The 72089-nt window shown below is 35.1% G+C and overlaps 1 pseudogene; it reads left to right on the top strand.

Moving 5' to 3' along the window:
• Positions 1-44015: 44015 nt before the first annotated feature.
• LOC123860340 (acyloxyacyl hydrolase-like) lies at positions 44016-59221 on the top strand (annotated as a pseudogene).
• The last annotated feature ends 12868 nt before the right edge of the window (positions 59222-72089 follow it).

The following is a 72089-nucleotide window of genomic DNA, read 5'->3' as shown; positions in this document are numbered from 1 at the left end:
AGATATTCTAGGCAAGTAGGCTTTATTCTTCTTTATATCAGGGTAGAATACTGAAAGGCAATAGAGAGACATATTAAAATGCATATATTTTAGCAGTTGTAAGTCAACAATATGATTCAACTCTGCACCAAAATGAGGGTGAAGGATTGGGATGAGAATATTAAGGAACAAAACAGTGTTACCTGGTATATCTCTTAATTTAAAAATAAAAATAAAAATAAAAAAAGAAAGAAAACTTGCACCTAAATTAAAGTTAAATGCAGAGTAACTTGTGTGGAAGAGTGTTAGATTAGATAGCATTTGTTTTGAACTTGCTGCCAAGACTTCCCACACTGAATAAAGCTTTTCATCTATAGGTACATACACAAGTTTTGGAGAATAAATATTAGGCCCAAATATGGGAAGAATAACTTGGAAGCAGCCTTCCTGAGTTATACACAGAATTTCACTAAGAGAGAGACAGAGACAGGGAAAGGGAGAGAAAGGGAGAGAGAGAGAGACAAAGAAACAGAGAGACAGAAGATCAAGGGACATGCAGGGTCCTTGTTAGAATCATACCATAGAGGAGGCTCAGAAGCATAAGGTAATCATTCTCAAGGACCAGGTGAGTTGTTTCCCTTACCACGAGCTTCCTTTGAACCAAATGCCACATCCAGGGGAAAAATGTGGGCAGGAGAAAAGTCTCAAACAGGAAAATAGGACTTTTTTTTCTAACTGAAATGCCTAATAAATGATATATAACAGAAGTTAGCATTTAACATAGAAACTAGGTTCTATAAAAAAAAGTTTTATTTTTTTCCATACCTGAATTTGTGCAGATTTTCTATCATTTCTATCCTTTTCCTGGGATTCCTGACCCATATAGGCTGAGGGAGAAAATGCCATTACACATTGGCACTTCTCCCAGTTGGAGAAACTCAAGTTACTGTGCTTTGATTAAAGATGACTAAGCCTAGGGTGCCTGAGTGGCTCAGTTGGCTAAGCATCTGACCCTTAGCTCAGGTCTTAATCTCAGGGTTATGAGTTCAAGCCCTGTGTTGGGCTCCTGTGGAGCCCACTTAAAAAAAAAAAAAAAAAAAAAAAAGAAAAGAAAAAGATGGCTGAATCTATAAACATTTACAGGAAAAATTAAACATCTATTCATATCTACTTATATGAATTAAACTTTTATTCATATCCACTTATATTGCTACCAAATGTTAGGTACACAGCACTGTTTTTATATAATGGATTGATTCTGATTTTTGTTTGTTTTAGCAATTATTTTCAGGGTACATTTGACACTTGAACAACATGGGTTTAAAATGTGTGGGTCCAAATTTTTCCAATAAATACAGTACAGTATTGTAAATGTATTTTCTTTTCCTTATGATATTCTTAACATTTTCTTTTCTCTAGCTTATTTTATTGTAAGAATACAGTATATAATATATACATATAACACAAAAATATGTGCTAAGCAACTGTTTATGTTATTGATAAGGCTTCTGGTCAATAGTAGGCTATTAGTAGTTAAGTTTGGGTAGAGTCAACTTACATGTAGATTTTTAACTGCATGGGTCGGTACCCAGCCCCCACATTGTTCAAGGGTCAACTGTATTTGTTTTGCACTGATACTGTTTCATTCCTAATTAATTCAACAATATAATTCAACTCAGTCTTTCTAAGCATCTACTATGTGCTAGTTCTCTGATAGCATTTAATATGTGCTAGAAACTATGCCAGGTATAAAGGATACAGGGTGAACTGTTCTTTCCTTAAATAAGCTTCGACTCCAAAATATGTTCTTTTATAATGGAGATGCCATGAATTATAAGATAGTAGGTAGAGAGAGAGGTGGAAAAAGAGAGATAGGGCCTTCCTATGTTGGGACAGTGGGCAAAGGTCTACTAGGTCTTGCCTTTTATTCTCTGCTGCCACTAATCAGATCCTTGGTACTCTTTCCTGAGTTTATGGCTTTTTGAGTATATTCCCTGCTCTCAAAACAACTCATCCTGAGCTTGGTCTTCTTGAATGCCATAATAACTTCAAAATGATGTGGAAGTAATGTACCTATAAGACAGTTGAAGATTAGTTACAGATTAACTAATTTAGTATAAATTAACAAGTTAATTTTAACTGGTATGGTTTTGATTTTTAATCAGTATCCTGAATTCTAATTCTGATTCTACTCCCTGAAAGCCAAGTATGGTAGGCAGATTTCTAAAGATGGTACCTGCTAGATTCCTATCTTTTGGTTATTCAAACAGAAATCTAAGTACTACTATGAAAGGATTTTGCAGAGGTAATTATAATCTCACTTCAGTTAATCTTAAAATACAAAGATTATCTTTCTAGGCTTGACCCCATCAGTTTCACCCTTTAAGAGCAGAGAGTTTCTCTTGCTAGTGGCAAAAGAGGAAGTCAGAGAGATTTGAGGCATGAGAAGGATTCATTGTGCCATTGTTGGTTTTGAAAATGGTGGAGGCCACGTCCCAATGAATGCTAGCAGCTGAGAGCAGCCCCATGCTCACAGACAGCAAGGGAACAAGCATCTTACTCTATAACTACGAGGAACTGAATTCTGCCAAACATTTTAATAAACTTGGAAGTGAATTCTCCAACAGAGCTTTCTGATAAGAGCCAAAGACCAGATGATATCTTGAGACCAGAAAGAATTCAACCATAGCCTGCCAGGCTTATGACCTACAGATGTTTGAGCTAATAAACAGATGTTGTTTTAAGACACTAAATTTGTGGTAGTTTGTTATACCTCAGTAGAAAACGAATACATCAGGAAACGTTATTGAACTAAATTAGAAGTTCTGGGAGTCAGCTTCCTCATCTACAAAATGAGGTAATTCTAGTATAAAAAAGTTTATTGTAATACTTGAATATATATGGGAAATAGTAGAGAGCAAAATCTAATGCAGGGGTATCGTCATTATTAAAAAACATTAGCAGGGCATGAATAGTTGTATTCAAACTCTAGTTTTGGATGTAGTTGTTGCTAGTTTTTACACTGCATAGTTCTATATTCCATTCTGTTCCCTTTCTGGGGTCCTTTTGTGCAGTCCTTTAAAATTCTCCTATTTCCCTTAGCCTGTCAATTTAGAGTTACAATTTCTTTAAGTGCCTAACAAGTATTTATGTTAAAATTTTTAATTATACTTTTTGGTTTCTTCTTTAAAAAAATTAATGTTTTTGTTCATTCCCATTTTTATTCGTGTAGTTACAGACACAGTCTTGTTATCTGCATCTTCAACAGACAGGTTAGACTTATACTACTTTGGAAAAATCAATTTGCTCACGAGAACGCCCACATTTTTGCAATGGCATGACCTGCTCTTATATCTTCACATAGAAACCTACCATGCTCACAAGTGACTTTGTGGGAGCTGACTTTTCTCTACAAGTAGGTATTAAACTCTTTAGGGGCTTCTGGGGGAGGGACAATAAAAAAATACCCACTATGTGAGAGGGATGATGATTACCTATTATAGGAAAGAATATGTATTCAAACTGTTATCTTGACTCCATGTGAAAAGTACAACATTTGGCAACCTTGGCAATGTTATTTCTGATATTATTTCATAAATATTATATTCTACTTATGCCTCACAAAACAGCATACATGTTTTATTGTAAATGTTGAGTCAATCTGTTTTAGAATAAAATTGGAAAGTTGTGATAATATGGATAAGGTTATGTTTAGATTCAGGCAAAAGTGTTGATCTTGCTCCTTGAAATGAAATGAAAAGATTCTCAATGTGCATCCCATTCAGGATAGCCAAGTGACTTCTTGTTCAGCAAGTGATTTTATTCATATCTATTATTTCTAGCAATATGAGACTAATTTAACTAATCCAAAAGGATTTTGAAATTATGTGTGCTGAACTTATATCCCAAATATGAATAATATTCTATTTCCAAATCATGCACTGGAAATCACCCTCTAGGGAATGAACAGCAAATGTTGGACCATTTGTATTTTCTCTGCTTAAATTAATCTTACGTCTGTAACTTTAAACTGTCTCCAAGTGAGAACAAAATGTCTGATTGTTTTGGGAATGTTAAATCTTAGCCAAAATATTCGTGTGCATTCCCAAACGTCTCTCTATATTTTCAGAAGGTTTGTTCGAGGAGATAGAGACACACCTTCAAAAACTCTGTGATCTATAGGATGGCTAGACCTTTCTGAGATTGTAAAGTTATACCACAAAGCAGCAGAAACATATCAAGAATGCATAGACAGCTGGTCTGCACTATTTGCCAATTACCGTGTCTGAGATTGCAGTCTGGCCTTCATGTACAGCTTTGCTGTGCCTGATATTATCTTTGATAGTGTGACAGTTTTGAAAAAGTTGGCCTAATAGTCAATTAAATTTCCAACTGTGAGAACTCATTGATTTGATGAACTTATATCATCAGGCTTTATCTCTGATTTATTTCAGTTTCTCACTGATTGACAATCATTACTTCCATGTACTATTAAATTCCCTCTGAAAAAAAAAAAAATCCCTCTTGTTGCAGACTCAGTTTTCCAATTTGGAGAAGCATAACTAACCCACAAACCCTGGGCCTCAGGATTCTCTTGGTTGACGTTAAATGAGAATGCACGATTATGATGTGAAAAATATGAAGACAGAATAGAAACATTCCTCTTTGAACACTTAATGCAGTTCGGTGGAAAAAGGATTTAGTAATCATTTCCTCAACATCATGCCACAGTATTTCTCTGTGTGTGTGGCTGAAACTATGAGATGATTAGTATTTTTTAGCATTGTTTTAGTAAGTTTGCTTCTATCTGTGTTTTTCTGCTGATGATTATACAGAGGAACAAAGCATATGCAAATATATTCAAAATATCAATTGCTGATGACCCTGAAATTGTGAAAGTCAATACTACATTCAGTTATTCCAGCATTTCAGTTGCACTGACTGCTGTGGACCAAGGCAGAAGAAATATCAGCGCTAGAGTTCTCCAATTACTGTCCATGTTTCCTACTATGGGGAATGTAAATGGTGGATTAATTACATCTTTGAGAGAAGGATGCCTTTTATCTCTTTGTGTTGTCCCTTCCTAGCCAAGTGGCTACTTATATTTTAATGTGAATGAAGGGAGAATCTTCCATGCCAGGGAAAATTTCTCATTATACCAGAAAATCAGATATAATAAGAAACCAAAGAATCTCTTGGACCATCACTGATACCATGTTGAACATATCAGTCCTGTGTGGTTGCATAAATTCCATGCTCACATTATTTCTTTGCTGAAAATTCATTGTCTATAGAGTAAAATATTTATTTTAATGACAATAAAACTCTTTTCATAGGCTAGTACAAACCTACCATATTTCTTTTTCCAGGATCATATCAGCCACTTGTTTCTTTCTCTTATTCATTTGTAATTTGCTATCTCCCAAATGCCTCATTTATTCTGGACAATCTTCCCCATGTCTTTGTTAATGGTGGTCCTTTGATCTATAGAGTCCCTTCTGCCTATCTTTTGCTTATTTCTTCATGTGATGATCTTAAACTACTATTTCAAGATCAATCTTAAATAATGTAACCCATCTGAAGCCTTCTCTAATCTCTCAAGGCAGAATTTTCAGGGTGACCACATCTTTCCTATAGACATTCATTATTATGATGATTCTGTATGACATACAGTTGTCTATTTTTCTGGGGCATTCATTAGGTCAAGAACTATGTCTCATTCATCTTGTGTACTTACCTTTATTAATGTACAAACAAACCCATTCTAACAACAAGACATGAGATCCAAAGATATAATTGCATGAATAATACAGGGATTTATTTCTCTTGTATGATATAGTCCAGTTGGCTTTAAGAACTTTAAATCATTAAGAGACACAAGATTTTTTTTTCCACTGCTTTATTCTGCCCATTCATTGGCTGTGGTTTTCATCCACATGGTTGAAGGTGGCTCCTGTCTTCTTTACATTCTGCAGAAAAGGAAAAGAAGCTTTAGTTTTAGAGATGATCTGAAGTTGCACACAATATACACATGATAATGCATGCTCACATCTATTGGTTTAAATCCAGTCTCAGGGCCATACTCAGCTGCGAGACAGGGTAAGAAATGGTGGTCAATGGTCAGATGCCAAATAAAATCCTGATGTATGGGATAGATTTTATTGCTAAAAGGAAGGACAAGATAATGCATACAGGGGAATGATTAGCAGTCCTTCCCGATGTACCTTAATAGAGTATTTGGCATATAATAGGATGTCAGTGATTGTTGTTGAATAGGTAAATGAATGAGTGAGTAAATGGAATTACATATAGAAATTAGCATAAAGAAAACTAATTTTTCTAGATATTTAAAGAAATATTAGGAAATGAGATTCTGTACCTTAGAATTTGCAGTATTTTAGCTGAACATAATTATTATGATGATTTATCTCACTGGGACTTGTTTTGTCTGCCAAAACTTTATTGGCACAAAATAAGACCTCCCAAAACCAAAAGAACTAGTAAAACTAATTTTGTGTTGTGTTAAGTGACCTAGTTTTGACACTGTATTGAACATTTCATCTTACTGTAGGTGTTTTGTGTTTAGCATTTTGAATGCCATCTTAATTAACTTCAGTGGAAACTGGAAGTTTCTCCATAGACAAAGTAAAGGTAAGAGATAAAGCGAAATTATAGGGATTTCTAAAATCTAACTAATAACGAATAAATAGTTATTTTCTCCTTCTGAGAATAAACGATCATTTTAAGACCTTAATTATGCATTAATCATATATATTAGTTATAATTATCTAAGCATTTATAAATCCATTCTATTACAATGGGAATATCAAAGTTTTGTCATTTAAAGTAGGCTTTTAAAATATTTCATTTTTCTGTCTTGTGGGGAAGTAAATGTAGACAATTAAAGACATTTACTTTTTTTTTTTTTAAGATTTTTTTTTTTTTTTTTTTTTGACAGAGAGAGAGATAGCGAGAACAGGAACACAAGCAGGGGGCGTGGGAGAGGGAGAAGCAGGCTTCCTGCCGAGCAGGGAGCCTGATGTGGGACTCGATCCCAGTACCCTGGGATCATGACCTGAGCCGAAGGCAGATGCTTAACGACTGAGCCACCCAGGCACCCTAAAGACATTTACTCTTAACATGATTTATTAAATAAGAATCAAAACAAATCTACCTGTGATTTACAATATCTGTAAACGCTAGATGGAGCTCTATTACTAATGCCAATACTAATACTAATATATATGTATATGAGTGTGTGTGTGTTTGAAAACAGACACACTTAGGAAGGAACCTATTCTACAGATATTTTGAAAGTCAAAATGTTAATATGGAACCTGTGCCTGATTCGGCATTGTCAATTAAGCACTGTTTCTTGTTAAAGGTTATACGAACAGCAGTCCTATCCATTTTTCCATCCTCCTCTCACCCTCCTCAAATCCATGATTGCTTGTATGTGAAACACAAAAATATACAAGTAGGAAAAATTAACTTTTCTTTAAATCCCTGGATCATTTTGTTCTTCAAAATGACCTGTGTACTTTCAAGACACTGTAGGTGCATTTAAGGTATTTGTAAAACAGAGTAGTATAATAGTAGAAAAGGCTTTTCATTCATATGCAAAGAAGCTGATTAAATAGGCAAGATGCCTATATATTGTGTTAGTCAAGACGTAATTTAGAACCAGCCACAGAACTTCAGGAAATTCCAGAATAGAAATTTAATGACTCAAGTTGTTTTGTTTTGTTTGTTTTCATGGCAGAGTAGTTAGCACTTTTTTCTCCTAAAAAATGATATTAAGTAGTGCTGAATAGTCAAATCTCTGGTTTTCTTCTTTGAGTTTTTCTGTGGTGATGCTTTATCCACCTAATCAAATAGAAGAATACAGAGGTAATTTTGGTTGTAGACTCAACTATGGAAAAGAAAACATTTCCTTTGGTTGTCACCCAGTATCTAGTCTTCCTTTATTATATTGTAAAATATTTCTGCTAAGTACCTGAGTGTCCAGATACAGATTATATTTTCCAACCTTCTTTTGTTAGCCCATAAAACTAAATTATTTCTGTGATGTATGTATGAGGTGTGCAACATCCATGCTGTGTCCTTAAAGGAAAATAGTGTGCCCTCACCTTTTCCAGTAATCCTGCCCAACGGCTTTAATGCAGATATCCAGGCTTGAACAGAGTCCCTGAGTGGCAGAAAGTGATATAATAAGATAGAAGAAACTATAATTCTGACACCAGGAATCCACTATACTTAGTTTGGATTGTTTTTGACCTGAGAGGGAAATAAAACACTGCTTCCTTTAAGCCACTGTCATTTTGAGTTTCTTTGTTTTAACAACCAATCAATGATTATTGTAACAATCAATATTCTAAATATTATGTGTTCCTTTGTTTTAGAAATGATTCCTAAGTGATTTGGTTCTTTTTTGTACTAACATTTATTTCAAAATAAAACAGAATCCATTTGGTGCTGATAATTTACTTTTCTAAGCCCAGAGAACAAATGAAGAAGGAAAGGACCTCAGAGAACATCTGATTTGATGCCATTTGTAGAGGAAGAAAGTTAATTAAAAAAATGGAATATGGTATTTTTTAGTATTTTTTTTTTTCTTAACAAGTAAATTAGAGAACAGACTTGGATATCAAAGAGAATGTGGTTATTTCTCTTCTCTAATTGGACACTCGAAAGCCTTAGTTTTCCCATCTGTACATTGGAAATAGGAACTTTTCCACAAAGTATTTGTGGGGATTAAATGAAATAAGTAAAAAATGTAGTGTCGAGTTTGGCAAATCAGAGGCACAGAAAAATGTAAAGCATCGCAGAGTCATTATGATGTTTCTCAAAAATTGAAACTATTTCTAAAAAAAAAATTATTTCTGCCACTACTATTTCTTAGAAACTGTCCATGATCACACACAAAAGAAATATCTTTCCAACACCAGGTTCTAAACCAGTTGTAGTCTCAGATCTCTTGAACTATTTGCTCTTAGGAATAATAACAAAAGTTTTATTGCCTTGGTTTATACATTAAAATTATGATTAAGATTATCCTCAAGATCTGGCTAGTTTAAGAGAGCCAGTTCTTTTCAATCGTAGAATCTTAACACAGTTGTAATAATCCTGTGTTGGAATTCATAGAAACATCTATGTTCTGTTATCTCTTAGTAACTCTAAGTAGATGTGTCTTCATAAAAATGAGTAAACAGAAAAAAATAAATCAACTTGAAACCTGTGTGGGAAAAAGTGCTGAGGCACAAGAGTAAAAGATAAAGATTTAGAGACAAATATTTTCATTTGAAATAGATATTTTGCAAGTAACATAACCATAATATTTTATTAAAAACTTGAAGTAAAGAAAAATAGACTCTGAGTGTATGAAGCAAGATTAACCCATATTCAGGAAGCAGGATGAAAGAAGAATAAACTTCATGGAAAGAAGTTCTTCTAAATAACTACTAGTTGTGCTGAACAAAAAACCAAACAAACAAAAACCACCTATGAAATCAAGGAAAGAATGAAAATTACTATTGTAATTTGAGAAAATAATGCAAACATTTTATAAATAATAGAAAATAAGAACATCAAATAGTTTATCCTTAGGTAAGGAAGAAGCAAAGTACTTAACTCATCTTGCAACCCCCAAAAGAAAAGGAAAGGAAAACCCAAAACCCAATTGACCGAAAGAAAGCCAAATTGATAGGATAATGAATGTGAGGGTAGTGATAAATTTGTAAAAATAAAACCAAGATATTAAGCCCAGCTCTGTATTCTAAAGATCTGTCTCTAGATCTTTAAAATGAACAGAGCCCTACAAATCAGATCAAAGGAAAAAATATAAAAACAAAACAAATGAAGAGAGGCTGTATTAAAGTTAGTGAGAATGTCAGTAGTATGAACAATATATATTTAGAGCAAAATCTCAAGTTTAACATGGCTCTCACCTGATTTAACTGTTCCTCTCTGACCTTCTCTCTGACCTTTTCCCTCACTCCAGTCCAGCCATGCAGGCGTTCTGGCTGTTCCTTACCAGTCAATCACTTTTAGCCTCAGGGCCTTTGCATTTTGTTTGCTCTGTCTGGATCGTTCAGCCCCTCCATGTCAACCAGACTAACTTTCTTTGTCCTGGTGTCTGTTCCTGTTTTATCTTATCAGAGAGGCCTCCTTCAGCTGCTTAATATAGAACAAGCCACTTATATTTCTGTCACTCTCTGTTTTCTTTAAACAACTTTATTTTTCTTCTTATAATACTTATTGCATACCATGTTATATATTTACCTGTTTTTGCTGCCCCCTCCTTAAAATGTAAGAAACTGTTGGCAGTTGTTTATTGTTTTACTAAATGTTTCCTAGTATTGACTATATTAATAAATGCAATAATTGTATACTTAGCTAACATGGCTATTTCACCAAAATAGATAGTTATCTCAAAAATATGAATTATCGTAATAGATTTTACAAGAAATAGCACACCCAAATGTATTAAATTTAAAGAAGCATAACAGAAAGTTCAAGACAGAACTTATAAGGATTAAATGAGCTAAGTAAAGCATTTGCTGTAGAGTTCGACAAGTCATAGGCACTGAAAAAATGCTAAGCAGCATGGAATCATCATGATTTTCATCCTTTGGTACTGGGGGCTCCTCATACCCACCTTGGTCCATCCAGGAAGGAATTCACTTACCACCTAGCTTTACAAGATAACTTCTATAAACACTTAGCATTTTAACCCTAACTACTTGACACCCAAAATAGTTTGCTTGTCTCCCCAGCAATAGCCTTTATCTCCCAGTATCTTATTAAAATGGAAAAAAAAAAAAAAAAGAAAAAAAGGATGAGGAGGTCTCTATTATATCCAACACTGCCTGGCCCCATCGTCCTTCTCTGTGGGATAAGAAGATCGGGAGGCTTTTGGCTTCTGTTGCTGAAATATGACTTGTATATTTCCCTTATAAAACCTACTCCTTAACTCACCATTATGAAATTGTGGACACAGGCTATGTTCCACGACATATGGTGCCCTTAATGCCTTAATGTGATGTGGTACTTGTCTTCCCCTACCTTTTTTTTTTTTTTTTTTAAAGATTTTATTTATTTATTTGACAGAGAGAGACACAGCGAGAGAGGGAACACAAGCAGGGGGAGTGGGAGAGGGAGAAGCAGGCTCCCCGCAGAGCAGGGAGCCCAATGCGGGACTCGATCCCAGGACCCTGGGATCATGACCTGAGCCGAAGGCAGTCGCTTAACCAACTGAGCCACCCAGGCGCCCCATGTCTTCCCCTACCTTAAATGACAATATGATTTTTACCTTAAAAATTGTATGGATTTAAAGTTATGTTACTTCATAATCAATTTTAGAAAATTGACTATGTAGAAAATGAATATACAGAAATTAATGGTATTTCATACTAGAAAAAGTCAGAATAGAAAATGCTTACTAGATGGCCTCTTTAAAAACTAACTACATCTGAGTGTATTGCAGAATAAAAGGAATGCGTATCTTGTCTGTTTTTAAATTCTATTAGATTTAATTATTTTTTTAAAAATCATTCTCACAACAGACATTTTATTCTAGACAGTGCTTGAGGCACTTTCCTATAGTCCAGAAATCAATAAAGAGAGCAACTTCTCTACTTCTGTTTATTTTGTTTACATGTGTGAATGTGTGTTTGTGTGTGTGTGTATGTGTGGTGTGTTTTAGCTTGAAGAGAGAGGCTGAGATAAATCTTGCTGCCTAATAAGCTGTAGAAAAAAGTGTGGTCTAACCAAAAGAATATGCTATTTAAATCTCTCTTGCAAGTTTTCTTAGACCAGTTTTAGCTGTAACATGTCTGTTGGCAGAAACCTTAGCACTATATGATTTTGAGTTTCAGATGATGCATCCTCAAGATTCACTGAACAACTTATTTGGTACTTTTTATATACTAGATGCTTTACTAAGCTTCATTACATGTGTTCTCCTGTTTAATGATATGTGCAATGGACCTTGAGAACTCTGAGGGGAGCCCTAGGAGGGGAACGCAAATAACAGGATGGCCTATGGCTAATTAACAGTATTTCTCCCTGCTTCTTTCCTCAACACATATTTATTTAGTGCCTACTATGTGGCAGACATGTAGAATCCAGGCAGCAACTACAGGAAAAGAGAATGTATGCAGACTGATCAGCAGCCTGGTTCACTGCTACCATCGGTTTGCATATAGCATTCTTTCTAATTAACTGATTGTTAAATATTTTTCCATATTATCCTTGCCGCTGAGATCATTAGAATTAACTTCGGAGGTCAATAAGATGACAAATATAGCAAAAGTTTGACTTCATATATTCCATATTTAAAGAAGTTTTCAGTTTTAGCATATTTAATATATCTTAGTGTAACAAGTCCCTTAACCATTGAAGAAATCTTTGGGAATGGATTATTTTCTATAAACGGTACTTGTGGTATTCCAAGAAGAATACTGATGCTACTAATGCCTTGAAACTGGTACCCCTACATTGTTTACTAGGGATAAACTAGTCCTCAAATGACTTCCCAGCATATACTTAAAACAAAACCCAAACTCCTAACCATGGCCTCTCAGACTCAGTATGATCCAGTCTCTGCTTACTGCTCCTGACTCATCTTTCTTTATACTTCCTGCTGTTTTATTACTCTCAAGCCATAGTCCACCCATCTCTGGATTTTTGTGCATGCTTTTACAACATTTTGGAATGCTCTTCTTCCAACTCTTTGCATCATTAAGTTTTAAATCAGGTGTCAGCTCCTCAGGGAGACTTTTATCCAACATCCATGATAGTATCTCCCCTTCCCCAAAGTCAGCACTTATTTTATCTTTTACAATGAACCCAGAAATTGCCTCTCTTTGGGGGTATTTATTAATTTGTTTATAGGTCTATTGTCTCTCTCTTTATCATGGAGCTTATATTTCTCTAGGCAAGTGATTGTGCCTGTCCCATTCCCTGAGAGTACCTAGCATATATTACACCTATGTGTCAATGGACTTGCTAACATTTATTGAACATTTATTATTTAATAGGTAGGTCCTGAGATACATACTTACATGAACTCTGTCATGTAATTTTCTGAACAGCCACATTATTGTGTTAACATTACTAAAATCAACCTCATTTTTCCAATGGAGAAAACTGAGGCTTAGAAATGTTAATAAATGGGCGCCTGGGTGGCTCTGTTGGTTAAGCGACTGCCTTCGGCTCAGCTCATGACCCTGGAGCCCGGGATCGAGTCCCGCATCGGGCTCCCTGCTCAGCGGGGCGTCTGCTTCTCCCTCTGACCCCCTTCCCTCTTGTGCTGTCTCTCATTCTCTCTCTCAAATAAATAAATAAAATCTTAAAAAAAAAAAAAAAGAAATGTTAATAAATGCCCAAGGTCACAAAGTTAGTACAGCCTGGAGCTAAGATGGCCTGGCTGCTAAATTTAGCCTTTCTCCAATATTCTATTTGCGTGAAGCTGCATTCACAAAAGTTTCAACCTGGTTGGGCATGAAAGAGATAAAGAGAGCATATCTGCTTGTATATATTTGTAGGGATTTAAGGAGGTTTTTGCTATAAATTTTATAATATGACAATTTCACTCAATTTAATTCTCTATTTAATATTAAATGCATGTCAATCATATCCTCCTCTCTGCAAGATCAGTTATTAACTTGTAGAAATGTTTCGAGAGAGTTGAAGGTAAAGAGAGGTATGAGACATTGTTATTATTCTAATATTTATTATTTAGAACATTCTTCATATTTTGAAGATGAATTCCAGTCATTAATTATTCCCTGTCATGTTGCCTTGGTTACAATTACTCATAGTAACTGAAGCTGTCAGATGCTGCAGGCAGAGCATGAAGAGTACTGGGTCAGATTAACACTGAGTTATACAGAATGAAAGTCTAGTCATCTTCCAATTTAAAGCTCTCTAAATTCTCCTAAAATGGTTTTATTAGAAACATATGGCATGAATAAAATACATGTTTGGGTAATTTCCTGATTGTAAGACATTCACTTCAAGTTGGTGCCACTTATTCTATGCTAGGACATCTTGCCTTTCATAAATAATCTCAGACAGCCACACATTCAGGTATTTTGTACTTTACATTCATTTACAATGGACTTCAATTAGTGTGTTCCTGCTTGGTAAGTAAATATGTGGAACACAGAGTATAAATGACAAAGATGCTACATAATTCCACCATAAGTAACCTGGATATCCAGTGCCAGCAAATTACTCCTAACTTGGAAAATAAGTGCCTATCCGCCATGCCTGCCCAAAGATGTGGACCGAAAAGCATTTTAAAATCCCCAACATCTATCAAAAAACTATGCTTATACACCCAGAAGGAAATGAAATTAAAGGAAAACCCATAATGATATTGTTCATTTTTATGTATGCTGAGAAGCTTTAACTTTTATTATTTTTTCCCCCTCAAGTCCTATTATACCAAATAAATGCAAGACAGCTGGTTTACAAGTGTTGGGTCAGTCTCCAATCACCAGCATTATAAAGGAACAACATTCCATCTCCGTTATTTTTTGTTGGAATTATTGTTACATTATAGCTAGGATGTGTTTCTTTTTGTGCCACTGGTCATCTCTCATTTAGTAATAATAGTGCCGGCACCACTGACCTCCCAAGGTTGTCGTAAAAATGACGACTCAAGCTTGAGAACTATATTATACATCAATATAATGGTAGTATAATTGATAGTACATACACAATGTGAGATTATTATCTGAAAACATGCTTTGGAAAAAAATGTGCTTAGATGTCAGAATAGACAGATTTTAAGACCATAGACCTCAATCATGGTTCCTGGACAAAAATGACAGACAGAAGATATTTAATATGGCTACCCAACCATACAGCATGTGAAATAGGGGAGACAAGATTATAACCTCTTATTTCAGGGACAAAACCCAGGTGCCTGGTTTGGAAACAGCCTGGAGATAGAACGCTGATCTGTCTGCATTTCATTCTGATAGTCCGCATTGGCTGTTAGCACGAACAGTCTTATTTAGAGTTCAAGCAACCTGTTTCGGGTAAATGTTTTACTGAAAATATGAAGTCACTGATGAAAAATATACATTTCCTTAAAATCAAAAGTCATGACAAAAATACTGAAAATGCCAGCAAAATAAGCTGAGAGAGATTATGGAACAACATGTTCTGGTGCATCCTTAGACTAAATAGAAGAGTTATTGACTGTCAATAATTCACGTAGAAACTTTGAGGATGAGGGCTGGAGATAGAGTAACATTTTGCCAGGGTAAGGTCAAATCTCAGCCCTTTGGGTTTAGAGACACCATTATATATGCCGCATTAATCATAGGCACCACATGTTGGAGTAGTAGTCTTTTTGTGTCTATCTCCTCTCATATTCTAAATGGAAAGCAATTCTAGAATCAGGACCCTAATAGGCTCAACTGCCTATCATATTATGTAGACAGAGCTTATACTACATGCGTTCCTGAATCTACCTATCCTTCTATTTCTCCAGCTTTCACCTTCTCATATCCTCAAAATACTTTTTCCATCTTTTTCTGGAAATTCAGCCCCAAATACTCCAGAGTATAATTACTTTAAGGGTGGTCATGGGCGGGGGGCTCCTTTCCATGCCTTAAAGAAATTTTAGGTGCTCAGGGCAATGGCTTCTCCCTTGTTCCTCATCCCATGTTTAAAAAAAAAAAAAGAAAGTTTTTTTTTTTCCACATTTGCTTTGTATTCTGTACCAAACTATCTCATTTTTTGTTAACAGTCATATGAGATAGGTATTTCTTATTCCTCATCTCACATAAGTAAAATGAAACTCAGAGAAATGTAATTCTTAGCCCTAAATCCCAAACCTGGACTTGACTACAGATCCTATAATGTCAAATCAATGAGAATTTCTATGGTACATGAGCATTTTTTATTTCAAGAATGATAATTCTATTTTTAAATCATTCTGAAAGGCAACCATTCCCAAAGATGATAGAGAGGATTCTTAATTTATTGCACTTTTCTTAAATTATTCCAAATTTTGTTTTAACTGTATTTAATACTCATACTGAATATTTTAGATTTGACAAAGTACTTCATACTATTTCATTATTTTTCATACTATTTCCTTTGGGTGAAACCATTATAGTATTGTCCCCTTTCCCACAGTATACATGATTTAACAAATCCTTTCTTTTTTAAATTATTTATTTATTTATTTATTTATTTATTTATTTATTTATTTATTTATTTGAGAGAGAGAATGAGATAGAGAGCATGAGAGGCGGGAGGGTCAGAGAGAGAGGCAGACTCCCTGCTGAGCAGGGAGCCCGATGTGGGACTCGATCCCAGGACTCCAGGATCATGACCTGAGCCGAAGGCAGTCGCTTAACCAACTGAGCCACCCAGGTGCCCTAACAAATCCTTTTTTATGTCCATTCTTAGGATATGCTACCTATAAAACAGTTTGTCTCCCTCCTTTCCCATCCCAACAACATTTAAAGAAGATTAATTTGCATTAAATTACTTCAGAGGACAATGTTTCTATATGATAAGATCTTATTAATTTTCATGAAATATCTAGCCAAGTCTAACTGCATAGCCAGAGACAGGATAAAATAAGATATAAGACAAAGAATTCCTAAAAATTCTATCTAGTAGGGAGCATGTTCTCTGTAGTCATAGTTTTTTTTTTTTTTTTCATATTCTGGAAATGGATTTGTATAACAATTGTAAATTGAGAGCATTTCATCTCAATATTAATAAATACATAAAAAAGATAACTAAAAGTTCCTTAAAATGCCATTCTAAATGGGGATACTCTGATCAATTCAAGAAAGAAGGAAAGTGGAAAGAAAGAAAAGTTTTTATCTAACAAATAAGAATGTTCAATCACTTTCAGCCTAAGCTAACTTAAATGACTTTTTTTTTCCCATATAAAACAGACTATTTTAGAGATGTTGAAGAAATAGGCAGGACTTCTGGCTATGGCCAAATGAGGAGGTTGGCAAATCTTCTCCCAGGAAAGCAACTACAATGTTGAGTAAAATTGAGAAATACAGATATTCCCATGTTCTGTAGGTTGATCAAAGGCAATTTATGAGAAGCATTTATGCTTGAAAAACTGCTGAATTGGGGGTATTAATAGTGAAAGTCTGTGGTGTTTTTACCTATGACTCTTCCTCACAGTTCAATCAATGTAAGGATTTTACCAGGCCAGGGCAAGTTGAGAGTTTGTTTTGTTACTGTTTTGTTACTGTTGTTTAAAAGGTCTCAGTCTATTGGGAAAGATGAACAATGCCTATAACCAGTGACACTGTTGATGAAATAGATGATCTTTGTGGTATATGAGTAGGGATGGCTAATGGTCCTGTTTGCTTGAGGCTGTGGTCATGCTTGGTTGAAGCTACGTGCATGCATAGTGGAGACCACAGAGAGCCCAAGCTGTCCACACACTCCTGTCAACCCCAAGTCTGTGTTCATGCATAGAGGATACTGGAAAAGGATCAATATAAAGAAAAAAGTGATATGTTAACTAACTAGACTTTAAATAAAAATTTGGAACAAACAAACAAAAAAGGTGGCATCAGATTGAAAAAAAAACAAACTGTGAAGTTTGGATGTACATCTTTTTTTTTTTTTTTAAAGATTTTATTTATTTATTTGACAGAGGGAGAGAGAGAGCACAAGTAGGCAGACTGGCAGGCAGTGGGAGAGGGAGAAGCAGGCTCCCCGCCGAGCTCAGAGCCCGATATGGGAATCAATCCCAGGATGCTGGGATCATGACCCAAGTGGAAGGCAGATGCTTAACTGACTGAGCCACCCAGGCACCCCGGATGTGCATCTTAAACCACGGATATATTGAAAGTTTGTCAGCTCAATGTTGTTGAGCACAGTTTTTTCTCCATTTATTGGTAGCCACCATATTACTCAGAAATAGAAGTGACTCCTAGGAAGCCTGGTTTAAAAATAAAGCAAAACTTAAGAACTAAACTAAACATAGTTCTTAGAGACTATAAATTGTGGAGCAGACTGATTTCACAGATTTAGTACAGGCAAGTTCCTAAGCACCCCCCCCCCCAATAAAATGAAACAAACAAAACCTATGCAATTTTTAAAAGTAAAAATAGTAACACATGGATGGGGCTAGAAAGTATAATGCTAATTGAAATAAGTGAGTCAAAGAAAGACAAATACTATATGATTTCACTCTTATGTGGAATTTAAGAAACAAACGAGCAAGGGGGAAAAAAAATAGAGATAGAGCAAGAAGGACACAGGCCAAGAAAGAGACTCTTAAATGTAGAGAACAAACTGAGAGTTACCAAAGGGGAGAAGGGTCAGGGATGGGTGAAATAGGTGGTGGGGATGAAGGAGTACACTTGTCATGATGAGCACCCGGTATTGTATAGAAATGTTAAATCACTATATTGTGCACCTGAAACTAATATAACATTGTATATTAATTATACTGGAATAAAATAAAAGAAAAAATAGTAAATACATTAATTTACTGGGGTAAAAAAGAATCCAGAGTTGCTGCCATATATTATTTATAAAAAAAATTAAGAGACATGCAAAAAAAAAAAAACAAAACAGGAAGACTAACTGGGAGAAACGTTCAGTAGATGTTGAGTTTAGTAGATATATACGTCAGAATAGCTACTGAAATAAGGTCAAAGAACTAAAAGAAATCGTTTTTAAAGAGTTAAAGGAAATTATTATGAAAGTGAACCAACAAATAGACTCAAAATAGGGACATAAAAATTATTAAAAAGAACCAAATGAAAATATGGTGTTAAAGAAGTACAACAATTGAGGGGTGCCTGGGTGGCTCAGTCAGTTAAAGTGTCTGCCTTCGGCTCAGGTCATGATCCCAGGGTCCTGGGATTGAGCTGCATATAGGATTCCCTGCTCAGTGGGGAATCTGCTTCTCCCTCTTCCTCTCCTTCTGCCTCTCCCCCTCCCCCTGTTTGTGCTCTCTCTCTCTCTCTCAAATAAATGAATAAAATCTTAAAAAAAATAATTGAAATTAAAAATTAACTAGACTAATTCAACATCAGATTTGAGATATCAAATAATTAGTGAGTTTAAAGATAAATAAATAGAAATTAAGAAAAACAGAAGAGAAAAAAATGAAGAAAAATGAATAGAGCTGCAGAGACCTGTAAAACATTAAATATATCAATATATATGTAATGGAAATCTCAAAAAAAAAAAAGAGAGAAACAAATGGACAGAAAAATATTTGAAGAAAGAATAGCTGAAAAATCTTAAATTGGGAAAGAACATTCCTCTACACATTTGAATGTAATAAATAAACCTTAAAGTCCATGTAGAATAACTAACTACACAGAGACCCATCCTTAGATATATCAAACTGTTAAAAACAAAAGACAAAGATAAAATCTTGAAAGCAGCAAAAGAAAAACAACTCATCACATATAGGGGGAGGATATTGATAGATTATTTAATTCATTTCTTTTTTTTTAAAGATTTTATTTATTTGACAGAGATTGACACAGCGAGAGAGGGAACACAAGCAGGGGGAGTGGGAGAGGGAGAATCAGGCTTACCTCTGAGCAGGGAGCCCGATGTGGGGCTCGATCCCAGGACCCTGGGATCATGACCTGAGCCGAAGGCAGACACCTAACGACTGAGCCACCCAGGTGCCCCCAAAAGTGTACTCTTAGAAAAGATCAACAAACCTGACAAAAATGAGCTAGTCTGAACAAGAAAAAAAAAAAAAAAAGACACAATTACCAAAATAAGAAATGAGAGACATCACTACCAACCATATAGATATGAAATATCTCCATATAAGGGGGTATTATGAACAACATTATGACAACAAATTAAACAACTTAGATGAAACAGACAAATTTCTAAAAAGACATAAATTACCAAAGGGACCTAAGAAAAACTACAAAACCCATATAGACTATAACAAGTAAAGAAATTAGTAATTTAAAATACTTCCATAAAGGAAAGTCTAGGCTTGGATGGCTTCATTGGTGAATTTTACCAAATATTTAAAGAAGGAATAATACAGAGTCATTCTTCAGAAGTTCTAGTGAAGGAAGGACTACTTTTCAACTCATTATATGAGATCAATATTATCCTGAGACCAAAGCCAGACAAAAGAAAATAAGCTACAGAAAAGTATCCATCATGAATATAAGTGAAAAATCCTTAACACAATATTAGCAAATGGAATCAAAGAATTTATTAAAAGTACTGTGCACTATGACCCAGTAGAATTTATCTCGGTGATGCAAATTTGATTTAACATCTGCAACTGAATTAATGTCCTACAACTATATTAAAAGAATAAATCAAAGTTTGTAATTTTTTTTCAGTAATAGGCCAAATAGTAAATATTTTAGACTTTGAAGTCCATGGAACAGTGTGGGAACTGCTGAACTATGCTGAATAGAGTAAATATGACGTGTCCACTAAATATTTATTTACAAAAATATTGATTTACAGGTGGTAGGCTGGACTCAACTTGTGAATTGTATTTGCCAACCTCTGGAAAAAAGGAGGAAAACCACATGATAATCTCAATAGACAGAAAAAGCACTTATCAAAATCCAATACATTGCTGTGATAAAAACTGGCAACCAGTTAGGAATAGGAGACTTTATCAACTTGATAAAAGACGTGCATGAAAACCCATAGTTAACATCCTGCTAAATGATAAAAGACTGAATACCTTTCCCTTAAAATCAAGAACAAGGTAATAATACCCAATCTTACCACTTTTATTCAACAAAGCACTGGTAGTTCTAGCCAATAAAATAATCCCTCCCTCCCCTTTTCAAAAACAAAGTGATCCATATTGAGAAGTAAAACTGTTTTTATTCACTGAAATCATATTTGCTTATGGAGACAACACCAAATAATCATTTTTAAAGACAGCAAAGTCACAGGATATAAAAATTGAAACCACCTATATCACAAAAAGAGGAAATAGGACTAGAACTAGGTGGCCAAATGGTCCTAGGTCCTTGATCACTCCCCTCCATGGTAATTCAAAAAGCACTGACTCCATGACAATGAGGTACAAACACCAGAGCTCAGTTAGAAAGCAGTATGGCTGTAGCTGCTGAGACAAAGGGGATTCCAAAGCTGAAATAAATGGTGTTAGCAATGGGTACCTATCCAATAAAGCTATGGGTATTTTGAAAATGTCAGAAGTTGATTTGGTTGAGTATCCAGCTAGCAGTCAAAATTGAAAGTCAAAGCAAAATCTTGCTCACTGGTGTGGAATAATTTCTTCCTCTGTGTCCCCTAATTCCTTTCTTTCCTCTAATGCAAACTTAGCTGCTTTAAGAAAAAGATAATTAAGGGTGAAGCCAAAATCCTTCTTTCCCCAAAAGGGACCAAAGCCACACACATTCATTTGAGTAAGCTGAGGAATTTGGGGGAGGTGCAGGAACTCTGTTTGATGTAGGCAAACAGGTCACCATCCTATGTGGCAAGAACTCCTGGATTCAACCAATAAAGTTTGGACAAATAGCATGGCGGGGAAACGAAACAAATATGATTTTGTGGGCAGAGTCTTTTGGGTTAACTTAATGTACTCTTGTTATGGTTTCCAGTGCTGAAAATTTATTTTGTTTTGGTTTATACACTTTTAACGTGAATGCTCACAAAGTGCCAGAGGGCGTTATCCTGGTATGGAAGGATGACATGTAGAGCAGTATCAGTACCATTGGGACATCACAACTCTAATGACCTTGTGCTTTAGGTCTTTGTGAGTGATGATTTTGCTTATTGGATCCTATGACAAAGGGAGGCTGACCCAGAGAAAATGTTTAATATATCAGTTTACTGACATGGCTACCAGTTGCATATCTTTTGAATTACCTTCCTATTAGCTTCCTACTCAGTTCTGTTCAAAACAGAATGCCTAACCTACAGAGGTCTCGTGATTCTCATCTGATATTCCCAACTGGAGCTAGGTTAATTCAGACTCAATGAATAACAAACAAGACAGGAAGGACCAAAAAAGTCTCTCAAGCAAATGGAAATTCAAGAATACAATTGAGCTCTGGTGGCACCTCAACTTCACATGAAATGTAATAGTTAGGTATTTGTGGGGGACTTTCCAGCCATCCTACTCTCTGAAACAGAACTGCTGGCTCAATAAGACTGGGCCTGTTTCACTAATGGCTTTGTTAAACTGAAAACAAATGGTGTCTATTAAATCGCTGTTGATGTTCAATCTCAGTACCAGCTATTCAGAATCAAAAAATGCAAGTGGCCACTTCACTCAGTATGTGGAACTCAAGTTCACTTTCATAACTCTGGGCTATACTCCCCTTAATGAAAGTTATTATATTTTCTTGGCTTATGGGCTGTTGCTTGCACCATGCTTTGTTTTCAACTTGGGCAGCTATAGCTTGGAAAATTAAAGATAGATCAAAATGTCTGGGTCACTCATGCAACTGAACCTAGGAAGTGTCCATTTCCTAGTGAGACTAAGAGGAATCAAGCTGCTGATAGAGACTATGCCACCCATAAAGTCACCATTGTTGCCTGGGCCATTATCCTACAGAACATGGAAATATATGAACCATTATAGACTGGGCACAAAATAAAGGACTCTGTTTCTGATGCAAGGGCTACCATTGCATGCTGGATTTGTGAGCCCCTGTAAAACTGGGCTAATTCCACCTGATCTACCTTTCCAGGAACCCCAGGAAAAACTGTGGACATCAAAGCTTGGTTTAACTTTCTCAATTGGCAGCGCTTCACGAATGTTGTTAGACAACTTTATTAGGAGAATTAAGTGTATGTTCATGAAACGCCATTAGGAGAGGACTTTTGAAAGCCTGTGCTTGGTTTCGTTCAATGGGCCTTTTCCCTTTTCTGATTTTAAATTGATATCTTTTCACTGTAATAAGCCATAACTTTGAGTATAATAGTTTTTCTGAGTCCTGTGGTCTTTCTAGTAAATCATCGAGCATGAAAGTGGTTTGGGAATCATCCTCTGATAGATTTCTCTAACCATGATTTGATTGTAATTCCCCTTAACTTTACTGAGAAGTCAATAGGAAAGGTTGGGGGATGGCCCCAGCTCTTGTACCTCCTTGCAAAACACCTTTCAGTATCTTTAGATGTCTTCTATGCCCACTCCTATAACCATCACTCAGTCATTTCATGGGGCAAAGGAATGCCCTTTGGCTTGTGGTATGGATGAAATGGGACAGATTGAACAACTGCACTCAGTCCCTTCAAACAAGAATTTAACTCAGTTATTTTAACTATCAATTGTAAGGACTAACAGCTAGCCAAGAGAGTACATTGGAAGTAATGTCAACTTGTGCCCACAGACTGATGAAGGTCACACTAGGAGGACTTCAACAATTGTAAACAACACTTTTTTGGCAGAGGTATGTGTGCCCCTTGAACTCTACTTTTTGTGTGGATGTCAGGCATCAACTTGCAGTCCTCCTTAAAACACAGTAACTTTCACCTTAGAGGTGCTCATCAGATACCTTCAAGTATTTAAAGAAACAACAGCAGCAGATCATGAAATATTCAGATAACTGTAAAGATCTCCCAGAGGCAAAACAGACTCACTAGTTATGCAGACCTTGTGGTCATGTACTTCTACAAAGAGATTCATTCAATTAGAAAACGTGGTCCAAATTTGTTTCTGACTTTAGCTTAAGAGAATAGTAATACCACCTCAGCTTTAGAAAGAATTCAGATCTGACTCAGCCCACTGAACAGGGCTCTTATGAATGATAGAATTGCCCTACGTTTCCTCCCTTGAGGCTAAAGCAGAATCTGCACATTTACTACTAATTCCTGTTTACCTGGATTGATTTTTAGACCTAGGGCAGTATCAATGTAAAAGCTTAAGGAAAAGTCACCTGGCTTTTGAAGGTAGGCTATGATGATTTAAGAAAGCTGTTAAACTGACTTATTTTGTGTCCCTAGGCCATGAATGAGGTCAATACTTCAGGTTAACCTCATCTTGCGGATCATTGTCCTGTTGATTGTAACTTAATTAATTGCTGTATGAGAAAAATTGAACAGATATAGTCCCAAGCCTCTGTTGTCCAGATTGATCAGAGTGGCCAGCAGAATAGTATAATCATGAAATCTTTCATCAGAAGCCAAGAAAGTGTAGAAACAAAGGATGAATATTATTAAGAGACAGTTCTTCATGGTTTCCTATTTTCTGTGCATCTTGCAAGTCAGGTCCTAACTGCTCTTTGTTCTGAATATCTTTTCAAAGAAGTTTGTAAAGTTAACATTCCTGGAGGACAGAGATAGTATTTCCCACTGAAGCCAAAAAAAAAAAAAAAAAAAAAAAAGACCTGATTGCTGACCATTTTAAAAGAACTGGTTCCCAAAGCTTAGGGCTCTTCTCCTGAGAGCATATGCAGGCATCCTTCTGTGTCCATCTGTGTCATTCCTCTAGAGCAAGGGGAACAAATAAGCTGTTTATGCTGCCTTTTGTGCAGTAGGTACTAAAGACTTTTATCTCTGACCCAAGATTCTTGTGTCTTCTACCAGCAGCTATGAGTATGTGACTGGCTAATTTGTTAGCTTATAAATAGGATAAAATATCACAGTAACAACTTCCAGAATAAGAATAATTTTGCTTGGGCTTCTCCAAAATATACCCTCCTCAGCTATCATTAAAAACAAACAAACAAAAACAACCAAAAAGCATGCTTTAATACCTCCTGGGAAGCTATTTTGTTAAATTTGAAAGAGCATAGGCTTTAGAATCAGAATTACCCAAAAAGAAAAGCCAGGCTTGCGGCTTATAAAAGCACAATAACATCCATAACAAGGGGTATTGTGATGATGAAATGTTATGGTGTTAATAATCAAGCTCTTATTCAGCACCTGGCCTGCTGAAATCAATGGATGCTTTTTTTTTTTTTTCCTCTAAGAGTTCTTAAAGACCTGATTGCTGACCATTTTAAAAGAACTGGTTCCCAATATTTTCTGCATTTTAGAGATAATGGAAATTCAAGCTTAAACATAATGAAGATAAACTTTAGAAATCAGGTAGTCTGGCTTTAGGATCTATAATCTTAACTCCTATCTCATAATGCTTAAATTTTTAATATCTCTTCTTCACTAGTATATTGATTAAAATACTTATATTTCCAATAATAATTGTGTTGGGGTTCTCCAGAGAAACAGAATACATATGTGTCTATTATCTATCTATCTATCTATCTATCTATCTATCTATCTATCTATCTATCTATCTATCTATCTATTGAGAGAGAGAGATTGGTTGATTGATGTTAAGGACTTGATTCACAGTTAGGGAGGCTTGCAAGTTCAAAAATCTGTAGTTCAAGTCTGAAGGATGTCAAGCTGGAGATCCAGGAAAGACTGTGTAGCAATTTGAAGTCTGAAGGCTGTCTGCTGGTACAATTTCTTCTTGCTTAGGGGAAGTCAGTCTTTCGTTTTCTTCAGGCCTTCAACTGATTCAATGAGGCCCACCTGCACTATGAAGAGTAATCTGTTTTATTCAAAGTCCACTGATTTAAATATTACTCTCATCCAAAAACAACCTCACAGAATCATCCAGAATAATGTTTTACTACATATCTGGGGACCATGGCCCAGCCAAAGTGAGATATGAAATTAACCATCCCATGACTAAGCACAAGTTACTTAAGATTACTATGGTCCCTGATATTTAGATATCACTGTAGAGATACACTGGTCCCCTTAAACAGGTGTTACATATCACTTTTTCAACTTCTAGGACTTATTACAATAACTTCATATCCTCTCTTGCTTATATAAGCAAACAAAATGGGTTTAGGTCCAGGTATACTTCAGTTTACTAATAGACTTATTCCTAAAGATCTGTGCATACATTTAATTCTATCACATAATTCCCCATGTAATGTCAGACATGTTTCTCTGTATTTCACATTGATTTCCAATTGGATGTGTCTCTGACTTTCAATCATAAGTTTTTAACCCTTTATATTTCCATTTATTTATACTAAATAGTGAATAAATCTGTGAATAAACAATTAGGAATACTAAAGCCCTGGGTGTCTGGGGGGCTCAGTGGGTTAAACACCCAAATCTTGGTTTCGGCTCAGGTCATGATCTCAGGGTTGTGAGACTGAGCCCTGTGTCAGGCTCCACACTAGGTGTGGAGCCTGCTTGAGATTCTCTCTCTCTCCCTCTCCCTGTGCCCCTCTGACCCTCTCCCCATCTTGTGCTCTCTCTCTTTCTCAAGAAAAAAAAAAAAAGAATACTAAAGCCTCTCACCAATTTCACTGAGATCTGTAACAGTGATTTGCTTTGGTAAATGGAAAGATATGAGTAAAATATTCAACCCAGTAATTACTTGTTTAATGGCTGACATGACATGTTTACTTTCATAGATGAAATGAAAGTGAGAATTTTTGTTTTTTAACCTAAGCTTTCATAAGATATTTAGTGTTTTAGATTATTCGAACTCTGTTTGTCTTGATCGAGTGATTCATTTACTCATTGAGAAATCTACTTATTGAGAGGGTACCATGTGTCAAGGACTGTTCTAGTTGCTGAGAATACCAATAGTAGAAAAAAAATACTTCTTCCTCCCACAAAAATCAGTGCCTTGATAAAGCTTATATATAAGTTAGTCATAAAGAATAAGTACATATGTAAAATGTATAGAATATTTTTAACAATTGCTATAGAAAAGTAAAGCAGAAAAGAGACAAGAGAAACAAGGAGGAAAAGTAGAGGTATAAAGGAGGACTCATGGAGAGTGTGGCCTTTTGAAGTGGGGGACTGTGAAAATAAAGAGATCCTGATGCACAAGTGTCCCCTGCGGTGTCCAGTGGGCCCAGGAGGCTGTTGAGCTGCATAAGTAAGGGCGGAGGGTAGCAGGAGATGAGATCAGAAGGGCAGTGGAGCATTGGGTTTGAGTTTGAGGAGCTAATTGCGTCTCGTTAGAGACATTGGTTTTTGCTCTGAGCAATAGGAGATACAACTGGCAAGTTTTGAACAGAGGATTGATGATAAGTGACTACAATTTTAATAATCTCACTTGGGCCAGAGGGAAATGTGTTAGGAGATTAGGGCAGTAACTCAGGACCGGGCAAAACAGGATGGTGGCTCAGATGAGGGTGGGTGAATGGGTGAAGAGAGTAAGCTCATTTGGGACTAGACTTTGGAGATGGAGACTTTTGTGTTTGCTAAGGGAGAGTGAGAAATCAAGAATTGCTACAACCTGTGTCAGTGGAAGCAAAGGGAGAGTGTGAGTAGAATAAGTTCTAGATTTTTTCTTTTAACCAACACTTTTAAACACAATGGTAAAGTGAATAAAAATATGTAACTTCTCCTGCCATGTGTCATGCAGCTTGTAGGGACAAGCAATCAAAGTTCCTGAATCAATAATTGTTTTGATTATACCGTTCCAGAGAAACAATGTATAAAAACATATTCCAGTGCAATTTCTCTGTAATCTGTTCCTCCTGTCCCATCAAGTGTGACAGTGTATTATTATATATTGACAGAAAACATCAATATGGATGATGTTAGACAGTGGGGGGAAAGCATTTTGGTGTGCAAGTTTTGTCTTAATAATGACAGCATTGATCTGTGTTGCAGCTTCCCCATTGTCGGCAGCTCACAGTTAATTTGCCCATGTCTACGTTGGTATGAGCGGTAATGTGGTGAATGTCACATGGAATCTGCAATTCATGGGAACAGCTCTGCAGCCTAATGATTTTTTGTCAATTGTGAATTATTAATCTGATTTGTCTTGTTTGTTCAGATTTCTGCAAATGTTAGTAAATCAGGGTCTGTTCAAACTTTTAGTAGAATCGGCGTTTGATAATCACAACATTTTTTTAGTTTGCTTACTTTCCTCTTGCCTGGTCAAGTAAATTATTCTGGCACTTTTGTGGCCTTGGGACTGCCATTTTCTCAATTTTACAATTATTTATTCAAAATGAATTGTCTGCTTAGTGGTTTTTATGTATATATATATTTTTAAAGATTTTATTTATTTATTCATTAGAGACAGAGAGAGAGAGGCAGAGGGAGAAGCAGGCTCCCAAGGAGCAGGGAGCCCGATGCGGGACTCGATCCCAGGACCTGAGATCATGACCTGAGCCGAAGGCAGACGCTTAACCATCTGAGCCACTCAGGTGGGCCCGGTTTTTATATTTTACACTCTTGTTTGTTTGGGACTTCTAGCATTCTTCTTTAAATAGTAGGCAGCCTTCCATCCTATTTTCAGGTCACCAAATCATGGTAGCAACCGAAGAAGGGGCTTTGGAAGTTGAATTCACTCAGTTAATAATTAAAAACTTAGGCAAGTCACTATAAAGAGTGTCAAGGTCTTTATCTATGTTATTTAATTAAAAATACTTCACAGTCTTATGAGCATTTAACAGGACAATATATCTATAATTCCTTAGTTTCTGCCAATTGCTTTGTCATTGTGCTTATTATGCTTGGAATGGGAGGCAGGCATATTCCCTTTATATCAAGTTACTTCCCTTCAGAGATGACTAAGGGCATGACTGTCCATTTACACACAGCCTGTTATTAAATTATTAACTGGATTGGTGGAAAATCAGCACAATTCACTAATTGGCATACACATGATTATGTTAGAAATCATTATTGCACTATTCACCTGATGCATTCATCTTCTATAGATAGAACCTATAAGGAAAGCTGTACATTAATGTGATCTACATTCTCTGGTTAAAGGCTAAGGATCCTAATACCCTATTGGCTTTGGGGTGCTTTGGTTTTTCATTGTATATTAGCTGAATTTGAAAACACCTAGAAGTCTAGAAGGCTGGGAGGGCCATGTTAAATTCCAACTTAACTGAAGAACAAACTGGGCTTGCAGAGGTTATTCACACAGCCTGGCTTTCTAGTTCATTCGCGTGGATGTGACAAGCAGAAAATTAGACACCTGGCAGCTACAAGGGTTTTGGTTTTTGTTTTTAGATACATGGCCAAGATTACTTTGTGAGTGCCAAATTGTTACCTTAATTTAAAGGCAGAAAAACACATTAGATTTTCACCACCTAGAAAATCATGTTATATCCTTGATTAAAAATATCTTCATCAGCAAAGAGAGGGGAAATTTTATTTTATTTTTTCAAAATTACCTTCCATCCAGGGGCGCCTGGGTGGCTCAGTTGGTTAAGCGACTGCCTTCGGCTCAGGTCATGATCCTGGAGTCCTGGGATCAAGTCCCACAACGGGCTCCCTGCTCAGCGGGGGGTCTGCTTCTCCCTCTGACCCTCCCCCCTCTCATGTGCTCTCTCTCTCTCTCTCATTCTCTCTCTCAAATAAATAAATAAAATCTTTAAAAAAAAAATTACCTTCCATCCATTTTGTAGGATTTGGACCTTGAGAAATGTCTGACAATACTACTAAACTGCAGTAATAGATTCTGGGTTTTGAAATGTTAATTTTATTGCTGGAAGCCTATTAGGACTAAGAGTATAACTGAATGGCGGGTGTGTAGGGACTGATGGTGATAAGTAAAAGTCAAAGGTCTGTTTTTGTTTTGTTTTGTTTTTCATTTTGCTTTCAGTGTGGTTTTATGTGGCTTTTCCATTAGACACAATCCTCAGATTTAACACAAGGTGGAAAAGAAAGCTGTTATGAAGTAGATCAAAACTATACAAGTCAGACCTAACTCTAACATCCACTTGAAAAACATAAAGCACAGTGCATTTGAGCTAAACAAAATCCAGGCGGCAAACATGACACATATTTTTGCCCCAAGGTAATCGGTCAGAATTTAATGATAGAACATCTGATTATAAAGAAAAAGAAAACTGGTGATGAAAGACTCTGAGAAATGTGTCTTCCTGCTTTATAACAAAGACATCTCTAAAAAAAAACGAGCTTAGAGCCCAATTTCTGAAAGAAGGGTTTTTTTTTTTTTTTTTTTTTTTCTCCCCTGTCCTTTTGGTTATATTTTCCAGTTTGTTTAAGCTGAACAATTGTAACATGCATTTGGTTAAACAAGGGCAAATATGCTTGGCAAAAGCATTTGGGGCTTTTGAGTGCTTCCTAATTTGTACTATTGTTCCCTGTCCATCTATTTGCCTATGTAATGTTATGCAAAATTTGTCCTCGCAGCCCCCTTTCCAGGCCACCCTCCTGTTCCTATTCAACATTCCTTTTTTTTTTTTTATTCTTATGTTAATCCCCATACATTACCCATTCCATTATATCTATTGCCTCAGAGCTGTTAACTCTGCCACTTTCCCTGGCCCTGTGCTTAAGCCAATTGTATCGATTTAGGGAGTATTTAACAGCTTTGGCTCCTACACAAGTCATTTTCCCAAACTTCCATTTCCTCTCTAAATTTCTTCCAGTTCAAATCAAATATAGGATTTGGTACTCTTAAAAGTGGCTCTGGGTATCTCTATTTATACAAGTGATAGCTCTCCCTCACAGCCCCTGTTGGCAATCCTTTACATAAAGACTTCTCTTTTGATTTCTTTTCTAAGGTTCTACTTGTTATCATGCTAATTATCTCAGGCAACTTTCAAAACTGGAGATCTTCCAGGAATCCAGAAGAGTGGGAAAGAACCTGTTACTTACCTTTTTCGTATTGTCTACATAAAAGCAAATAACCTTAGCATGTTATTCAGGATCCTTCCTGCTCTGTCCCAAATCTCATTTTCAAATCTCATTGCTTTCTCCTTCCCCAGGGCACTGTAAAGGTGTTCCCTTCCATATTACTGTATGCTATTGCAAAACTTTCTTTCCTTAAGTTCTTTCCTTGGTGGGTATTCCTTTTCTACTGTTTCTTACCCAGCACACTTCTACTAATCTTTTAAAAGTTCAACCTTAGTGTTACCTCCTCCATGGGGTCTTTTCCTCCTCTATGAAGTCTTGTACTTACTTTTAAAAATAATTACTACTCTCCCCAAAATGTCATAGCACTTTGAACAGCTCTCAGAGAGGCCTTAGGATCCAGAAGATGGTTGAATCACTCTGAATGAGGTTATTCCAGAATACATTGGCAATGAAGCATGGAGAAATCTGAATCTACTCCCACCCCCAGTAATGCAAGACATGGTCCAAGAGAAAAGAACAGAACGTACCTTCCCAAAAATGCATGAGTGACTTTATATCTCAAAAAAAGAAGTTGAGGTTCAGAGATTAATAATTTCCAATGCAAAAACAGTCTCCTTTACATGGGTAGTGAAGGAAAATGGATTTTATTATACTCTATGAACATTCTTAAAATATTATGGCTTCTTGTCAGGAATTGGAGAAAATGACTTTGGCATGAAGATGTACAGATTGTTGACACGGAAGTTTCCCTGCATCATTACAAGATATGGAACAGAGGGGATATACTTAAGAAAGAAATGTCTACCTGCATAAGTATATTGTTTTGACTGTGTTTTATTCAGTTCTGAAAATCTTGTTTCAAATTAACTAGATAATAAAGGTCAAAGAAGAATCAGAATTATATGGGAGATCTACTCCTTAATGAAAAGATTGAGTGCAACTTTCATTTAATCAGGGGTGGGAGTGATGCTCTCTTGTCATTTCCCCTATCCTTCTTAAGAACAGATTTAAATATTAGATGACTGAGGAAAAAAAAATATGGAACTAGGCAAAAGGGACAAAAAGTAGAGTCGCATGCAATTTGTTATACAAGGAGGAAGGGCTGACTTCAGAAATGGGTGGAGAAGTATTGTCTTAATAGGTTCTTAGGGAAGAAGGAGGTGGCTTTCAGTAATTTGTAATATCTGCTGCTCAATATTGGTCATATCTTGGTTGGATTAGCGGTGAGAAGATTAGGGGAACAAGATGGGGCCAAAAAGTCAGCTATGGGCCGCTGCTCCCAAAGACAAATTATCATAGAAAGCCTACTCAAAAATTAGACTATCAGGGGCGCCTGGGTGGCTCAGTTGGTTAAGCGACTGCCTTCGGCTCAGGTCATGATCTTGGAGTCCCTGGATCGAGTCCCACATCAGGCTCCCTGCTTGGCAGGGAGTCTGCTTCTCCCTCTGACACTCCCCCCTCTCCTGCTCTCTCTCTCTCTCAAATAAATAAATAAAATCTTTAAAAAAAATTAGACTATCAGGCAGTGCTTAAATTCTTCAGAATTGGTCATAATTGGTCTCTCTTGTGGAGTAGAACTGAGAGTGCAAATGGGACCAGCTTTTGGAAAATGAGGAAGATGGAGATAGGATCATTGGGATGGAGGCTGAGAGTCACTCCTTCTGTCAACACATATGACTAACTAAAGCATATTACTGTACAGGACAAATAAATGAGTGGACTAAGAATATCGATGGGCAGATTTAGATTCAACAAATAATTTTAGGAAAAACTGGTGGGCTTATTTCACCACCTGTCTAAAACATAACAAGAAGGAAGAAAACTCGTATCTAATTCCATAAGATAACTACAACCTCTACACTGAATTTTTTTTACTTTATTTATTTATTTATTTTTTGGTCACAAAAGAATTGAACAAAAAGGAAGAATTCCTTTCCCATGAAAAATGTCTTTCTTCTGGAAAAATTGATATAGAACCAATAAATGAACTCTCTATGATGATATTGGGTACCTCCTGACACCTGAGGAAAGTTTCTGCTATCTTAAATTCCAAGTTAATTTTTCTTTTTTCTAAAGGACTCAAAAATTCCCTCGTTTGTTTGTGCCCTTAAATGTATGTGAAAGTTTGCTTTTGAAAATCTTATTTATAGTTTGCATGTTCACCTAACCAATGAGGTTTTTAAATGATGGGATCTGTTTTCCTTTGTTTTTTCTACATTCATGGTATTTTCTTTTTCTGCCCAGCTAATCTCTGCAAACTTCTGATATGGCTAAAGTTATCCTATCTACTTATTTTATTAATTTCCCTTTCTGTTGTACTGGATTGTGACCTCTAGAGAACAGAATTTATATCTTTTTTTTTCATTTGCATGATCCTAGCATCTATTATAAAACTTCATATTTATTATTTGATAAATGAATCCTTTAACTCATTTTATATAAAATTCTGGGAAGTAGGATGACCCTTCTTATACAAAATTTTGGGAAGTAGGCGTTTCTACTCATCTATGTCTGTGTAATAAATTATACAACACTTAGTGGCTTAAAGCAACACCACGATTTTGTGGGTCAGGAATTCACACAGGCACATCATTGAATCATCATCTGGGTGATTCTATGCTCCAGTTGCTGATATTCATCCGGTGACTGGGATGGGCTCACCTGGGCTTCCTCTATCTCAGTGCAAGCTCAAGGTCTCTCCAAGTCTCAAGTCAGACCTTTTATATGATGGCTGGGGGTTCCCAAGAAACAAGATAAAGGTTGACATGACAATCTCTATGTTTGTGGAAGCCTGAATAGGATTTTTTTTTTTTTTTTTTTTTTTTTAGAAAGGCAAAATATTGTTCATCTTATTGCCCAAGCAAATTTGGCATATATATCTTTGGCCTCAATTGCTTTAATTGCTTAACGTCCTTCAATATGCAAGTTACTCTGAATTTATTTTTTTGCAATGCCTCTATCATTGCCTTTTGTGTTTTCACACTGAATGCTCTCAGCCCAAAGAAACCTGGTTAGGTCCATAGTTGTCCAATAAGTACATCAATACTTTTCCAAATAGAAATGAGGAAAACAAGGGTCAAGGCCTCTAGAATCTACCTCCTGTAACCCATTGCTCTCTGTCCATTCCACTTCCAGATGTTCTTTATTTCAATTCTATATTATTCTTTCATGTCCTTGCTCATAACCCTGTCAAGTGGAGTGCTAGTCTTTCCCTTTACATTTCTGTTAATTTATTTTTATTCTAGTTTAAACATTTTTATAAGTGAAAGAAAATATATTTCAATATGAGGCAGAGTAGTAACAATAAACTAGTTAGGTATAAACCAAGTTTAAACTTTGTAATTTGGCGTAAAAGAACTTTGCAAATTTGTTTCCAAATTATCTCACACTCTTTCCCTGAGTAAATAGCCTAGTCAGTCCATGTGAAATGCTTCAAATACTCTTTGCATTCTCCCAGATCTCTGCCTTGGCTGATGCCATTCCTTTGACTCCATTGATGGGACCCCAGTTATTTTTCGAGCCCCTGCTCAAATGTCACTATTTTTATGAAATCTCATAATTTATGAATCTCATAATTGAAATTATTCCTTCCTTTAAGGATTCCTTTTTCCCCCCTAGGCATTGCTAAACAGCTTTCTCTGTACTTCTTAATGTGGTTATTATGCTATAATGTTATCATTTTGATATTTATAAAGCAGTTTTCTTTACAAAAATAAAATGCTCCAGATGAGCAGAAATTGTGTGATTTGCACAAGGTAAAAACTCCATAGAGGTTGGAATTAATAAATGGATGAATGAATCAAGGACTCAATAGTAGGGTAATTTTAATAGTTGTCTCTTAGTTGAAAATACATGAACTACACTGGTAAAGCAATTTTTGGGAAAAAAATCTAGGAGAAGGTCCAGCAGAGAATTCAGACATTTTATTAGGTAGAATCACTGCCTATGTTCTCCAAACAAGATCTTTTATCAAACACTAATAAAATACTTCTCCTTCTACATTAAAAGTCCAAACATAAAAAAAAAAGGATGTCAAATATTATTTGGTATATTCAAGTATATTTGTGCAGTTTTATTGTATATACAAAAATATCCTTGTATGTAATTATCAGTATTTAAAAGCATTTAATCATTAGTTTAAATCATCAAACTTAATAAATTTAAGAAAATACAGTTTTATTTTGTCTTATAAATTTAAATATCTTCAGCATTAACAGTGGTTTGGATAATTTGCAAATATAATAAAAATGCACAGATTTTATTAGAGCTGAAGTACAAAATGCTTTGTTTGAATTTTTAAAATATTTGTTGTCCCTAAATTAAGATATGGCTGAGATTAGTAAAGCAATGATATTTTGTACACTTTGGGAAACATAGGCCTTTAACTTAATAAGAATGTTCTTCCTTCACTGTATTTTGAACAAATGACACTAAATACAATTAGAGAATAAGTAGCCCAAAACACCTATATGAATTGTGTTGAAATGTCACAAAAAGCTTAGTTCACATTGATTTTCCAGTGACACTAGTTACTAATTCATGTGTGACTAACTAAAGCATATTACTGACTGCCCTAAGAAAGTACAAAATTTAAAGTTTTTGCATGGCTAGAATAGATATGGATAACTAAGATATTATGAAAAGTCTTCTAAAAAGTCTTTAACATTTACAGGAATGTCTCACTTTGCACTAATATAACCCATTTTCACTCTGTCAGTGGTTCAAATGGTTTTAGTTCCACACTGAATGTCTCTTTAGGAAGGCCCCTGGTCTCTCAAAGGCAGTATACATAATGAAAAGGAAATTTAAGTGACTTTTTTCCAGAAGTATGGAACAATTTAGTAGTCTCTAGGAAATGAATATCAATGGACAGCTTGGTAGTCATATGAAACTTGTTCAAATTCGGTCAACTTATAACTCCCTCTAGTTCCCTCTGTAAAAGGTGCTCATATTTGATTTTAGAACGTCTTGTCTTTTTTCCTTTGAAATAGTAAAAATTCTCAATCTTATATTGCCTACTTATAATCTTTTAATCTTCATATTGACTAGTTTGTAAATGTTCCTAATTCATTATTGTATCTAGACTATTGTTAAAGAATCAAGTTTGGGGATGTTTAAGGAATAAAAATAAGAATATTCATGATGCCACTGATACTAATACCAAAAACCTAACTAGGTTGATGCCTAATTAGTTAATAACTAATAACCACCACATATGGAACATTGACTTTCCATCGAGTGCTATCGTGATCATTTCACATACATTATCTCATTCTCTATTGGTGATCATATAGGAAGATAGTTTTCATTTTCCCTTCTCAGTAGATAAAGAAACAGAGGCTTAAGGAAGTTGAGCATCTGGACAAATTAAATGCCAATTAAATGGTAGAAATGGGATTCAAACTCAGGCCTTGTAGACTAAGTCACATGCACCTGTCCAGCACACATATAACCCATTCACTTGGTCATTAAGTCTGAATTTCTAATATGTAGCAGGCTGAAAGGAAAACAATAAAAAGAAAAGGTTCATGCTTAAGTTCAATTTAGGTCAACAAGATCTTATCAGTATTTACTAGGCTAGTTATTTTGTGAGACACTAGTGATAAGTACTTAACTAATTAGAAAACGTGTTAAATTCAATAGAGTAATATACATAGGGCACTTTAAGGGAACAGAAGAGAGATAGGAGATAGAAAGACAATGAAAGTGTGGATACCTGGTTGGGTTTTAAAGGATATTGAAAAAGCCAAAGATGGGAGGGGCTTCACAATGGAGTGAGAGTATGTACAAAGGTACAGAGATGAGAATGTATGCATATGAACACTGCATATGACTTAATTCAAGATTTGAGATGAGGCTGGAAAAGTAGAGAGGACTGCATATTGAGAAAGTTGTGTCCAAGTCTGCCCAACATATAATGCTATGGTATACCAAAGTCTTTGCTCAGGTTTTCCCATTTTATTCAATAGTCTTTCAAATCCTGTTTTGTCCAAACTGCAAATTTTTACCTATTAGAGGCTGAAGAGCTTAGGGCTTATGATTATACACTTTAGAATCCCACTAACTGGGTTCAAATACCACTGTCACCATTAATGAGTTGAGTGATCCAGGGCCAGGTTTGTTGTTATTGTTCATCAGATGGATGAACAGTATGTTTATTCATATGTTCATATGATGTCATTTTTGCCCTGAAGTAATTAATAAATGTTATTATATATTTTTTTCAAACTGCAGCTCCTGCATTGTCTAACTATCCCTATAGAATAATCGTTCGTTTCTTTATGTATCACTTCCACATACATATGGTAGATACAAAATAGAAGAATTGAATGAAAGAATGAAAGTATTGTTTTTCAGTGTGTAAGTACTGAATATTTCAAGGTTTCATACTTTTCTCAAACACTTGAAATCAACATGTGATCTGGTTATCCCTTTAATATTTTAGAAATTGTACAACATATCTCATATAATTTCACACACACACATTCACATAAATAGAATGAAATAGTTAACAAAATTATCTTTTGAACTTCTACAAAGCAGCTAGGGAATTGTAACCCAGGTAGTTCTTTTACTTCGTTTGGCAAAACTGATTATAAGTCTCATAAACTGATTTTCATAAAAATAGGAAATACCAGACTTATTGCATGAAATACTTTCCTGTGGAAAGTTTTTCACAGTCAAAAGTAAGAAAGTATTATTGTTCAACTAACAGATGCAAAATTATACAGAGGCAACAATTCCAAACTGGTCAAAATCTCATTAAAATTGTATGAGGAGAATTGTGTAGGACCCATTTACAATTTTTCTTTATAGCAGAATATCAAGTAATCCATGATTTGAGAGCAAACTTTAGTTTTATCCTAGACCTGCTTGACCTTGTAAGTGTTTCTTGATTTTAAAGGATGACATTTAATTAAAGCTGCCTTGCTGAAGTACAGTAATTATTGGTGCAGATAAAAAAGCTTTACAGAAACCCAAGCCGGTGGATTGGTAAGAGCAACACCGATTTTTCTTAACATCATGATGTAGCATTTGTAAATTGTGATATACTATCTAGCTTTGTATCATTTAAAAGCACATCAAGTTTGCTGGTTGAATTAGCACACACGATTGTGGAAGAGGCATTTCAATTAAACCACAGTCAAACAGACTTCAAGAATTTTCTACCTTTATTTGTAATGCCGTGCATAAAATTATTCAAGCATTACAATGAAGAATGAGAACTCATGGAGTATAAAATCGGACCAAAGTCTCTCCCCTTAATAGATGATATCTTTCCTTCATAGTTTGCTACTCTTCAATGAATGACATTTAGTAATATGTATGAGTAATTGCTAAGTTTACTGCTCATTACCTCTTTAAAAATCCAAGGAAGTAGTAAGCACATTTTGATCTTTTTATGAGAAAACAATTTTCATGATAAAGATTAAAACAAAATAAGTGATTTTTATTTGTAGTTTAATAACTTATGTACTGATTCTTTGTGATACCAAAATACTATGATTACACTTTCAATTATATTTGTGCAGACTGTCAAAAAAAAAAAAGTATTCAAAAGGCAATCTTTTCCTTTTATACAAGAAATGATTTTATAGTCCTTCAAAATAATGCTTTAGTAAAAAGAGGTGTCCTAATAAAATTATGTCTGACTTATTTTCCCAGAAGTGTATGAGAAATAGTCTTCATACCTGTATTCATAATTAAAGATATTATGGGAAAATAATGTAAAGATATCAACTCTGTAAATTTAGTGTGTGAAATCTAAGATAATATTACCATTTTCCAGCTTGATATTCTCTTAAGATTACATACCAAATTATTTAAAACAGTTTTGATTTGTGTGTAAACTATAATTTTGATGGCTAATATCACTAAAGAGAAAAATTTTGTTGACTTTTTTTAACAATTTTACCCTCATTGACATTGTTTGATCACTATGCACATTGATCTCTCTTAACAGATCTACATGTTAACATAGTATTTCATAATCATTTATTGTTGAGCCCAAGATAGCAGGTGTTTAGCATATTGTATTTTGAATTGATACAAATGCATATTGAATTCTTGATCCTTGAGGTATTTTATAGATGTTTTCAGAACTACCCTAATGACTAAGATGATAAATGGGTTTAAAATAACTTTAGCTAATTATACCTTTTCTAATTTCAATAATGATGACACCTATCAGTTTGCCTACATAGATCCTAGGTTATAATTATCATTCAGTTTGAATTCTATAATCTCTAAATCAGTTAGAAGAAAAGCATATATTATTAGATGAGACTCTGTGGGTTTGGGCAGTCATCACATTATGGTGTTAATCTCCTACAGGGATCAGCTATTGATTTTATTTCATGATTCTGGAAGGTATAACTTTTCTTCTGAGAAAGGTGACAGTGAATATTAAAGTAGCCTTTATTTTATGAGTGCAACATGATGATAATGATGATAATGAAGATCATAAGGCAATAATGAACAATAATAAAACTAGCTACCTTGAGGTCCAAATTAAAATTAACAAAGGAAGAGAGGATCCAAAATTTAGGGAAAAATCTATTCTTTCTTTTCTTTTTCTTATACATTTGTTGTGAAGCACAGTTGAAAACAGAGAGTTGCACATTAAGGACTACATGGTATTCAAGTTGATCCTCTCCATTCTTCTGTGGTAAAATATAAGACTCAATATAAAATGCTTCTGCTTGAAAATTCCTTTACAAACATTGATTTAATGACTACTGAGTGCCAAGGAATGAGGTTCATTCCATTACTGTTCTTCAAGTCTTTTAACCACATTTACATTCCAAATTTTGGCAAAAGAATTGCCCCTCTTTGATGCTGCCAAGAAGAAAAAGAAGTAACGCATAGGAGGCAAAACATAATTACCCTTATATTTTTTAAAAAATCATGTTTATCTTTCTTGTTTTTGTTTTGAATTAATATTTTATTAAAAATCTTTCAACTAAAAAAACCATTTTTCCTGGAAGAGGAAATTAAGATTCAAAAAGATTACAAGATGTAATTAATATCATAAAGAAAGATTTTCATATCCCATCTTTTTTCATAAAGGATTTCTCACAACACAAGTTTAAATGAAGACAAGAGAAAGGTGCTGGGACATTAGGTTAAGGGGGATCAGAGGAGCAGCAAGATGTTTAGAATAGAGAAGACTTGTACAAACACTTTAGTGAACTAAGAACAAAAAATCATTGAGAAGGAAAAGAAAGAAGATGCAGTAGAAAGAGGTGTTAGAGCCTGGTCATGAAGGGAGAATAAGATAAGTTGAAAAAAACTCCTTTGAGTGAAAATGTCTTCCTTAGAAATACCAATATTCAACCAGAAAAAGGAAAATTGAGAGCACGTGTAATGAAAAGGTGATCATATTACATATGATTAAAAAGGTGAACTATTGGTACTTAACTCTTAAGAGGAGTATACATTAACATTCCAAGAACTCCAGCTTTTTAGTGCATAAACATAATTCATTTGGGGGGTGCCTGGGTAGCTCAGTCAGTTAAGCCTCTGCCTTTGGTTCAGGTCATGATCTCCAGGGTCCTTGGATTGAACTCCGCATTGGGATCCCTGCTCAGTGGGGAGTCTACTTCTCCCTCTGCCCCTCGTGCTCTCTCTCTCAAATAAATAAATAAAAAATCTTAAAAAAATGATAATTCATTTGGTTGTTTTTCTTATATTGTGTTGGTCTAAATTAGAAGGTACAAATTCTATTTCAGTTTCTAGACCCCACAAAGATAGCAAATTCCATTTTACCATTGGGAAAGGCCTGGGGAAGAGAGTGAATTGGAGAATTACATGAGTCCATCATTGATACACATTGTTGATGGATTTAGTATTTCTTTCAAATGAGAAGATTTCTAGAACCGAGGATACTAAATTTACTTCCTATAATTAAATGGAGACAATAAGAATAGAATCTACCTTTTATTAGACCCTCCTGAGTAGGTCAACAATGAATCAGAAAGAACCAACGCAGGTTACAAAACATTAGTAAATTGTGAAAAACTTCTTCCTGGCCATTTCTCAAATTCTTAAAACTGTTCTAAAGGGCTTAACCTTTCAGATCTCTGAAAACCCCAAGAAGCAGTACCTCAAAGACTCTATGACAAGGACCACATGTAAATATAGACATGATAGACATGAAAGACAGTAGTTATTAAAAAATGAGTACTGGTTAAAAAAAAAAAAAAAAACTTAAAATAAAAAGAAATGAGTTCTGCACTTTTTTTTTTTTTTGTCCAGGTAAGAAAGCCTCTTGAGGAGCAGGCAGGCCAGAGGTGGGGAGGAGAGAACCTAGCATACAGAGTTGAGTTTTGTCTTTTTGTTCCAATGAATGCTATTTTAAGCTATAGGATCTCAATGATGGTTCCTCTCCTCTGATGCTCCTTGTAGGGTGTAAGATGAAGGCGAGATATACCATGATATAAACTGTGATAGAGTATGTTTGATAAAACAGAGACCTGGGAGCATCCAGTGCTCCAGCATCTACCTTAGAGCACATAATAGGTAAAGGACAAGCAGTAATGCCAGGCTTTCAAGGAGGTAGGAGATGAGTCTTTTATACAGGCAGGCACCAGAACAAGGACCTAAGCAATAGGAGTCAAAAGCTAGACAAGTAAACTTATAGCAGGCATTGGAACCCTGACTCTAAGCTGAACCCCCACTGCTTCTGAACAAGTGAAGTTGACCTAACAAAGACTTATCTCCTTGTTATAACATGCAGCACAGTTGGTAGGAATTGTTTGATTTATTTGGGCAGGTGAAGGAGCCAGAGTACTAGAGTTTTATAATCATATCTTAAAATATTCTACTAGTTAGATGACAATGATTTCCAAAAGTAGGTCCTGATCTGACACATTGTGTCTGTATCAGGGAGTGCAGATATTTCAATTGCAATTCCTTCTTAGATCCATTCCAACAGAGCAAGTCTTTGGAAACATTTTCAAATGGAAATACAGAAGCAACTCAGATTAATTTTTAATCAAGTCAATTCCTTCTGAGGAAGGCAGTACAGGTATGGTGGAAAAAAAACCAAGTATTTTAAAATTGTCCTCTGAGATGAGTTCTGGTTCTGACAAGAAAGTTTTGTGATCTTCAACTAGTTACCTCTCTGAGCTATGGAAAATTTTCTAATGTATAAAACGGGACTAAAATGCAATTTTGCTGTTTAACTGCTGACAGATTTAAAGTGCTATCTCTTCTGCTTTACCTTTGCCTCACATATGAGCAAGCTGGAAAAAAAAAAAAAAGTCTTTGGTCTGGGCAGGAAATTCAAGCCATGCAGGATCCATAACCCCAGCCCTAGATCTAAGTACCATAAAAACCCCAAATTCGTTCTCCTTCCTCGCTTCTCAGGCCATTTTCAGACCTGCTTGGGCTCTACTGATATCCCCCCAAAAGTTCCATCTTGGAAGTAATAAACACTTTCACATCCCCTTGGTGTGCATATGTGTGTAACATCATCAGTCTCAACATCTGAACTAAATTTTGGGGGAGACCCCAAAAGGATAATTCAATAAAACCCTGCCACGATGTAATGACTGAGGTCCAAAATTTCTACCAAGTAAATCGCAGGCTTTTATTAATGCCAGATTAATGACAAATGATATTTTTTCATTCAATCTTCACAATAGCATAAGGCATAAAACAAAGATAGTGAAAGGTCCATGCATGTAATTGATGATACACTGAGAAAGCTTCAAGTGATGATGAAACCATCAATTCTAAATCAATCTTTCCCTTTCCAACAAAAGACAAGAACATTAGCCCACTCCTTTTTGAAAACATGGGCTGAGCTGAGGTAGGGAGCCAATTGAGTATATTTGCATTATCTCAGGGAATATATCTTGGAATATATCTACTATTTATCTTTTAAGAAGGCTGTGAAGATTAAAGAAGCAGTGTCTGATCAAAATAGTATGTCAGTAAAGTATATTTTTTCATGTATCCTCTTACTTCAATACTCATAAGATGTAGGCAGCCCTGAGCCCACAAACTCATAAATCTGGCTATATGGTAAGTAAGTGAGGGAGTGGATAGCCAGATGGTTTCTATTACTTTTAAGAATGATTTCTAAATAAAGTATATTACATAGACTATCACTTACAATGGCTGTAACTCTATGATGATATTATTCCATAGAGGGAATAAAGAATTTAGATTGTACCAACTCCTTTAGGCTTGTGAGAATAGAGCTAATAAAAGTTCTACAGCATCTCCCTGGGGAAGGAAATACAAATTCATAAAAACCTACCCTTTGACTTTCTGAATGGCATTTGTCTTAGCACTCCTTTTATAGGCCCAAATCATGAGAATTGTCAGAGCAAAAATAGCTGATTTAATAACTCCAATACCATTTGTTGAGGAGCAAAATAGTTGCCGATCTTTCATTTTTGTAAAGCCCATATGAATTATGAATATATGGTATAGCAAGCACTAGGACTAGTAATATTTAATGATTTAACACATGGATGGTTTGGGGATAGAAATGCAGGTGAACTAATTCATGAATACTAACTCATTTCATCAAACATATATTAAGCACTTCCTGTATGGTGTCTACTGTGATGAGACCTGGTTGATAAGATAAAAATGGAAGTACACGTGGAGTTTAGACTCAATTTTCAAGCAATTGCAAATTTAGAAGTAGGGGAGATTTGCTGAAAATTTATATATATATACTTTTACATATATATATGTAAAATCATAGAAATAAGTGTGGTTTTTAAAAAGGGTTGGCAAACAAGAGAAAGCAAGTTGGACTTTAAGGGTACAAACTAGATAACTACTTGATTTAGGCACTAGAAAATAGAAATTTGAAAGGATGGGCAGAAAATAAAAATATAGGCGTGCCATCAGGGAAAATGAGAATTACTAGTATGGAATGATGGAGAGCTAAAAAAGAAAGATGTCTGTCATTGATAGCCTTTATTGCTAGAAAAAGTGATGTGTATTACAAAAACAATAGTGATGATGAGGTCAGCTGTGCAATAGTGAGTTTTAGACACTGAACTAATATGTGTTTGTCAAGTAAAAATTTAAATATGAACCTAGAGATAAAATGAAATTGGTGAACTATCATGATATGGGTTCATAGATAAACAGATTATATAATTCTCTTAGAGGAAAATATAGATAGGTAAAGAAGAACATGAGTATATTTTGAGGTGCATCTGTGGAAGGAGTGTGGGATACAAAGAAGGATATTGCATAGGAATCAAAAGCAAGAAGGTAAAGAGTTGGGAGAACATGCCATAGACACTAAGTTAAAAGAAATAAGTGTTGATATATCTAAAAGGAATTGTGTTCTAATGGCAGTTTAATTAAATTCTCAGAAGGAATTTAGGAATATTATTCCTTTGGATTCTGAAATCATTTTGTGACTTCATTTAGACTATAAGTATTCATTTATTTATTTACTTAACGAATACTTATTAGTGTTTTGCTCTTCTGTGCATGGGGGATACAGGATGAAGATTATACCATCTGCCACTCTTGGATTTACAGAAGATAAATTAAGTCTACCTGGGGTGGAGAATTTGGGGAAAGTTAACAGACTAGAAAATATTCAAGTGAGGCCTTGGCAGCCAGGAAGGTGGGGGAAAGACATTTTGGGATCTAGAGTGGCATAAGCCGAAAACCAGAGTGATAAAATTCTGTATAGTTTTCCATGCATGTTGGCTTTTGTAGGAGTATTGGAGCTGTAGTTATAGGTACATAGACAGACAGGAGCAGGATATGAAACTGGGAGGTTGCTGATGGCAGATTGTGAGGAACCTTTTATACAATATCACTGATTACTGATATTACTGATATAGTCAGTACCAGAAAACCTTGAGGATTTTACTGATTGATTGATTGATTGATTTTTAGAGACAGAGAGAGAATGATAAGCAGGCTCCCCGCCCAGCACAAGCCCAACGCAGGGCTCGATCTCACAACCCTGAGATCATGACCTGAGCCAAAATTAAGAGTCCAACACTTAACCAACTGAGCCACCCACACACCCCAACCTTGAGGATTTTAAAATGTGGAAGGATTACAAACAGATATATGTTATTAGAAAGATAAGTAGCAAAATTCAGGAGAATGTATAAGAAGCAGGGAGTGAGAGAGGAGAATGGTTTGAAGGTTATTGTAAAGATTTAGAGAAGAGATAATGATCATCTAAATTGCTAATACTTAGTATAAGAAGGAGCAAGAATTATTTTTTAATTATAAAAGTAAATTGTATTTCTTGAAGGATATTTGAAATATGAAGTATGATATGGAGACTTCTCAATTTGTTGATGATCTAATGAAAACCATAAGTAGTATTTTGTACATTTCTTGTCAGTGTGTATCTGTATGTGTGCACATGTGTGTGTAATGTATGTGTGTACATATATATGCAAGATATATAAGTATATAAAAATTTGCAACATATATAAATATATAGAGAGAAATAAATGCAAAATTGTCTCTGGTGCTTTGCTTCACTTTATATCGTAAACACTTCCCCATATATTGTCATAGTCTTCAAAACACTTGGCATGATTCTGTAGTATTAACCATTACTGGAGTATACCATAGTGTACCTAAACATTGTTTGAAATTTAGACTGTTTCCAATTTTTCACTATTGTGCAATATTGAGGATCTTGATTTACATTGACAACTGCTCAGCAGAAATGTTATAGTAATTTTCCTTTTTTCTTCTGTGTATGAGATCCTTGTCATTCTACCCTCGCCAATCAGCAGTATTTTTAAAATTGCCCATTTGATAAATGAAAATGGTATCTTATTAATGATCATATACAGGTAAACTTTTTTTTTCAGATTCATTTGTACTTATATATCAACTTGAATGAATTACTTGTTCATATAAAGATAAATTCTTTGTGTTGTTATTGCTTGTGAATTGCACTGACTTATAAATTCAGTGGGTATAGAATTCTAGAGAATCTCCTAAGATTTACTGATCAAATAAACTTTTTTTCTGTCCTTGGTATGTGCCAGGAACAGTTCCAAGTTGTTTATACTGCATGGGCATTTAATATTTTGAAGTACAGTATCAACACACTCTTCATCTATAAACAGTCCTCAATTTTGCTTTGTGAAACATCATTACCCTGACCTCAGCTCATATGTTTTGGATGAAGCTGGCCTCATTTCTTCTGGTTACCAGAGTTGGAGAATGTGACTTGGGAAAAGCCGATCAGCACATTCCATCTTTCTTGCTATGATTATTTCTTTAGGGAGGGGCACCAATCCAAGTAAAGTCAATCAAAGTTAATGAGAACCAATTTTCTATAAGGAACTCAAACTTTTGTCTACTTGGTTTGTTGATGGAAAGCTGAAGAAATCTGGTGCAACTGAGTAGCACTTAGGAATGGCAGCAACTCAGTAGAACCAGACCAAGATGATTCTGAACTTAGCCACTCCAAAGTTACACCCAACCTTGTTTTGTTGAAGACTTATTTTTTTCTTAAACTGGTTTGGATTTGATTTTCTGTTATCTACAACAGAGAGTTAACTGATAGAGTAATGAAAAACTCATAGCTCTTCCCTCAGCTTTTTTATGAACTGTTGTAATCAGTTATTCATTTAGTTTGAGAAAACATAAGTTTTCAAACCCTTCAACGTGTCAGAGTCTCAGGATCCTGGATATTGAGGTCAATTTTCATCAGCGTAAACATAGTGTAATGATGTGTCCCAGAATTTGTCATTTTAATCTTTTGAATTAAATATATTCTGTTGTTCTTGGAATAACTTCATTATGAACAGAGACTAAAATTCATTAATATTTTATGAAACAGTAAAGGGATCGACTCTTTGTATATTTAGCAGAGTCAGTTGCTGTGTCATGATGTAGTTCAAGGATTACAGATATTTCCTACATCATAAGGGCAAAGCAAAAACTTGCATCTTCAATCACATTAATAAATTCCTGTTTTTTATTCCCCAACTTTCTTAGCTTATAGGAAAATAGTATAGGATTTAGGTGAACAAATTTAATATAAACACAATCAGTGTGATTTCATTTCTTATTCCATTGGAATTATGTTATTGATGGAACCGGGCTTTGCATTTATTATATGTTGAGGAGTATTAATGGGGAATGAGACATTTTTCTCTTTGATCATTGATGTTTCTTTTCAAAATATAAATGTCTGACATTCTTTTTTTAAATTTTATTTTATTACGTTATGTTAATCACCATACATTACATCATTAGTTTTTGATGTAGTGTTCCATGATTCACTGTTAGGAGAAGCGGCTTCCTATCCTTGCCACCTGTTTCTTTCTTGACTGTTTTATAACCTCAACATGAACAAAACTTAACTCATTTCTTTTCTCTCCAGCCCCATTATCTAGTTAAATAATACCCAAGATGGAAACCTGGATTTGTCCAGTGCTACTTTTTATACCCACATGTAATTGTTCATCATAACTTATTATTTTACCTCCTAAATATCAGTTGCAGTCCTCTCTTCCATCCCTGAAGCTTTGGCTTTTTCTTTTCCCTAATAATTTCATGTTTGGATTACTGAAATAGTTTGTATACATTGTTTACCGGATTCTCTTATCTTCCTGAATCCCCTAATCCATCTTAAATCTGGCACTATATGACAGAATAGTGATTTATATAAATCACACAAATATGATTATACATTTGTTTTTCATTATAAACTCTTTCACGCAGTGAGGATTTTGATTTTTAAAATAATAGCCATGTTCAGAATTAATTTGAAATTCCTAATATGACAGAATTACCTTGTCCTCCTCACTCTTTTCCTCCTGCCTATCTGTCAAGTTCATATTTACAATGTCCTCCCATTTACCCTTTCTTTCAGCCATTTAACCATTATATAGTAAGTTTCTGCTGAAATAGTAGTACATTTTATGTACCTAATTCTCACATCAATCCTACAGTGTAAGAATTATTACTTCAGGGTAAGAATTACTTTACAGATGGGAAAATTGAATGACAGGGATCTGGGAGAAGAAATAATAATGCTTTTCCAAAGGTTATCAGGTGAAGGAGAGTTTGACTAACCCATCATACTATAAGCTTTAATCACATTGAATATATTCATTTTTAACAAGGCACCTTTCTTTCTCTTCCCTCCATCTTTCCTTCTATTTGAAACTCTCCTCCTTTCCAATCCACTTCAGTGCCCATGCATGTACAGCTCAATGAAGTTGAGATGAATCTTTGATGCAGTATATATAAAATGATATTTACTTGATTTGGAGGAAACCAGTATAACTTATTTTGTACCTATTTGCAAGCACTTAAGAAGCTATTCATGTAGGTTAATGATTCTCAACCCTTCAACACACACTGGGGAACCTCTGAAGAATATTCTAACAGTTTTCAGAAATATTGCTCTTTCTAAAGGCATTGTTTTAATGTTCAATTTCATTGTTTTAGATAAGTTTATGGACTTGGGATCCAGGAAGATTCAGGTCAGAATGATAGTTCTTTCATTACCAACTAGGAAGTCACTGGTGTTAATTAAAGTCTCTGAAGTGCAATTTTCTCATGAGTGAAAAGAATAATAAAGGTCTTTTCTTTTTAGTATTAGGTTATTATGAAGATTAAATGAGATAGATCATTTTAAAAAATTATCAGAGCACAGGGCTTGCCACATATTATTTCCTTAATAAGTGTTATATATTTATTATAAATGTTATTGACATTGTTTTGTTGTTACTTGGTTTTTGGAAACTTTGTTTCCAAAATACCTTTGTGAGAACATACAATATGCCAGTTATAATAAATATAAGTAATAACCTTTTCCAAACAATGTAAATATGCTGTGGAGACAGACATAATATTGATCTCATATCAAAACTGGTTAGATATCTTTCAGTAATTATTTAGTCTTGTTTCTTCCTGTCATCCTGCTTTTATTTTACCTTATCATTTTTTCACCCTGTTTTTAGAATAGCTTTCAGGTTTACAAATAAAGGGGTCTGAATATACAGAAATCTATTTTTATAATATTGTATTTTTCTACATGACAATAAAAGAATATAATGAAGAAAATTTGAAAGACACAAAAAGTAATCATTAATTAGAACACATATTTTTTGTAATATGCTTGGATTTTTTTTTTTTTTTTTGTACTTCAAAAATGTCAAATTACAAAGGCTAATATAACACCTTTTAAAAACCTAAAACACTGAAGAGGCATAATTCCTCTAAGGAAGAAAGAAAAACTCTTCAACAATAGTGTAAATTATTTATAGACCTCCTGCTTGAACAAGATAAGTTATTAAGATATTCTGAAATGATTAACTATTGTTTTAACTGCAATTTGTATTTCAACACAGGGGAGATAAAAACACTTTGGATTGGAAGTCCAGAAGCCTTGTCTCTTATTTGCTGATTGCATGGCATTCAGTAAGGCATTTTGTCTCTCTGTACCTCAGTTTCTCATCAGAGAAATTGGCATTTTGAATACATAATATCTAATCTACATTAATGGCCATACTGTGGTGTTAGAGGAAGATCCTAGAACCTCACAGATCTAGAAACTCTGTTGTTTACAAGTTGGGCAATTTGGCACATTACTCAATCTAATTGAGCATCATTTTTTTAATTAGAAAAATGTATATAATTGTGTATAAGTTGCAGATTTGCTGTGAGGTATATACAATAACCTATATACTTTGCCTGGCAGATATAGGTATGCAATAAATGTAGCTAATATTAATATTTTATAAAAGATTTGAGAATATGTGGCCTTTAATTTTCCCTATTAATGTTTAGTAAAACTCCAAATCCTTTCCATTAAGTATTTGAGCACTTTTCATTTATTTAACAAATATTTTATTCAACTTGGACCATGTGATAATGTTATATACAACTCTGTGGGTATACTGTGATTAACAACATAGTCATAGACCCTGTCTTCATGAGGGAAATAGGTAATATGATGGGAACACATAGTCAAGTATTTAATTAGAAAGTACAATACATGCCAGAAATGAAAAAAAAAAATTGTGAGAGTAAAGAATGGGAGAGATTTTTCAGATTGAGTGGTCAGGGAAGGTCTCTCTGAGAAAGTGTTGTTTAAGCTGAAGTCTGAAAAGAAAGCAACAAAGGTGAAGAGTGGTTGTATGGATATTCCAGAAAGATTGACATGGGCAGGAGGAATGGGGACGGCCAATCAAGGGAAAGAGCTTTGCATGATTTAGGAAAAGAAAACCTCTTTCAGCTAAGGGGTGTGAATGAGACATGATGAAGAGTAGCAAGCATTGAGGTTGGGAAGATGGACAGGGGCCAGATTGCATTCTGCATCATAGATCATAATGATTTTCAAAATCAATCTAAGTGCAAAAGGCTATCACAGAGGATTTTCAATCAAAAGAATAATATGATTCCAATTTCATTAAGAAAAAAGATCATCCCAGCTGCTGATTAGATATGCATAGGAGAGAGGCAACAGGGAAAGGAGAGAAACCACTTAGGTGACGTTGTAGAGGATGAGCCTAGTGATGTGGGCTAGGGTTATAGCATTGGCCATGAAGTGATAATAATAACAATGACCGGGACAACAATTATAATAGCTAACCTTTAATAAGAGTTTATGATGTGCCATCCTGCCTAGACATTTGAGCAGTATTGGGCTTACAGCAAAACTGAGAGGAAGGTATATAGATTACCCCTACACTCCTGCCCCCCCCCAAGAATATAGCCCCCATCATTATGAATATCACTAACCAGAATGGCACTTTTTTTTTTTTCTACCAAGAATGAACCTAAGTTAACATCATAATCACCCAAATTCTAGTTTACCTTGGGAAACACTCTTGGCGTTGTGTATTCAGAGGTTGAACACATGTATAATGAAATTTATCCATCATTATTGAATGATATCAAGTGTTTTCACTGCTCTACAAATCCTTTGTGCTCTGCCTATTCATCTCTCTGGTCTTCTATCCCTAAAACTGGCCTTCTATCCCTAGACATCTCTCTGGCCTTCTACCACTGATCTTATTTGTCATCTCCAGAGTTTTGCCTTTTCAGAAATGTCATGTTTGGAATATTAATGTATTTAGTCTTTTCAGATTGGCTTCTTCCACTTAGTAATATGAATTTAAGTTTACTCCATGTCTTTTCATGGCTTGATGGCTCATGCCTCTTTAGCACTCACTAATGTTCCATTTTCTGGATGTACCACAATTTACTTATCCATGCATTTACTAAAGGACATCTGGTTTCTTCCAAGATTTGCTGGATCTTATCATTTGCCAAGAGTATGCTTACTTTTGTAAGAAACTGTCAAACTGCCTTCCAAAATGGCTGAACCATCTTGCATTCCTATCAGTAATAAATGAAAATTTCTCTTGCTCCACATCCTCACACATGCAGTGTTATCAGTGTTCCAGATTTTGGCTATTCTAATAGTTGTGCAGTGGTATCTTGTTTTAATTGCATTTCCCTGATGACATATGACATAGAACATTTTCTCATAAGCTTACTTGCAGTCTGCATATATTCTTTGTTCAGGTGTCTTTTATAGCCTTTAGCTCATTTTTAAATCAGTTTGTTTTCTTATTGTTCAATTTTAAGAGTTCATTGTATATTTTGGATGAACAATCCTTAATCAGATATGTATTTTGTAAATATTTTCTCCCATTCTGTGGCTTATCTTTCCTCTTGACAGGGTCTTTCACAGAGCAGTTTATAATTTTTTTTACTGGAGTATAACTAACATAAAATGTTATATTATTTTCAGGCATACAACATATTTTTTAGGCATAAAACATATTGATTCAACAATTCTATACATTACTCAGTGCTCACCATGGTAAGTATAGTCACCATATGTTACCAAACACTGTTATTACACTATTATTGACTATATTCCCTGTGCTATACTTTTTATCTTTGTGACTTACTCTATGACTGGAAGTTTACCTCTTAATACCCTTTATTTCACCCATACCCCCACTCACTTCCCCTCTAGGAGTTTGTACCTCCTTTAAATTTAATGAAGTCCAGTTTATCAATTAGGGATTTTTTTTTATGGACTGTATCTTTGGTGTTATATTTAAAAAAACATAGCCAAAGTCATCTTTGTTTTCTTCTATGTATCTTCTAGGAGTTTATACTTTTGTGTTTTACATTTAGGTCCATTTCAATGAATTCCTGTGAAGAGTGTAAGGTCTGCACATGCTAAACATCTCATATGTGAATTACTACAATTAGTGTATTGATGAAGAGGTACAGCTTGGGGAGGTGATCACTTCCTGCAGATCATGCTATTAATGATAGGACAGAATAGCATCAGGAAGCTTGATATCACAGAACATGCTCTTTATCATAAAGCTACACTACTGTAAAATAGTGATCCGATTAGAGATAGGTTTTAATATATTATATGTAGAACTTAGAAATCTGTTGGATAGGGAAGGTAAACAGAGGGAGGAATCAAAGAGTCAAAGATGACTCTTGAGTTTTTAAGTTAAAATTTCTGTGTGTATGTTTCATGAACAAAAACTGAGCAAGAATATTTTATGAGTAGTATGATATTTAAAGTCATGGGCTTGAATAAGATTATCTCCAGAAAGATGGTAGAGACAAAAAGAAGAGCCAACATTTCATTCCAAAAAAGAAATTCAACATTTTTGTGTATGCTAGAGGAGGGAAAAAAGAAAAAAAGGATCTCAGGAGAAGCCAGAGAGGTGGGAGTATAAATCCACAAGAGTGTGAGAGCAGCTCAAGGAGAGTTAGTAACAGTTGACTATCAGTGAGATATTCAGGAAAATGAGGAATTACAAGTGTCTTATTTGGAAACAGAGATGGTCTGTGTGCTGAGGGTGCTTGTTGCTACTGGAGTGATAAACGTTTCTTAGTCTTTTCATGAAGACATTTTTCTGGCACTCAAACAGGCCAAGCCCTTTCTGATGTACCAGAACCTTTGTATTTTGGGTTTGCTCTGTCTGGAATGCACTAGCCTAAGAACTTTGCAGAATACACTTGCTATTATTTAGTGTTTATCTCATGTCACACATCTCCAAAAAGTACCTCCTCCCTCATTTATTTTTTTATCCCATAATGGTATTTTATTTTTAAACTCTTCTAAATATTGTATTTTTCATTTATCTTTTTCTCCTCATCTCCCACCAATTGAATAGAGTTCATGGAAATTAGGAACCAGTCTATTTGTTGAGCATTGCATCCCTAGCACCTGTAATGTTACCTAAGTAGAATGATATTCTATAAATTATATTAAATAAATGAATGAAATAGTAAAAAGATCAGTTATTGCCAGGGATTTGGGGTGGTGGAGAGGGAAGAACAGGTGAAACACAGGGTACTTTTAAAGCAGTGAAACTATTCTGTATGATAGGATGAATGACATTATACATTTGATAAAGCCTATAGAATGTGTACCACAGAGTGAATCCTAATCAAAACTATGGACTTTGGGTAATAATAATGTATCATATTGGCTTATCAATTCTAACAAACATACCACATCAATGCAAGATGTTAATAGAGGAAGCCGAAGGGGTGGCTATATGGGAATTCTGTACTTCTCCACTTTCTGTGAGCCTAAAACTGCTCTAAAATTAAAGTCTAGTAATTTAAACGAAATAAAAAAACAAAAACCTGTGACTTTCCTATCCTCAGATCTTGTCTTCTTTCAAACTGTCTTCCACACCTTTCCTATAGTATTTAAAATACAAATCTTGTAGTTCTTTCACTTAAAATCCTCAAAATCCTCAGAAGAAGCACAATTAGGTTATTGAAAAAGTAAAAAAAAATCTGCTGTGCCAGGTGTAGTAAATACTTTCATAAACAAGCCAACTATGCTTTTATTCTCCTATATTTTTAATTTTCAGGGAAATTATAAATTCTAGTTTTGGTGCCATAGAGCACCTCTCTTTGTTTTGCTGTCCATATACTTGTATTACTGTCACAATATTTTTGGATTTTAGTGAAGTCAGTCTCTCTAAGCCTTAGTTTTTTGAGTATTTGAGTTCACTCCAAAATACTCAATACTTACTATTGAGTATTTTGGAGTGAACAAATATATATATTAACACATTAATATTAATATTAAACATATTTAATGCAAGTTATTTAAACAAAATTCAAAATATGTAGATCTGATATATAAATATAATTTATAAACTATATTTTATAAATTTAAAATATTTATAACTATAAAAAATTTATATTAAAATTCATTTAAGGGGCGCCTGGGTGGCTCAGTTGTTAAGCGTCTGCCTTCAGGTCGGGTCATGATCCCAGGGTCCTGGGATCGAGCCCCACATCGGGCTCCCTGCTCAGCAGGAAGCCTGCTTCTCCCTCTCCCTCTGCCCCTGCTCGTGTTCCCTCTCTAGCTGTCTCTCTCTCTCTCTCTGTCAAATAAATAAAAAAATAATAATAATAAAATAAAATTCATTTAACATTAAAATAAATAGCAATCTTTTTAAAACTGTATGTTATCACTACTATGCTATTAATCTGTGCAATGTACTCTTTTATACTTAACTAATCTTTCATGTGCATAATTCTTGCTTCCCAAATAGGTTTGTCGGCTCAGCTAGGGGTAGGAAGCACACATTGTACAGATACCTTTTGATTTGTCCTCACCATAAGTGTCTCCTAAGATTTTTGAATTTTAAAGTAACTATCACTCTTCTCTGAATTCTTAATTTTAGCTAGTTGAGCACTAGCGCTACAACACTGAGCAAGTACAGATTTCCTCCCCCTCTGTCCTCATGGAGCTTACCCTCTTGCAAAGGGCAGGAAATAAACATTAAGTAAAAACCTCTGAGTGGTTAAAATTGAAGCTGTGATAGGGCTCTACAAAAGAAATGCATATTGCTGAGAATTGTGTGACAGGCAGCTTTTAACTGAGGAGCTTATCCAAGAAAACATTCTTGTGGCAAAGACAAATATTAAGGAGGAATAGTCATAAATTAGGCAATACAGGAAGTAAAAGAGTTCAAGAGAGAAAGAATTGAATCTGCAAAACAATGGCAGGAGTAATCAAAATGAGGCGGTACTGAAAGAAGTCCTCACGACTGAATGAGCACAGGACACAGTGTGATGTGAGGTTGGAGACTGACAAGAGATAGACTGGGCAGGTCTCCTTATTATGGGATTTAATCTTTTATTTTCTAAAATTAAAAAAAAAAAATAGTTTTCTAGTAGTAATGAAAAGCCACAGAAGGAATTTCAGCAAATGGGTATCATATTGTGCTTTCCTAAGAACACTCTGGTTGCAATATGAAAAAATGATTTCAAGAAACGAAAGTGTGAATTACCCTAAGAGACTATTAATAGGAGTTCTAGCAAGAGGTAGATGGAATGATCTTTCTTAACTCACTTTCCTCTGTATTGAAGTCTTTTCGAAAGTGAACCAGACAGTTCACCCTTAATGATATTTTCCTTGTCATTAGAAAGTGATGGGAAGAGTTTACCATAAGGACAATTGCTTCTCACTGTATGCCATATCTCTTTTAACATCCCACTTCAAAACAGATACTGCAGTCATGTGACAAATACATTGTTAGTGACAGAAACAAGTTACGATCATATGGATTCTCATATCTCATCTCTTACTGTATTTTTGAAAATGTCTCAATTTGTTTCATAATGAGCTCTTACACAGATTTCCTGTGTATTGTTGCTACCATCATGGCTGTATTTAAAAGAATGTTTGGGGGCTCCTGGGTGGCTCAGTCGTTAAGCGTCTGCCTTCGGCTCAGGTCATGATCCCAGGGTCCTGGGATCGAGCCCCGCATCGGGCTCCCTGCTCGGCAGGGGGCCTGCTTCTCCCTCTCCCTCTGTCCCTGCTTGTGTTCCCTCTCTCACTGTGTCTCTGTCAAATAAATAAATAAAATCTTTAAAAAAAAAGAATGGAAAGAATATCTACAGATTGCATATCCAAAAGAGGCAAATTAAAATAGTAATCAGGCCCTGATAAATTCAAGGACAGTAACATATTTAAGATTAATTAGCAAAACCTATCTAGGGGCCTGTTATCCATAGATAGGATTCTGAGGGCAGGAAAACCAAAATGGTGGTTTCACAGTATCCTTGCTGGTGGTGAGAACACTTCTTGATTATGTATGTAGAGTACAATGTATTTAATTGTTTCCAATGATATACAAAATTCCAGTTGAAGAAAATTATATTAAAAATGCATGAAAGTATCAGGTATCCCTCTGAGTGCAACTTTAAACCATGTTAGCCCAGCCAGTATTTCTTAAATAATTTTTTTTTTCTGTACCCTTATCTACCATATTACTTAATGATTGTTCTGTCTTCATTTTTACTTGGATTCAACTTACTTTATCTAGTCCTATTTAGAGAAGCCTTTCTTTATGTATAAATAATAAGTGACATTATTTTCTTTGGGGACAATATATTCTCTTGGTCCTTTCTCTCCCTGCCTACCCAGGGTCTGAATTAATTGATTAACTGATTAATTCATTCATCAGTTCATTCATTTTGCTTGTGTCTTGATCTTTAAAGTTTTGATATTTAAGATTAGAGGTTTTCAACCTTTGTTTGAAGGCATTATATGATTAAATCTCTAATCTATCTGGTTGTATACACTATGAATTTTTTGTTCTATGTGAAACAACAGGGAGTTTGTTTCAACATTCTGATACCAGATTTATCTTCAATATTCAGGTATATCTTTTTTCTGTAATTCAGGTGTTAATGGTAAAATCACTAATATGCATTTATCTGGTAAGCAGATTTAATTGAATGCTATTAATTTAATGGGATTTTCTCATTCTCGAAACGTTTAAAAAAAACCTTTGAAATGTATCTCATTCCATTTTACATGCAATTATATGTCAGAAATCATAATCTTTCAGGCTAGTTTGGTTTTCTTCTTTAAAGGTTAAATATATTTAAGACAGTTATCTTTATACAAAGGACCATTTTTCTCAAGAATCTATTGATGTTGAATGTGCATAAGAGCATAAGAGCATAAATGTCTTCAAACTGACCACTAGAACTTGATCTCTGATTTTGTTTGGTCACTCAGAAAATAGAAGTCTTCCAAACCATTTTTATCAAACAAAGAATATAAGGTTAGTAGTAATTCTATCTACTCCATTATAACAACAAAAATAATAAAGCCTCTAAACTTTATTTAAAATTAAAGCTTCTCTCCCCCCTTTTGGGTTGATTGCCTATAGTAGCAGAAAAAAAAAAAAAAAGGTAGGTTTCCCATATGTTACCTATGGGGCCCATTTGGCATCAGTTTCTTCAGGATGTGGCAAATATTTACAGCTCTCTTAGAGATACTTTTAAGGGTTACTCAGGAAATTCTCTCCTTAAGACTCTCTCTCATCTCTGCTTCCCTTGACATGTGTTTACGTATCTCCTTGAGCTGACCATTCAAGATCCCTCCCTCATTTCTAAAGCATTTGGCAATACTATCCCAGCCTCTTTTCAGCTGAGGTCCACTTGCCCCTCCATTTGTCCCTCTTTGCAGTATCTAAACCAACTCTGGCCAAATTTCTCTTATGTAGAGAACAGGAAATATGCCCCTTTGATCTGCCATCAGTAGGAGTGCAGTTATTTTCAATTACGCCCTGCTTTTCATTTAGCTGCCCAGCAGGCAGCTTTAGCTACAGCCTTTTGCCCTTTAAAATTCTCACTTGTGAGTCTGACCCTCATCCAGTGTGTCACTAGACTGCTGGGACTACAATCAAGCTTGCTGAGTTATTTCTTTGAAGCTCCTTTCACTAAGATTAAGGTCAGAAGACAACCATTCTACCCCAATACCCCTTGGGAGATGGGACTCACAGAATAGCTCTTGTCAAAGAAATACTTTGATTCCCAACTTACCTCTTGGCTTTTCCAAATTCTCTGACAGGCTGGAGATGGTTGGTCAGATAACAGCAGTAAAACAGTTACGTTCTTGCCCATCTCCTTGGCAAGTTGATATGGTCTTGAAACTCATAAATAGGTTTTATTCTGAGACAGACATAAACTAGTATTGAGATAAAGAGTCTCATTTTATACATTTTTGGGGTGTCTGTGTGTGTGTGTCACACAAAGGACTGTTTTTATATACCCTGCACATTATGAAGTACCAAACTGATGTCTATATACATAGTAAATGTTAAATCATATGTGAGGACATTAATACCGAAGTGATGTATTGTTTCCAGTGGTACCCTGTGCTTACAAAACTATGGAAACCTCGATCTCTTGCTGGTGCCTTCCAGCACCAAGTATAAGCAAAGGAGTCTGGTTTGGCCTTGTTGGGGACATAGTAGGACAGAAAAACACTGAAAATGGATAAATGGAGTGTACCTAGAAGATAGCAACACACTTGGGTTCAAATTCCAACTCCTATTCTTAGTGTAAGATATAAGGAATTCACTTAAATTCTTTGGGGAAAAATCACAAACTCTTTAGTTATTTTCTTAAAAGTAAGTTAATAATATCTACAGAATTGTGAAGATTAAACAAAATAATAAAATAAAAGTTCTATAGAATACAAAATGCAGCCTTTATGTACATTAGACTAAAACACTTTAGCATGCCTTCATAGGCATGGAAGAACCACTGGAGGTGCTTAATAAAGGAAGACATGAAATGTTAATCTAGTAACAGGTATAAGATGAATTAGAGGGGAGGAGTTAAGATGGTGGAGGAGTAGGAGGACCCTGAGCTCGTCTTGTCCCTCAAACACAGCTAGATAGTTATCAAATCATTCTGAACACCCAAGAAATCAATTGGAGGTCTGAGAGAACAAAACTGCAAGTCTGCAAGTACAAAAATGACCACCTTTTGGAAGAAAAGCTGTTCTTGAAGACCACCTGCTCTTTAGTGATAAGAATGTTTGGACCGGACCTCATAAAACTGCTTGGCGCAGATATGAATGCTGATGTGGTGTGTCATACACTGGAGTTTTGTAAGCAGGACACTGGCGAAGCATTACGTCATCTCTACCCACTTCCCAAGGAGCCATGGAAATTTACATTAGAGAAGGCAAGACAGATTGTGAAGAAATCCCCAACTCTGAAATATTTCAGAAGTAGTTCTGATGTTTGTTCCCTCCCATTTTAGGCCAAGATCTGTCAGAGGATTAAATCAACCCTAGAAAATTCTGTGTCATTCAAAGATGAGACAAATATAGCATTTTCCCAACCTTGAGGGGCTACCGCTGGTGAGGGAGAGACTGCAATGACAACAAGATTGCATACCCGGGCAGAAGGCCAGACAACTGAGATATACACGAGGATTCAAACTGTAATGGCATTAAGGGTGTTGATCCGAAAGATGGAATTCCGTAGGATAAGAAGTTCTGTGAAGGTTCACAGCCCAGGGGAATCATTTTGCTGGGAGACTCAGCTGGGGCTCATTTCACATCTCTCTTGAATGGATCACAGTTTCACAGATGTCTTTGCAATCCTTCATTAATTTACCAATACCTTTTACCAATGAGCTCGACTGGTCCCAACTCTTTGGTGCTACTGGGTTTCTGGACTCCATTAGTGGAATTAAAGAAAACTCTATTTATCTTTGATTACACTGCAATTACAGAGACTACCAGAATATTTCAAGAAATGGTGCATCTTCCCAAAACCTGGAGAGATTTCTAGAAACTATGGCTAGGAACCAACTGTTGGACCATCCAGACATCGTCATATACGCCATGGTTGGAAATGATGTCTGCAACAGGTGAGTTATGGAGAAAGAAGGTTTTGAAAATGCTTGGACTCTGGGTTCCCCCTCTTCTCTTCTCCACTCCACTGTGTTACAGTAGCCTGCTGTTGAGTTGAATTTCTCTGTCTTAGCAAGTCCTAGACACATATGAAATTGATAGAACCAATCCATAAAGCTGAAAGACCCTTTAAAAAAATATCTGATCCATTAAAAAAAGAAAAAAAAAAGACGGATTAGAGTAGGTGCAGACCAGAGGCAGGTCAATCAGTTAGGAAGCCTGATACTTCTCTTGTATAATAACAAGTGATAAATAAACAGGTAGGGTTTAAAAATAAAATATTCCATTAACTTGGTACAGGAATGCAAAATGGAATAGAGCTCAGAATGTATACTATTTCTCACATAAATTGGTGTTCCCAAAATGCTTGCAGTGTGTTTAAAGCTATGAATGAGCTACAGCAAATGGAGTGAGTAGACATAGTCACTGTCCCAAAGATATCCTCTTGGCCCTCACCACTCCCAGATGTATTTACAGCTTCTTGTTAGAAACTGTAGTCTGGACCTGAGTCTCTATCCGAGATGAGACCACAAGAATGTACTTGATCTGTGCTCACGTTAAGTTGGAAGTATTGAGGCGTTAGTGTAGCCTGTAGTAGCCCTCAACCAATGTCAAGGGAGGAATCAGTGGATCAAGAGCTGGTCCTCCTTACTCCTTTAGCAGGATAATTCAGAAGTGTGTCCTAGACAGTCTCCCTGCATCTCCAGTGGTCATGTGCCAGGTTGCCATGGAAGTAACCTGTTATTTAATGAAGCCAGAACTGGCTTTCTTCCCTTTCTTGTCTCACTTCATTCTCCTACCAGTGCTTTCAAAGATTATTTTTCAAATAAACTAACTACTTGCACTCAAATCCTTATTTCGGGGTCAACCTAAGATGAGGAAGGTTGAGGAATGACATAGCATTGTACTGACCTTAATGTGTCTTTATAATGTATTTATGGAGTAAGAATAACTTGTAGGTCCTTCTATTATATTTAGATGTTTACCCATCCCAATAGATTTTATTCTCATGGCACAATACCTATGTAATACTCACCTGTGATTTCTTTAGCATGTAGCATATTGTGTCGCCCAGAAAGATGCACAATAAATATTTTTAAAAGAACAAGTCAATAAAGAACTAAACAGCTTCTTTAATACAAATACTGCTCTTGGTTGCTGTAATCAACTGATAACCTTTTCATTCAAACGCTTCTCACATGATTTTCCTGCCGGCTGCATCTACTTTATTCAGGAATTGGACTTCACATTTTCTTTTGAATCTAGGCAATATTATTATAATGAATATACAGCAACTCAACAGAACAAAACACACAACTGTCCAGAGTTAGGTTGATAGCAGATTCATCATAGCTCTTTTTCTGTGGCCTTTAGTGTATATTGACAAAATCATAAGTTAAATGCCAGACTTTCAAATGTAAAGCCAAACCGTTTCCTAATACTGACTAAACAATTGTTGTATTAGGCATTTCAGACTGATAGTTCATTCCACAGCGATCGGTTTACTGCTCTGTGCATGCGGTTTCAGGAATACATCCTGATTCCAACAGGAAAACAAGGCTTACTGTTCTGAATGAAGCTGGAATTCTCTTCTCAGTTGAGGACACTAATGTGAGGATAAAGCAGATTTAGAACCCCAAATTGGCAGAAAGTATTCCCTGTAGGGTTACTCAGTACTGTCTGCCATATGCAGCAATCTCTCAATTCACGTGTTCGCCTTGCTTGATTGACAGCTGGCTAACGAAGCGGCAACAATCCAGTTAATTGATGTGAAGGAAAGAAACACCATACACACAGGCATAGAACACCGACATTCTTTAGAAGATTGTTTTACCTGCAAACAATAAAACTGTGCTTATATATTTAGGAAAATACAAATTAGGAGAGGAAGAAACATAAAGTTGAACATGATTTGTAAGCTTTATTTAATAGGCTATAAAACATAGCATATGTGTGAAATAATTATTTCTAATCACCTCACTACAAAGAAAGAACAATATTCATTTATAGGCTGTTTTATGGTTAGATAATACTTTTTTTTTTTTTTTTAACCTGGTGCATGTATTAATTGACAGTTTAACTTTGCAATGGGTTGGAAAAAATACTTTTCTGTCAGAGCAAGTTTAGAGCCTTGGATGACCTCCATTGTGCATACTGGGCCAGTTCTCATGGTAGGAGAACCTGAGGAAGTTTCCAGGATTGGCTGACCTCTGCAGCTCCCTTCCTGACAGGAGGGGAAGCACAAGCTAGCCCCTAGGGCAAGAGCTGAATGGCTCACGTATAGCGTCTGACCTGCTATTTTCAGGTAGGGCGCTCATCTGAAGTCAGAGTGGTGGGCACACTCCCTCATTCCTGGGCTGTGGTCATTAAGTAACCACTCAGGCCTCTCTGCAGCTGGCTTAGAGCATGGGGGATTTTTCCCAGACTCTTTTCCTAAGTGCAACTGGCTGGAAAGTGAATTTTCTCTTACAGGCTGCATCCAGACAGAGCAAGTAGAGTGGAAAAAGGAGAGAAATCACCCAGTTGTCTGTAAAAACTTGGGAGTTATTATCAAAGCTGAAACCCATAATTGACTTCTCTTGTCTATACTTTCTTAAAAGCCATAACCTATCATACTTAGGGCAAAAGGCTTTTTATCCTGACGGAGGAACATGAAAGGAGAGAAGTGTTGTTCACAGAGGGTAAGGAAAAGGACAAAATTCTTGTTTTTCTAAGAAACAAATTCTCCACTAAGAAATAGATTCTTCATTTTAGAAAACTAGGGAGTCAACCTTCCAGCTCTCTCATTTTGAAGATGCAAAATCTGAGGCTGGGAGATTTTTAAATGTCCTGCATTATTCATGTCCAATGTCATGTATAATGTTGGCAAATGTTGTAGTTTGGCTTCATTTTCGTCTGCTTTATAGGGAAACCTTTCCTAAAGAATTGTTTATGTCGACTTAATGAAAAAGAAGTTGAGAATTAAATTTGGCTGGTGTAGTCAGTTCTATTATATCATGGTCATAGAGGTATATCATTTTTGAACAAAAAAGGATCTTCAAAGATATGTATTATAACTTTATCATTGCAAAAATCAGAAATATATAGCCCCACATAATTTAGTGATTTTCAAGGTGATAAGAAAACCAGAGTTAGACACTCCTGATTCTCAAACAAGCTTTCTGCCGTGTTCCGTCTCAACACAAAGAAAGTAGTTGGTGCACATGGAATGTATTTTTCCCTCACTTTGGCTGCAAGATTTAGGAAAATTTTAGGAAATTATGAAATTTTTATTAAGAAGTAAGGATGAATTTCTGTATAGAATCCACATTGTTTGGAAATTGAACTGGTAATTATAAAAGAATGGAGTCTGTAGGCTTCCACAGACACATATGACTAACTAATAAAAGAACTAAGTCCTAGGTTTTATCTAAATGAATGTGAGTTAAGAGAGACACTATTAGACTCAGTGAGAAAGAATTGTAATATGGTAAGACTCTTAGACTAAAGATTAGTATATTGCCTAAATTCCTGCTGTCCCACCTAAACAATGATCATATCTCTTCAACCTTGAATGTTCCAAGAAACCAAGATGGGTAGAGAAATCAAGTTTCTAGATCCAGCCTGAGAGAAAGCTAGAGTCAGATCCATTCACTCCTGCCTTTTATTCTAAATGTAGAGGGATCATGTAATTTATCATCCAAATCAGGATATACTTTGTTAGCTAAAAGGTTTGCTAATGTTATTTTTGGGGGACGACATCTATAAATCAGAACCAAAATCTGGGAAATCTGTGATCTATGATAACCCTATCTAAATGCCATGTAGTGTGCTTGTTGAATTTTTGGTATGCTGGTCCACTGCCAGGGCAAGGGCTTCTGTGTATTTTGTAGTTGGGGTACAACTATTACCTCACTGATAATATTGGCTCAGTTACTCTAGATCACTATCCTCACTTTTTTTTAAGCTCAGTTATTTCAGTTCCCTTCAAAACTGCTTGCCAGGTTTGTGAGCATCCACATAAAATCTGGATTTGTATTCATATCTTTGTTTGCAACCTCAGAGCTGTAACATCAATGAATGTGCTTCTCTTTGGGAGATACACGCTAAGTACTGTACTAAAAACCATGTGTCTAATTATCCTTTCTTTCTTCCCCTCTCTTCACTGTGGTTTGCTCAGTGTAGAGGAGCATTGAACTCTAGTGTGATTGTTACATATGCCAAACTGCATCTTTCCTACGTCTTTTCTGAATGATAGATAGTATTGTCAGTGACTTTGGCAACCCTGTATTCAGCTGCTCAAAGAGGCTATACTTTCTGATTCTGGAAGAATTTACTTGTTTTTGTTTTGTTTTGTTTTAAGGGAACCACACAGGTGAATCCAAGAAGTCTACCATCTTTAGAAATTTCCAAGGTGGTTTTCTGATACACTGTTCACCAAAGAAATGCATACACGTACACGTGCGTGCACACACACACACACATATACATATAAAATGCACAGGGACATAATGACACACACATGCTGGAAATAAGTTTGTTTTTTCGCAGAATATCCCTCTATTATGGCAACTTGTTATATTATTAATCATAATTTGTTCTGTATTTTAGTGCCCTTCAGGGGCAGTCTGCATAGAATATCATAACTTGACTATAATATGTATTTTCCCAGATATTTAAGTTGGAGGTTAATCTATGTGCAGTGGGAGACTGCAGAATAGTTAGTAAAATGTTTAAGATTTTGTTATTTAAATAATGAATACTTGTACAACTGTTTGCAGTTTATCTATTGCTTTGATATGCAGAATCTTTTTTTTTTTTTTTAAAGATTTTATTTATTTATTTGACAGAGAGAGACACAGTGAGAGAGGGAACACAAGCAGGGGGAGTGGGAGAGAGAGAGAAGCAGGCTTCCCGCGGAGCAGGGAGCCCGATGCGGGGCTCGATCCCAGGACCCTGGTATCATGACCTGAGCCAAAGGCAGACGCCTAACGACTGAGCCACCCAGGCGCCCCTGATATGCAGAATCTTATCTAAGGAATCAGGCAATGAAGAGCAATTTCTCTGAGAATAAAAAAATACTACTTGATATGATGACATATATTCTGTTAGTTTAGTCCCTTTCTCCCTCTCTCCTTCCTTCCATCCATCCTCTTTCCCTCCCCTCCCTCGCCTCCTCCTCTCCTCTCTTCTCCTCTCCTCTCCTTCCTTCTTCCCCTCCTTCTTTTCTTTCCTTCCTTCCTTCCTTCCTTCCTTCCTTCCTTCCTTCCTTCCTTCCTTCCTTCCTTCCTTCCATCCATCTTTCCGTCCTTCTGTCCTTCCTGTTTGCTGTGGTTTGCTTAGTGGAGATGAACTCTAGGGTGACTGTTAAATATGCTGAACTACAATACTCTCTGTTGTGATTAGCATTTTTAAAGGTAGCTTTAAAAATCCAGATAGAGGCAAAGTTCCTACTTGATAGAGAAGTGGTAGCATGGACAGCCTTAAATTGTGAGATTTGGGCCTATAATTGAAATTACATGTTTCATCTCCGTTTCATTTGCATGGGCTACAGGCTATAATTAACATCAAGTGGCAAGACCAGATCACATACAATAGAATTCTGGAGTACAATCAGACCACCAAAATTGAAACGAGGCTTTATGTTACTTAGCTACACAATAGTGGGTCTGCGTGGCCATCGAGAGTTGACTATGGGGTATGTAAAGAACAGCTGTGTGCAAAGAATGGAGTGAGGGTACACTAAATTCACCACTAAATTTAGTGGTAAATAAGGTTTCATTTTATTTTGATATTTTTTCACTTGTCTTTCTAAGCTTGATGCCTAAATTCTTTAGTAATCTGGCCTTTACCAATGTAATTTTTCACAAACTTCTACCATGTATGTCATGCATATGGATATAACAGGAAACTCCCTGCTAAAAAGAAGAAAATAAGGCAAAGTCAACTTTGTTTCCATGCTATTTCTTCTTTTATTTCATAGGCAAGAATGCTTCATGCATGCTCTGTCTCATCAATGACTCCCTATATTTTGGGACTAATTTTTACTTATCTTTTAATATTCAACCCAACTGTCACTACTTCTGGAATGATCTTTCCAGGCATGACCCCTACTGAACTAGGTTCCCTCCCTCTACTATTGCATTTATCACACTGTACCATTATTATATGCCTAACTCTGAACTACAAATCCTTGAGGCTTTTCCCGTTATTTTTCTATTCTTATTTTACAGATATTTCACAATATCTGACTCATATAAAGTGATCATTATGTGCTTATCTAATAAATAAATGGCTTCCTCCCTCTTCTTTTGTGTCAAAAACCTAGTATGTGTTCAGTTCATACAAGTGTTTCTACATCAACATATAAAACCCTTCATAGATCCAAATAACACAGATTTTTAGAGTTAGAGTACTTTTGAAGGTTGGAAATCTTCTAAAAAAGAAGGGATAATATTGGAGTATTAAATGAGATCTGGAATATTTTTGGAGTTGGTGGTGAATTTTCAAGCTCTTTGTTTTTGTTTTTTTAATCCATCAAGCAGAGGGTGTATTTTCTACCTTTCTAATGAATTGTTTTAATTACTGACATCAGATTGAATGACACTGTATCCTCTCATAAGCAGTTCCTCCTCAGAGGATGCCTGAGGTAATGTGTAGATAATTACTTCTAGCTGGGTTGGACTAATCATATGTATTCCCTGGACCCCAGATTGGAGCTCTTGAAATGCTAGTTGCTCCTCAAGAGACTTCTTCATTGCTTTAATGGGATGTGAATGGATTATCTCTCAGGACTACTCTTCCTTGTGCTGTCTCTGCATGCTACATAATTGAATCTGTAAGTGGTCTTGGTAGGTCTAACTCAAACTGTAGAGATTCAGGGGGTGTGTTTCTTAGGTACTGTAATCTTGCCAGGAATTCTCTTGTCAGTGGCATTTGGAATCTGCCCTTAATATTTTTGTGACATATAAGGAAACAGTTTTATTGATGGAGTCTTTTTTTTCCTTTTGTCATTATGAAAATCAACTTAGTTCAGTCAAAAGATACCAATGGAGTATGATTTCCACAAACTAGAAAAACTCTAGTTTTTTCTCCACATAATTGATGGGTAAATATAGTTAATTTTTAAAGTTTTCAAAATAATAAATAGAGTAGGGATAATAAAATTATATTATCACCATTTTAAGAGAGCTAATAAAATGAAATATCTAGGCAATCATTGGCAGAGGCTACTAACATCATGAAGATACACACAACACAATATTATGTGACAACTGATGGAATTATAATGCTGAAATAGTCATGCCCAAATAAAATCAAACCTAGATCTGATCAGGTCTCAAGTTTTAACTACCAATGAAGATATATGGGAAAACATATACTGAAACTTAGAGATACAATCAGTAAAATCTAGGCTGTATGAATCTTTACTAGTAAGTAAAATATAAGATAAACAATCTAATTTCCCCAGCAAATAACTTACAGGAAAAAAAGTAAGATGGATGGGGAGGCTAAAAATCAATATTGCCCATTAGAAATAAAATGCAAGTCACAGATGTAGTTTTAGATTTTTTATTAGCCACCTTAAAATAAGTTTTTAAAAGGTAAAATTAAAATAAAAGGTGAAATTAATTTTAACATTTTATTTAAACATTATATACAAATACACAGACATATATAGATATATATTTAATATATAATATATAAAATTAAAATATATGATATATAATTAAGATATTTTATGTAAGCCTCATGGTAACCGAAATAGAAAATTCTGTAGTAATTACACAAAAAGGAAGGTAAAGAAGTCAAAGCACATTAATACCTGAAGATACCAAAACACACGAAAAAGATAGAAAGATAAGAAACAAGGAGCACTGGATGAATAAAACAATAAGAAAACAATTAACAAAATGGCAATAAGTTCTTAGCTAACAATAACTTTAAATGTAAATGAATTAAATTATCCAATGAAAAGACATAGAATGGCTGAATGAATAACAATGGTAATAATAACAATCCAACAATATGTTGCCTAAGAGAGATTCACTTTAGCTTTAAAAACAGACACAGACTGAGAGTGAAAGGATGGAAAAAGATATTTCGAGTAAATGGTAACAACAACAACAAAAAAGGGTAGCAATAGTTATATCAGACAAAATAGACTTTAAATATAGTAAAAGAGACAAAGAAGGTCATTATATTATGGTAATGGGATCAATACATCAAGAAGACATAACAGTTGTAAATATTCATGCACCCAACATCAGAGCACCTAAATATAAGGAGCAAAAACTAACAGAGCTAAAAGGAGAAATAAATACAATAATTGTAGAGGACTTTAATACCCCACTCTCAACAATGGATAGATCATCTAGACGGAGGACCAGTAAGGAAACCCAGATTTGAACAACACTATAGACCAAATGGACCTAACAGATATGTATAGAACATTCCACAACAGCAGAATACAATTCTTTCTGAGCACACATGGAAAACTTTCTAGGACAGGCCCTATGTTAGGCCACAAAACAAGTCTTGACAAATTCAAAAGATTAAAATCATATCAAGTACTGACCACAGTGACATGAAACTAGAAATCAAGAAGAAGATAAAAATTAGAAAATCCTTGAACACATAGCAATTAAGCCACACTCTCCTGAATAACCAATGGATCAAAGAAGAACTTAAATACAAAATAAAAAATTTTTTTGAAACCAACGAAATTGATAACATAACATATCAGAACTTATGGAACACAACAAAAGCAGTTCTAAGAGGAAAATCCATTGCAGTTATTGACTACATTAAGAAACTAGAAAGAGCTCAGACAAATAACCTAACTCTAGAAAAGAACAAACTGAGCCCAAAATTAAAAGAAGGAAAGAAATAATAAACATTAAAACATAAATAAATGGAATAAAAAATAGAAAAACAATAGAAAAATTAACCAAAGTAAGAGTTGGTTCTTTGAAAAGACAAACAAAATTGACAAACCCTTAGCTAGACTAACCAAGGAAAAAAATCAAAAGCCCCAAATCAACAAAATAAATTATAAATTAAAAAGGAGACATTACAACTGACAACATAGAATTTCAAAAGATCCTAAGATGTCACTATGAACAACTATACCCCAACACACTGGAAAACATAAAAGAAATGGAAAAATTCTTAGACACATAGAACTTACCAAGACTGAATCTGGAAGAAATGGAAAATCTGAATAGACCAATTACTAGTAAGGAGATTGAATACTTAATGAAGAAATGACAGTCTCTTTAAAGAATGGTGCTTGGACAGTTGGATTAATATGTAAAAGAATAAAACTGGAACCATATTTTACATCAGTCACAAAAATTAACTTGAATTAATAAATTTCAGAACTGAAACAATGAAACTCTTGGAAGAAAACATAGGACAAACTTCTTGACATGGGACTTGATAATGATCTTTGGATATGACACCTAAAGCACAAGCAAGAAAATAAATAAGTGGGGCTACTTGAAACTAAAAATCTACACAGCAAAAACAAAACAAAACAAAAAAACTCAACAACAAAGTGAAAAGCAACCCAATGGAATGGGAAAAAATATTTGCAAACCATGTATTTGGTAAGGGGTTAATATCCAAAATATATATAAAACTTACTTAACTTAAAAAAGTTAAATAATCCAGTTTAAAAAGAGGCAAAGTCCCTGAATAGACATTTCTCCAGAGAAGATATACAAAAGGCAAACAGATTCATGAAAAGATGCTCAATATCACTAGTCATTAGGAAAATGCAAATTAAAACCACAATGAAATATCACTTTACATATGTTAAAATGGCCATTGTCAAAAGACAAAAAATAACAAATGCTGATGTGGATGTAGAGAAAAGGGAACACTTGTGTACTGTTGGTGGGCTTATAAATTGTTAGAGCCACTATGGAAAACAATATGAAGGATCCTTTAAAAATTAAAAATAAAACTATCATATGATCTATAAATTCCACTTCTGGGAATATATCCAAAGGGAACAAAAACACTAATTTGAAAATATATCTGCACCTTCATGTTAATAGCAGCATTATTTGCAATAGCCAAGGCAGGGAAACAACCTAAGTGTCCATCAATGGATGAATGAATAAAGAAGTTGCAGTATCTATATACAGTGTAGTATTATTCAGCCATAACAAAGGAGAAATCCTCCCATTTGTGACTTGGATAGACCTTGAAGGCAGTAATGCTAAGTGAAATAAGTCAATCAGAGAAAGATAAATACCATATAATCATACGAGCTCTCATATGTGGAATCTAAAACAAAAACAAAAACAAAACAAGCCATATGTTCTGCCTATTTATCTTTCCTTCCCACTTAACTTTTGACAACCACTGAACTTTTTACTGTTTCCCTAGTTTTTTCTTTTGTAGAATGTTGTATACTTGAAATCATACAGTATGTAGCCTTTCAGATTGACTTTCCTCATCTAGTAATATGCATTTAAGTGTCTTCATTATCTTTTTATGGCTTCATAACTCATTGCTTTTTAATGTTATTTCCTTGTTTGGATGTACCAAGCTTATTTATCCATTCACCTACTGAAGAACATATTGATTGCTTTCAAGCTTTGCAAATTATGAATAAAACTGCTATAAACAACTGTGTTCAGGTCTTGTGTGAACCTAAGTTTTCAACTCATTTTGGGTAATATTAAGGAGCACAGTTGCTGGATCTTATGATATGCTAAGAGTAAGTTTAGTTTTGTAAGAAATCACCAAATTGCCTTCCAAAGTGGCTGAGCCATTTTACATTCCCCTCAGCCATACATGAGATTTCCTGTTGCTCTACATCCTTGTCAGCTTTTGGTATCGTCAGTGTTCCAGATTTTGACCATTCTAATAGATGTATAGTGATAGTTCATTGCTGTTTTATTTTGCATTTCCCTGATGGCATGATGTGGAGCATCTTTTCATATGCTCCTTTGCCATCTGTATTTCTTCTTTGGTGCAGTAGTGTCTTAAGGTCTTTGGCCCATTTTTTCATCAGGTTGGTTGTTTCCTTATTGTTGAATTTTTGAGTTTTTAAAATATTTTTTTGGATAACAGGCCTTTATAAGATGTTATTTTGTAGATATTTTCCTTCAGTCTGTAGCATGTCTTCTCATTATTTTGACATTGTCTCTAACAGAGCAGAAATTTTTAATTTTAATGGAGTGCAGCTCACCAGTTACTTATTTTATGTATTGTGATTTTGTTGTTGTATTTAAAAGTCATTATCATATCCAAGCTAGTGTTGGTTTCCTCTGACCTTTATTTCTAGTAGTTCTATTGTTTTGGATTTTAGTACTGTGATCCATTTTGAGTTAATTTTTGTAAAAGTTGTAAAGTCTGTGTCTAGATTCATTTTTGGGGGGGTGTGGACATCCAGCTATTTTAGTACCATTTGTGGAAGAGACTATCTTTGCTCCATTGTATTACCTTTGTTACTTGGTCAAAGATCAGTGGGCTGTATTTATGTGATTTATTTCTGGGCTCTTTATTCTGTTCAGTTCATTTGTTTGTCTATTCTTTTGGCAATAGCACACTGTCTTGGTTACCATAGCTTTATAGTAAGTCTTGAAGTAGGGTAGGATCAGTTCTGCAATTATATTTTCCTTCAATATTAAGTTGGCTATTCTAGGTCTTTTGCCTCTCTATATACTCTGGAATCAGTTTGTCAATATCCATAAGATAAACTGATGGAATTTTGAGATCTTATTGAATCTGTCAATTGATCAAGTTGGTAAAAATTGACACCTTGACAATATGATACTTTTATTCATGAATATGGATCCTCTCTTCATTTATTTAGTTCTTTGATATCTTTCATCACAGTTTTGTAGTTTCCCTCATATATATCTTATCTTTATTTAGATATATTTATCCATAAGTATTTTATTGTTTTGGCTACTAACATAAATGGTATACATTTTTAATCAAATTTTACTTGTAGGAAGGCAATTGAGTTTCATATACCAATCTATTATCCTGAAACCTTGTCATAATCAGTTTCTGGATTTTTTAAATTAGGTTTTTGGATTTTGACAGATAATCATGTTATCTGCAAACAAGGGCAGTTTTATTTCTTCCTTTCCAGTCTTCATACCTTTTATTTCATTTTCTTGTCTTATTGCATTAGATAGTACTTCTAGTATATGTTGAAAAGCAGTGATGAGAGAGAACATCCTTACCTTTTACCTGATTTTAGTGGAAAAGCATCAAGTTTCTCACTATAAAGTATGATATTAGTCACAGATTTTTGTAAATATTCTTCCTCTAATCCTACCCTAGTAAAGTTTTTATCATGAATTGTTACTGGATTTTTCAAATGCCTTTTCTTCATCAATTGATATGATTATATGAGTTTTTTCTTTTTTTAGAGTATTGTTGTAATACTCTAAATCCATTGTTGTAATGGATTACATTAATATTTGAATGTTGAACCAGCTTTGTATACCTAGGATAAACCCCACTTGGTAGTGGTGCATAATTATTTTTATGCATTGTTGGGTTTTATTTGATAATATTTTATAGAGTGTTTTTGCATCTATGTTTATGAGATATATTGATATATTGTAGTTTTTCTTTTCTTGTAATATCTTCGTCTGGTTTTGGTATTAGGTACTGGTCTCAGAAGGAGGTGGGAAATACTCCCTCTGCTTCTCTGGCTTCTGAAATAGATTGTAGAAAATTGGTATAATTTCTTCCTTAAATATTTGATAGAATCCATCAGTGAACCAATCTGGGCCTAACATTCTCTGTTTTGACATGTTTTTGATTACTGATCAATTTCTTTAATAGATATAGGCCTATTCAGATTATCTACTTC

The sequence above is a fragment of the Mirounga angustirostris genome, unplaced genomic scaffold (assembly GCF_029215605.1).
Source record: "Mirounga angustirostris isolate CCGP_5_RB_7025 unplaced genomic scaffold, mMirAng1.0.hap1 SCAF_4, whole genome shotgun sequence".
Classification (NCBI taxonomy): domain Eukaryota; kingdom Metazoa; phylum Chordata; class Mammalia; order Carnivora; family Phocidae; genus Mirounga; species Mirounga angustirostris.
Note: the sequence above shows the minus strand (reverse complement) of the source record. Positions and strands in the feature narration are given on the sequence as shown.